General features: G+C 39.4%; 2 protein-coding genes and 1 pseudogene across 2 annotated transcripts; all 3 read right to left on the bottom strand.

Annotated features, from left to right (window-relative positions):
* Nucleotides 1-13,145: 13,145 nt before the first annotated feature.
* Nucleotides 13,146-14,078, bottom strand: LOC101611997 (olfactory receptor 5AC1-like). Its single transcript, XM_004663316.2, has one exon. It carries the CDS (start codon nucleotides 14,067-14,069, stop codon nucleotides 13,146-13,148), a length of 924 nt encoding a protein of 307 aa, XP_004663373.1. The 5' UTR covers nucleotides 14,070-14,078.
* Nucleotides 14,079-36,026: 21,948 nt separating this feature from the next.
* LOC101611701 (olfactory receptor 5AC1-like) lies at nucleotides 36,027-36,965 on the bottom strand. Its single transcript, XM_004663315.2, has one exon. It carries the CDS (start codon nucleotides 36,963-36,965, stop codon nucleotides 36,027-36,029), a length of 939 nt encoding a protein of 312 aa, XP_004663372.2.
* Nucleotides 36,966-57,166: 20,201 nt separating this feature from the next.
* LOC101611414 lies at nucleotides 57,167-58,087 on the bottom strand (annotated as a pseudogene).
* Between the last annotated feature and the right edge of the window lie 14,002 nt (nucleotides 58,088-72,089).

The following is a 72,089-nucleotide window of genomic DNA, read 5'->3' as shown; positions in this document are numbered from 1 at the left end:
TTTCTAGAAGAGCAATCGCTGGAGAATTGAATTTCCCCCCAAGGGACATAAAATGAAACTGCTCCTCAGGGTGCTGTGGCCTTGGACACAGAGAAGAAGTCCAAGATGGTCCCATGGGACATCAAAGACTTCAAAAATGTGTGGGTCCATTCTCTTCAGGAGTTTAACTTCAAAAATTGTGCATGGCACTATGCCCCATCACAGAGGACACTTCTGGTCAGTTGTGGCAAACTTTATGCACAGAGTTTTTCTTTCTGAAGGTTTTGATTTCTGTGGTTTTTGTCAGAGATAACGACTTTAATATGGACAATGATCTACACAACAGCATCTTAAACTGGGGACAGTGACCCCAAACATAATCATGAAACACTTGGCAAACAAATGGTTCCTTAATATGAAACAATGAGAAACTTCATTCAAAGTCAAACACGTAATAAAACTGGTAATGTGGGCAGTACTCCTGCTACGTGGGACTCCCCCTCAGTCCTGGCTCTGCGCACAGGCACTTGGCACTGTGCTTGCCACAGTGTCGCACAAGGCAACAATCCCTGCCTGAAACACTTTGGCTCACATTCCAGACTGTTGCATGCTGTGAACTGTGGTGTTTTTTACCGTACATGCAACGCTTTCTGTTATAGAAGCATAATGGTTTGGTTATGGAAAACAAAGGCTTTTAACCATTTCTCTGTTGTAATTCTTCATCATGGAAGTGATCTGGAAATCATTTACAGTTAGAAGAAAACCACAAGCCTAGGACTGCAGGGGAAGGAGACCTGTAATTGTGCTCCCCAAAGCCTTGCCTCTGGGTTTCCAGGATGTCTTGTTAAAATGTTGATTCAGCTTCAGTAGTTGTTAAGTACAACTAAGGAATAAATATCTTTTAACTGTCAACATTGCCACACAAAAGACCTCAGTAGTGCAGGAGCTAGTTGACCAGAGAGCCTTCATCATTATTAGAGAATCAAATATTATAAATGTGATGTCCTTCCAAGATGCAAGCTGGAAGGAGGCCTACCCAGCCGTGGAAGCAGCACCGGTGTGATCGCATTTGAAGCTTTGGCACTTAGGTTGAGAACTGTGCTCTTCATTTTAATTCTAACTGTAAATGATTTCCAGATCTTTAATATGGTGTAACATGTTCAGCACACCAGGTCCTCCAGCCACTGCAACCAAACTCCAGATGCATGCTCCACCTCGTGCATCTGGCTTACATGGGTCCTGGGGAATCAAACCTTGGTCCTTTGGCTCTGCAGGCAAACACCTTAACCACTAAGACATCTCTCCAGCCCATGATAGTCTTAGTAGGTGCAGATCAGGAATCTGTCAAAGTCCAATATCTTTTATGATACAATCTTTGAGAATTTGTGAATATAAATAATATGCCTTTTAATACCTATATGCAACTAAACTACAACCCATACCAAAATAAATGGGGAAAACTCAAAGCAATTATTTTAAACCAGACATGAAACTAGAGTGCCTACTTTCCATGTTCTGAATTAATATAGTGCTCAAAATCTGAGCTGGAGTAATAAGACATGAGGAATAAACAAAAGTGATGCAAACAAGAAAGAAAATCAAATTGCCCCAATTTGCAGATGATATGACCCTATGCTTAAGAGGTTCTAATAATTCCACCAGAAAATGATAAAATTGATAGTTTCAGCAAAGTAACAGGATAAAAAAATCAATTTATAAAACCATTACCTTTTCTATGTAATGTATATAATGTATAACCTATATGCTATATAATAATTATCACATTAGAAAACAAATAGGAAAATAAACAATCCCATTCAGAATAGTTTCAAAAAGTAGACAAAATATATTGGAATAAATCTAACCAAGTAAATGAAAGAATTTCACAATGAATAATTTTTAAAATTGAGAAAGAAATTGATAAAGGTTGTAGAAGATAAAAATACAGCTCATGATCATGAATTGGAAGAACTCAATATTGTGAAAATGGTATATTATCCCAAATGATCTATTAGTTTAATGTAAATCCCATAAAAAATTTCTGAGAAATAGAAAAACTTCTTAAAATTCTTATGGAAACAAAAAGACCTAGAATAGTCAAAACAATTTTGAATAAAAAGAAATATTTTAGGGATATCACAATATTTGACTTCAAATTTATGGCAAAGCAATAGTAACAAATACAGCAGAGTATATGCATAAAAATATTCATATAGACCAATTAAATAGAATAGGGTACCTAGAAAGAAACCCATGAAGCAAGTCTCCCGGTTTTTGGCATGTATGCCAAAACTTACAATAAAGAAGAGATCCCCTTTAATAAATGATACTTGGAAAATTGAGTATAGAATAATGAAACTAGGTCCTCATTTTTCATCATTTACAAATATAAGTCTAAATGGATTAAAGACTGTAATGTATGATTTGAAACTAAAAATCTGAAATACATAGAGAAAACATTTAAGGATATGTACATAGGCAAAAACTTTCTGAAAGTAACTTCAGCAGCTCATGAACTAACTGACAAATGGTTTTGCATAAAGTTAAAAAGCTTCTGGACACAAAGGCAATGATTATAAAAGGGCACATCCTAAAGAATCATATGAGAACAAAAGAAGAAAATCTTTGCTATCTATACATATAACAGAGAATTCATATTTACACTACATAAAGAAATTAAAGCACCAAATACCAACAAACCCCCAAACAACCCATTCAATAAATGGGCAGACCAAATGAGCAAACAGGTCACAAAAAAATGAGGGATGGGCTGGTGGCTTAGTAAAAGCATGTTTCAAAACAGGGGCATGGGAAGACCTGTGATTGCTTGAGTTTAATTCTCAAGGACTCATGTAAACAAGTGGTTATGGACATTCATATTGACAACTTCAGTCACATGGGGGCAAAAGACCAGAGAATCACTGGGACTCATAAAACCTAGCTCTGTGATTAGAGAAAACTCTGTCTCAAGGAAATTCAACGATGAGAGAGGAGAGATGCCCAACTGTCTCTTCTGGCCTCAATATCCTGTGAAGACATCTGCACATACAGGTGTTTATAACACAACTCTACACATGCAAAGGAACAAATTACAACAAAAAAACTCTGTAGTTCTAGTGGCTACAAAATATATGGATAATTAATTGCTCAACACCCTTAGTCATTATGGAAGTGCAAATCAAAACTACATAGAGATTTCATTTCCCTCCAGTCAGGGCGGATTAGATGTCCTGTTTCAAGCTGAGCACACAGTAATCACTTGTTCTTGGCAATTTTACTAGCTTTTCTTTGCTGCCGTACCCCTTTATAATATTATTATAATATATTATAATCCATTATAATAAATCCTTCTGTGATCCATATTCAAATAGCACTAACCCATAGAAACAAATACAGACATTCGGAAAGCACTTTGACACAATGTCTGTTTAGCATAACCACAATACTAGCTTCCCTTCTAGGGACTAAATTCCACAGGATAGGCTTTTGGCTAGGTTTAGAGTATCAGGCATGAAATTCTTCCTGTAGAGTGGGTCTCAAATCCAATCAGAAAGCAATTGGTTACTTCTGTAATATTCATGCCACTATTGTACCAGTAGACATATTGTGGTGGTTTGATTCAGGTGTCCCCCATAAACTTAGGTGTTCTGAATGCTAGGTTCCCAGCTAATGGATATTTGGGAATTAAAGCCTCCTGGAGGGAGTGTATTGTTGGGGCGGGTTTATGGGCTTTATAGCCAGTTTCCCCATGCCAGTGTTTGGCACACCCTCCTGTTGCTGTGTCCCACCTTATGTTGGCCAGGGGGTGATGTCCACCCTCTGCTCATGCCATCATTTTCCCCTGCCATTGTGGAGCTTCCCCTCAAGCCTGTAAGCCAAAATAAATCTTTTTCCCAGAAGCTGCTCTTGGTTGGGTGATTTCTACCAGCAATGTGAACCGGACTGCAACAGTAAAGTGGTACCAGGAGTGGGGTTGGTGATGGACACCTTACTGTGTGGCTTTGGCCTTTTGGAGCTGATTTTCAAGAGGAATGTGGGAGGATTTAAAACTTTGGCTTAAGAGATGCCTTGCAGTGCTGTAAGTACAGCTTGATGGACTATTCTCATCTGAGCTGCAAGACCTGAATGCAGTAAGAACTATGGACTGTGAAGTTTGGCTTATGAGGGTGAGAAAGAGCTTTGCTTGGACTGGACTAGCAGTTTGTGTGAAAAGCTTGCTCTTGTGCCCATGTCCTGAGAATTTGTGCAGGGTTGCTTTGCATAGAAATGAACTGGTGTGTGCAGAGGGATATGGCACAGAAAGAAAAATCTTTGGGTGAACTGTTGCCTATTCAGCTGCAACTGAGAGATTACAACCTTTGAGACTGGGCCAGCTGACCTGCGCTGGGGCAACAAGAAGAATGTAGACTCTTTTGAAAGGGCCTGAGTGCTCAAGGAGTGTCCTGTTCTTCAAAGTCTGCTTTATTCCCCCCTGGATTAACAAATTGGCATACCCTCCTGTTGCTGTGGTCCACCTTCTGTTGGCCAGGGGGTGATGCCCACCCTCTGCTCATGCCATCGTTTTGCCCTGCCATCGTGGAGCTTCCCCTCGAGCCTGTAAGCCAAAATAAATCTCTTTTTCCCAGAAGCTGCTCTTGGTTGGGTGATTTCTAACAGCAATGCGAACCAGACTGCAACACATATCTTGCCCCACAGGTTAGTTGAAAACACAGAGTCCACAGATTGATAAAATTGTTGATAGTTTTTCTTTTCCAGAAACTTAAATAGCATTTTATGGCACAAAGAAAGCTAGCTAAATGGGTGGAAGCTTCCAGCCCAATTTCTGGCCATCTTGATAGGCAACTTGAGACTCAGAGGTGAAGGGGAATGAAAAGGGGTGCAATAAACACAAAACTAAAGCCAAAATGAACTGGTACCATAGAAACTTCTCTCCTTGAAGGTAGACTGAAAGATATAACCTGCAATGGGTATATAGGGGGAATGCCCAAAAAGAAGAGCTCTGGAGACAGTGTGATGAAGCCTAATCTTAAAAACACTGGCTCTGGCCTATTTCTGTTACTGTGCTACCAACATTGAACTGTTGATAAGAGAGACATGAGGTACCAAAAACAAGACAGGCTACTGTCAAAGCACTTGATTACCTGCCTGAGTTAAAATATAAGGCCCTATTGCTGAAGACACCATATGCTGCCTACACAGAACATGGAGAGAGCTGGCTGGAATCTGGAAGACTGCTGATCCCCAGATGTCTACTGCTGCAAAGCACCATATGAGCTACTGGTGGAAAGCTGCCCACAATGGTGTGAGCAAGCAGGGGTCTAAGCTACTCAGCAACAAACAGCCTGACAAGAAGCACACACCAGTGCAATGGTGGCACAGAGCCTTGGTCGGTAACCAATGGCTTTCTGATTGGCTAAGAGATTTTCTCAGGGGAAAGGAACCCACATCAAGAACTGGGAACCAAGTCTGAATCCTATGGAGACAAAGATTAATCTCAGGCTCCTACTAGTCTTTGGGTAAAAGAGTGCTACATCCATCTAATTCTTCCCAAATTAATAATGCTTATCCAACTTAACCTATGCTGACTTAACTCTCTGTTGGAGAATCAGTTTTTCTTTTTCAGAAAGTACCAAGACACAAGGAGATACACTACCCCTTGCATCTCAGTCAAGGCCCAGAAAAAAAATCCACAGAGAAAGTGGGGAGAAGAGCAAGAATGCTGCTCCCATGGTGAGCCTGGCAAGCAGCCCCAGGGTAAAGGAGACAGACAGGATTCTCAACACATATAAAAGCAGAAATCCAGAGGCACCTAATAGCTCACTGAAGTCGATTTAAAACACATCCACCAAAGCTCAGGAAATTTTGCTGAAGATGTGGTGGAAAGATTGTAAGAGTCACAGACTGGGATGTTGTGCCCAGAGGCACTACCTCCCCTCAAGAACTGACTTCTGCTCCCACAGTGCATAATCCACAATCCCATGGGGAATACCAGCAACTCTACTGAGGAACGCCCCACCCCCCTGCCACAGAATGGGGGCAGGTAGGAGCAAAGAAGGTGGTACCAATACATGATGTAGTCATACAAAATATCAAATTCTCCAACAAGGAGGGTCGCTGCAGAAGGGGGAGGATATGGAGGAGGATAAAGATGGTACTAACATGACTGTACAGACTGTGTACATAACTGATTTTAAAAAAAAGGATAGTGTGAGGGTTCCCATTCTCTCTCTGAGTGTCTGCTGCTCTCTCTCTTTCTCAAAGAAAAAATAAAATATTTAAAAATGATGCACTTTATCATATGTTAGTTTTGTTCTTTTCTTATTTGCAACCTATGTTGCAGTGAATCATAAGACTATGCAAACAGGGTCAAGATGGCATCTTCCTAAACACACTTCACCTTGTGGGGAAGAAAAAGAAAAGATTGGTGGGGCTTTCAGGGTATTCTGGTCTTAACAGATCTCCAGTGGAAGGGTGGAGGGTAGCAAAGTGTGGAATCCACTGATTCCCACAATCTTAGGTAGCCCGGCAGCCCCCATCCCCTCAAGCAGCCTTCCCAGCCACCAAGCCAGCTGCCATGCTGTGGACCAATTTCACTAGTACATTACATGCAGGGCCTAGGATTCCAGGCCTGCCAGCTAGCATGCCTCCCTCACCTCCTCCTGTGGCTTTCCTCCCTCTTCCCCACCACCATGACCACTGTGGAAAATGATATTCCAAGCAAATGGAAATAAGAAAGAAGCAGGTGTTGCTATACTAATATCAAGTAAAATAGGCTACAAACCAAAAGCAATCAAAACAGAGAAACAAGGCTACTAATTTACTTATCAAGGGAATGAACAAACCAGAGGATAGCACAATCATCAATCTTTGTGCACCAAACACAGGTGCACCTAAAGTTATAAAACAAATCCTACTTGACAACAAAACAGAAATAAACACCAACATCATCATAGTTGGGGACTTCAATACTCCACTATCAGCAATAGATTAGATCATCCAAACAGAAACCCAACAGGGAAGTAAGAGAGTTCAAGAACACCATAGATCAATTAGACCTAACAGACATTTACATAGCATTTTACCTAAAATCTACATAATACACATTCTTCTCATCATCCCATGGAACCTTCTCTAAAATAGAACATATACTGAGCCATAAAGCTTGCCTCCATATATTTAGGAAAATCAACAAAAATTCCTTCATGATATCAGGTCACAATGCTGTGATGCTAGAAATTAACAAGAGATGCACCAGGAAAGCCACCAGCTCCTAGAGACTGAACAACATACTTAAAAATTTTTCTTTCGTTTATTTTTACTTATCTCTTTGAGAGCAACAGACAGAGAGAGAAAGAGGCAGACAGAGAGAAAGAATGGGCCTTCCAGGGCCTCCAATCACTGCAAATGAACTCTAGACATGTGCACCCACTTGTGCATGTGGTTAAAGTGGGTCCTAGGGAATTGAGCCTTGAACCAGGGTCCTTAGGCTTCACAGGCAAGCACTTAACCACTAAGCCATCTCTCCAGCCCTGAACAACACACTTTGAAGCAATAAATGGACAGTGGATAAAATAAAAAATGAAACTGGAAAATTTCGAGAGTTGAATGACAATGAGAACACATCATACCAAAACTTATAGGACACAATGAAGGCAGTCCTTAGGGGGAAATTCATAGTTCTAAATGACTTCATAACACAGACAGAGAGATCCCAAATCAACAGTCTAACCATCCACATAAAGGTATTGGAAAAACAAGAAGAAACCACCCCAAAAGCTCCAGGCAGAAAGAAGTGATTAAGATAAGAGCAGAAATTAAAGAATTTGAAACTAAGAAAACAATTAAGAAAATTGATGAAACAAAGGGATGGTACTTTGATGAAATAAACAAGATTGATAAACCCCTAGCCAATTTGATCAAGAGAAGAAAAGAGACACTTCAAATTAATAAAATGAGAAAGGAGGAAGAAGAGGTCACAAGAGATATAAGTGAAATTGGAAGAATCATCAATACTTATTTCAAAAACCTCTACTCCACAAAATTGGTTAGTATGGAGGAAATGGATGAATTTTTGGACACACACCACCTACCAAAGTGAAACTCAGAGCAGATTAATCTCCTAAACAAACCTATCATACCCATTGAGATTGAAAAGGTAATCAAAAACCTCCCCTAAAGAAGACTCCAGGACTAGATGGCTTCTCATCTGAATTCTATCCAACCTTCCTGAAAGAACTGAAACCAATTGTTCTCAAACTGTGCGATATAATCAGGAAACAGGCAAAGCTCCCCAACTCCTTTTGTGAAACTACTATCACCCTAATACCAAAATCATGCAGACATAGTACAAGAAAAGAAAACTATAGGACTATTTCCCTGATGAATTTAGACACAAAGATCCTGAACAAAATCCTCTCAAACTGAATTCATCAACACATAAAAAAGCATTATCCGCCTTGATCAAGTAAGCTTTATGTCAGGAATGCAGGGTTTGTTCACCCATATGGAAATCTGTCAATGAAATACACCACATAAATAAGCTTAAACACAAAACCCACATGATCATGTCAATAGATGCAGAAAAAGCCCTTGACAAAATACAACATCACTTCATAATCAAAATGTTGAAGAGAATAGGCATAGATGGTTTAAATCTCAACATAATAAAGATATAAAACACTTAAAGCCAAAATAATACTTACTGGGGAGAGACTTAAGTAATTCTTATTGAGATTGGGAAGAAGACAGGAGTGCCCACTCTCACCTCTGCTCTTCAGCATAGTACTAGAAGTCCTTGTTCAAGCAATAAGACAGGAGAAAGAAATAAAAATGATACAAATAGGAAAGGAAGAATTTAAGTTAGCCCAATTCACAGACAACATGACTCTACATAAGTGACCCAAGAGCCTCCATCTCAAAACTCTTAAAGGTGATTAATTCCTTTTGCAAAGTATCAGGAAACAAAATCAACACACAAAAATCAGTAGCCTTTTTATATGCAAAGGAGAAAGATACAGAGAAAGAAAATAGTGTTGGGAGCAACTGTCAGGAGCCATTAGGCTGGCCTTGAATCCATAGCTCTGGGCTATTTGGCAGCAAGACTTTAGCACCTACATGTAAGCAAGATTATTCACATTCAGTGTTACTTATAAGAGCTGGCCATTCCCTAAGATTTATGCTTGTATTGCTGGAATCAAAGGATTTTTTTGTTTCCCATCTTGGGATAATCTTTTGTACTGCGAAGTGATTCGAGTGCAAAAACTCTGTAATGGAAGGAGTTGTCTTGATAGAAACTTGTGTGAAGCTCATGGAATTGTCCAGGGGCAAACTGTTTAGAAGAAGATATAAAAAGGACTGCTGAGAAATAAATGTGGCTTCAGTCCTTGCTTCAGTCCTGGACTGGAGTCCTTGCTTTCATTCTTTCTCCTGTCTTTCTTTAATCCTCACTCCCCATCAGGCTCAAACCCTTTCAGCCAGCAGGCTGTGGCAAAATAGGAACATTGTCCCATTTTCAATAGCAACAAAGCAAAATAAAATACCTTGAAATAGCACTAACCAAGGATGTGAAAGACTTATATAATAAAAATATAAAAACACTCAAGAAAGAAATTGAGGAGGACTTGAGAAAATGGAAAGACCTTCCATGATCCTGGACAGGCAGAATTAACTTGTGAAAATGGCAATTTTACCAAAAGTAATATGCACACTTAATGCAATGCCAATAAAAAAAAATTCATCATTTTCTACATATGGAATGCCATCAGGCCTCAGATATGCAAGTATATCCTCAGCAAAAGAACACCTCTATAAGCATTAGTATGCCTGATTTAAAGCTATATTACAAACCCATAGTAATTAAAACAGCATGGCACTGGTATAAAAGCAGGATTATAGACCAGTGGAATAGATTAGAGGATCCTGACTTTAGGTCAAGTAATTATAGCTACTTGATATTCAACAAAGGCCCTAACAATATAGACTCATACATCTCGCCATGCACAAAAATCAAGTCCAAATTGATCAAAGACCTCAATATAAAACCAGAAACTCTGCTACTACTGGAAGAAATAATAGGAGGAACTTTCCATGAAATAGAAGTGGAAAAAGACTTCCTTAATAAAATCCCAGTAGCTCAGGAATTTAAATAATCACTCGACCATTGGGATCTCAGGAAACTAGAACGTTTTTTTCACAGACAAATATACAATAAGCAGAGCCAACAGACTATCCACAGAATAGGAGAAAAATTTTCCACCTATACAACCAACAGAGGTCTAATTTCTAGAATCTACAAGGAACTGAAAAACCTAAACAATAAAAAATCAAACTCACTACAAAGTGGAGCAGAGAACTGAACAGGGAGTTCTCAGAGGAAGAAATACAAATGGCAAACACATACTTAAGAAAGTGTTCAACATCCCTAACCCTCAGGGAAATGCAAATTAAAACAACTATGAGATTCCACCTAACCCCAGTAAGGATAGCAAACATTTAAAAAATTAAATGAAAACAAATGTTGACAAGGATGTGGAGAAATAGGAACCCTCATTCACTATTGGTGGGAATGTAAGATGGTACAACCACTATGGAAAGCAAGATGGAAGCTCATAAAAAGGTTGACAGTAGAGTTACCAACAGACATTTACTCCAAAACCTCCATGCCTCAGTTCAGAGATATTTGCTCAATTATGTTTATAGCTGTTAAATTCATAATAGCTAAGAACTAGAATCAACCCAGATGTCCATTATTAGACAAATGAATAACCAAGATGTGGTATATCTATATAATAGAATTCTACACAGCAGTAAGAAAAAAATGACACAATGAAACTTGTAGAAAAATGGTTGAACTTAGAACAGATCATTCTCGGTGAACTCCCCCAATCACAGAATGACAATTGTCACATGGTTTTATTCATCTGTGGCTCCTAACCTGGATCTGCCTGAGATGCCAACATACCTAATAGGCTTCTGGAGGTCTGGAAAATAGGGAGGGTGGGGCAGGAGGAGATGGAAACAGGGGGGAGGCACAAAACTGGACCCAAATGGAACTAGTACCACAAATTCCTATATCTGTAAATACAGACTAAAAGGTTGAACCTTCATCAGGTCCTTATAGGGAACACCTGAATCAAAGGACCTTGGAGAGGGTAAGATAAAGCCAGCCTAACCTTAATTTTGTCCTGTTTTCACTCTCCCTCTTTTTCTCTATGTCCTTTTTCTCTTTTATATTACCTATCTTTTTTTTCTTCCTTCTTTTCCTTAGGTGCTGGCCTCTAACTCTTAGTACCAGGATGTGTTTAACATCTACAATGATCTGTTGATCAGAGATACCTACAAGGTTTCCCAAAAGAAGACAGACATCTACCAGAGTATTTGACTACCCACCAAAAGTTAATGGTAAGAACCTATTGCTGAAGACACCATAATCTGTTGGTACAGAACATGGAGAGATGTGGCTCGAATTTGGAAGAGAGCCAGTCCCCAGACAGCTCTTCTAGTGCCAGAAGGTGCTACATGAGCTACTAGAGGAAAATGGACAAAAACTGTCTGAGCAACTTTAGGTCTAAGCTACTCAGCAGCAAACAACCTGATGTGATGCTCGCCCAAGTACAATAGTGGAACACACAGTCATGGTGGATAACTAACTGCTCTTGGATTGGCTAACAGATCTGCTTAGTAGAACAGAACCCATAACTGGAACTGGGAAACAAGTCAGAATCATACCCAAATAACAACCTCACTTTCTAATATCAAGCTCCCACCAATCTTGGGCTACAAGAGGGCCTACACCTATTAAATTCTCTCCAAACTAACAATGGTTATCCCATTTACCCAGCGCTGCCTTCACTCTCTGTTAGAAAATCTATTTCTCTTTTTCAGATGGACACAGAACATGAGGAGAGAATCAGCCCATTGCACCCCATCAGGGCCCCAGCTGAAACCATAGAGTAATTGGCGAAATGAGCAAATGTGCTGCTTTCTTGGTGAACCTGATATCAGCCCAAGGATAAAGGAGATAGACACAGAGAATACTCAACTACCAAACCAGATATCCAGAGACACAGAGGCTCCTAAGAGCTCAGCACTGAAGTAGACCTAAAACGAACCCAACATGGCTCAGGGACATTCATGGAAGAGTGGGCAGAAAGATTGTTAGAGCCACAAGTTGGGACATTATGCACGGAGACATCACCTGTTCTGCATAACTGATGGCTACCCTCACAATGCATGATCCACCATCCCCATGGGTATAACTGGCATCCCCAAGGAGGAGAGTCCCTTTGGAAGGGGGGGAACAGGGATAAGGGTAAGGATGGTACCAACATGTGCTCTTTACACAGAATATGTCCATAACTAACAAAAAATAAAAATAAAAGACTATGCAAACAACTTAGCTTTTTAAAATTCATTTTATAAATAGTTTGTGATAGATTTATGCTTTAATATTTAGATAGTACTTATGGCATATTTCTTCAAACTACCTACTTGGCAAAAATTGAAGTGTGTATAATAGCCTGAATACTAAAAAAGACATATTTTTATTCTTCTCCTACACCTTAATTCTTCATTTGTATGCTTGTTTTCCAAAGTAAACATTACATAAATAACCAGAATGCTTAGGAATAAGAAGGTTTTTTAAAGAGTTGATTCATCTATTTCTGTAAAATAAATGTAAAGTTTAAAATTATGAGAATTAATTCTCAATGACCAAAAAGTAGAGTTACATGTTTATTATCTTATTAGTGTTAGTAAATATGGCATAAAGCTAAAAATCATTATTCATATGCTGTTCTAAGAGAGTGGGCTAGGCTCATTTAAGTGAGTAACTAAATTTATGTTAGCTTTCATGAGAGCTAACTTTTAAAAAAAATTCTTCTCATTATTTCTCCATAATCGTATCAATTACTATCTATAAATTTGGAAGTTCCTAAAAAGACATACTTTGGAAAAGTTAAGGGCTCAGATAAAATGAAGCACAATATTTCTAAGGTAAAACTGTCAAACTTTCCATGGGAAAAAAAAGCAAAGCTTTCTACCTTCATGGAGAGTTCATAAGATTCTAGTGAAACAGCAGAGGAATTTGTCATCCGCAGTACCTTCCACCCTCACCCCACAAATACATAACATAAGGAAGAAACATTTAAAAATTTATATGCCATTATTTATTTCTTCATTTTTCTTCTCAAGGCAGTTATAACCTCTTTGTTCCTCAGACTGTAAATAAAAGGATTCAGAAGGGGAATTATTATGGTGTAAAATAACGAATACATCTTGTCCTGATTTTCGGCTGGTCCAGACCCAGGGCGCACGTACATGAGGAAGAGAGTGCCATAGAACAAAGAGACAGAGAGCAGATGGGCACTGCATGTCGAGAAGGCTTTGCTTCTGCCCTTCTCAGATTTGGTTTTCAGGATGGCAAAGAGGACGTAGGAGTATGAGACAATAATAGTCATGAAGGTAAAGACTTGTATAAAAGCTGAAAATACTAAAACAAGAAGCATATTAACTGTAGGGTCAGTGCAAGAAAGTTTGAATAACTGTAAAATTTCGCAGTAGAAATAATGTATGATTCTGGACCTGCAGAAAGTTAATCTAACCAAGAAAACCACATGAATTGCTGAATGCAAAAAGCCAACCAAATATGAAACACCTACAAACTGAGAACAGAGTCTGTTGGACATCACCACTGGATAAAGCAAGGGGTTGCATATGGCCACGTAGCGGTCATAGGCCATCACTGACAGGAGGAAACACTCTGTGGTTGCACTTGATCCAAAGAAATAAAATTGGATGAAGCACTCAACCCGGAATATGTTATGATTCTCAGATAAAAAGTTGATAAGCATCTTGGGAGTGACAGAAGAAGAAGTGCATGCATCAGCCAAGGCTAAACTTCCCAGGAAGAAATACATGGGCGTGTGGAGGTGGGGGTCCTTCCAGATGAGACCAATGAGCCCGAGGTTGCCCACCATTGTGATGACATAGAGGAGGAGGAACACCAGGAACAGGGGCACCTGCAGCCCAGGACCATCTGTCAGTCCTGTGAGGACAAACTTTGTCAGCAGAGTCTGATTTTCTTCTGCCATGTCTGAGCCAGACAATCACTAAAATGAAATGACAAGTGATGAACAGTCAGGAGTAAATGATAAAAGTAGTAATGGCTGTTTGTATAACTAGTATGTTATCATTTGATTAGTATTCTTTTTTTTAATTTTTTTTTTTTTTGAGAGCGACAGACACAGAGAGAAAGACAGATAGAGGGAGAGAGAGAGAATGGGCGCGCCAGGGTTTCCAGCCTCTGCAAACGAACTCCAGACGCGTGCGCCCCCTTGTGCATCTGGCTAACGTGGGACCTGGGGAACTGAGCCTCGAACCGGGGTCCTTAGGCTTCACAGGCAAGCACTTAACTGCTAAGCCATCTCTCCAGCCCTGATTAGTATTCTTAAAGTTTTAGCTTTATTTGCCGACCTTTATAGACATTCACAGCTCCATAATGTAACATCAAAATAACTCACTCAAAAGAAAAATGAAGTTATGAAATTTGCAGAAAAATGTATGGACCTGGAAAGGATTATAGTAAGTGAGGTAACCCAGGCCCAGAAAGCCAAGCGCCACATGTTCTCTCTCATATGTGGATCCTAGCTACAGATGATTGGGCTTCTGAGTGAGAATGAAAATACTTAGTAGCAGAGGCCAGTAAGGTAAAAAGGAGACATAAAAGGTAGAGAAAGGAAGGGAGGAGGATACTTAATAGGTTGATATTGTATATATGTCATTACAATGATAGTAATGGGGAGGTAATATGATGGAGAATGGAATTTCAAATGGGAAAGTGTGGGGGTGGGGAGGGAGGGAATTACCATGGGATATATTTTATAATCATGGAAAATGTTAATAAAAATAAAAAAAAAAAGAATTAAAATCCATTGGGTGTGGTGGCACACACCTTTAATCCCAGCACTTGGGAGGCAGAGGTAGGAGGATCACTGTGAGTTCGAGGCCACCCTGAAAGTACATAATTAATTCCAGGTCAGCCTGGACTAGAGTAAAACCCTACCTCGAAAAACAAAAAAAAACAAAAACAAACAAACAAAAAAAAAATCCAATGTGGTGGTGCATGCCTTTAATCCCATCCAGGCACTTGGGAGGCAGAGGTAAGAGGATCACTATGAGTTTGAGGCCACCCTGAAACTATATATAGTGAATTCCAGGTCAACCTGGGCTAAAGTCCACTTTTCAATTCAGTAGGCAAACATCTTTAATATAGAAAATTCATCAAAACATAATATTGGGGGACTGGAGAGATGGCTTAGCAGTTAAGGCACTTGCCTGCAAAGCCAAAGGACCCAGGTTTGACTCCCCAGGACCCACATAAACCAGATGCACAGGGTGGTGCATGCATCTGGAGTTTGTTTGCAGTGGCTGGAGGCCCTGACACACCCATTCTCTCCCTCTCTCTCTCTCTCTCTCTCTCTCTACCTATTTCTGTATTTCTCTCTCTCAAATAAATAAATAAAAATAAACATAATATTGAATTAAAAAAAATAACTCACTCAAAGTGACATGTAAATTTAATGCAAATCCTTTTCAATCAAAATCAAAATCGGCACATAGTCTCTTAAATTGCTTTCTCTCATTAAGCAATTTCAGGACTCAAACATATTATCAGGGATTTTTAGTTTATTTCAGTAACAAAGCACTCCATTTGTTCCTGTATATATTATCTGCTTTCACTATTATGAATATGACATTTAATATTTACATGGAGTAGGTTTTCTTTTCCAAATAGTCTCTGAAAGAACTAAAACTAAATGTTCCTTAATTATTTTTCCTCTGACTTTTAGAGATAACGTCTCACTATGTTTCCCTATCTCACCTGGAATTTGTGATATATATCAACTTGGCCTTGAACTCACAGTGACTCCCTTACCTCTACCTCTTGAGTACTGGGTTTGCAAACGTGTGGAACCATGCTGAGATTAATATTTTGAAAAGAAAATAAATAAATACATGAAGGAATAAATATTGCTATGATATTTTCGCATATGATAAAACTCTGAAATTTAAAATCAAGCATTCAAAGTTTAGGAAACATGAGAATATTGATAATGAGAAAAGTGTAGGCAAACTAATTTTTCCAATCTTAATATATAACTAAATGCTATCATTCCAAAAATTTAAATATTTATATTTATATATTGTATTTATTTGCAAGTAGAAAGAGAAGAAGAGAAGGGCAGAGGGGGAGAGAGAGAGAGAGCATGAGCATTCCTGCAAAGGAACTCCAGATACATGCACCAGTTTATGTACTTGGTTTAACATGGGCATTGGGGAGTTGAACCCAAGCCCTCAGACTTTGCAAACAAACACTTTTAACTGATAAACATGTCTCCAGCCCCTCATTCTAATAATTTAAATCACTATATAGAATCAATTGTGAAATATAAATTTACCTTCATTGAAAATAAATTATGAATGAATACATTTTGAAATTCTTACTTGTAAATACATATTATCAGAGAACCCTAGTATGTACAGGATTAAAAAAATATTAATAAAAATTAGAAATCAAAAGAGATTTTTGCTTTGAGTTAACTCATGCAAATTTCATTCTAAACTCTAGCTACTATATTATGTGTATCCCCATATCTAGTTCTAGCAGTGTATAATTCATCAAAAAAATCCTGTGCTTTGTAAATGTGTTTCTTAGTAGTGTCTGATACATGGGCAACACAAATAACATTGAGGTGACCTCAGAAACTATATGCACACTCTATTTATTCCATGAAATAAAGGACTTTATTGCATTCAAACATACACAAACCCAAAGCTATAGTTTTTCATCCTGAAAAATTGAATTTGAACATCAGTTTGATTTAATAAAGAAAACTCACATCATAAAATACTACTACCTTAAATATTTTCTGACCATTATTATTTACATTTTCCATTTTTATCTGAGTTTATATTAAAACTTGCCAATATTTTATAACCTTCATACACAATAAAATTTCTCAGATTTTTATGCATATTAACATGGGCATTACTTTCTTAAGTTGTCTAGCATTTTTACCTCTTGCTTAGATATTTTGTGATCTGTAGTCAGATTACAAAATAATAATAAAGAAAATTAGGAAAAGCTCTGTGCTCTCATCCAAGCCCTATAGAAAGGCAAAAAAGTAGAACTTAACTCATCTTCAGGAAGGATCATAAAAGGTACAAGAGAAGCAATATTATTTATGTACCAAATTTCCATGGAAACTCAGACAAGAAGCAGATAGCATTTATTATGTCTATTTAAAACCACCCTTTAAAAAAACTTTGGAATTCCCTTAATATTTCCTAGGGGTTCCCAAGAGTGTAAACTGAAAGTTGTTCTACTGGGCATTGGGAGCTAATCATCAAATTATCTGCACAACTAGTTACACAGTGTGCACTCAAGGTTCATGGCAAGGACTTGTTTATAAAAGTCAGTAAATAGAGTAGAATGAACTTGTTTTCACTCTTAGTACAGTTAATGTTCCATAACTTAAATACATGGTACACTGATTTTCCTTTAATCCCAAATGTGCTAGGAATTCTCATATCCAAATATGAGATTAAGATCTTTGAAGATTTTTTTGCCCAAAACTTTACATACTTCAGGTGTTTGCTGACTGAAAGAACAGTCACAAAAATGTGCAATGCAAACAACAAACCATGCACATATCCCAGACACTAACTTCACCTCAATGCCATCACTGCAGTCATTGTGAAGGCTTCCAGCTTTGTATAATTTTATTTTTTATTTTAGAGAGTGTGAGAAAGAGTCAGAGAGAGAATTGGCACACTAGGGCCTCAGCCACTGCAATCAAACTCCAGATGCTTGCACCACCTAGTGGGCATGTTCCGCTTTGCACTTGCCTCACCTTTGTGTGTCTGGCAATCCTAACCAAAAAGAATATTTCAGAGATTTCATTGTACCTGATTTCAAGTTATACTACATAGCCATACTTACAAAAGCAGCATTGAACTGACACAAAAATAGACACATTAACCAATAGAATAGCACTAAGATCAAGATATAAACCCATGAAACTACCACCACTTGATTTTTGACAAAGATACCAAAAATCCCACACATTTGAGAAAATCAACCACTGCAATAAGTGATGCTGAGCAAACTAGATAACTATATGCAGAAGAATGAAGAATTATCTCTATCACTTGTCCCACAAAAAGTCAATGCCAAATGGATGAAAGACTAATGCAAGACCTGAAACTCTGAAACTATTAGAAAACACTTCAAGATATAGGTGTAGGCAAAGACTTCCTGTTACTTTTTTGGAGCAGGATCTCACTCTACACTCAATGCTCTCCTCCACGCTGACCTGAACCTCAGTCTGCACAGTCCAGATTGGCCTCAAACTCACAATGGTAGTCCCACTTCAACAACTACTCATTGGCCTTCTTCTCCTTCTTCTTCTTCTTGTTCTGTTCCTTTTCCTCTTTCTTCTTTGAGGTAGGGTCTCCCTCTAGCCCATGCTGACCTGGAATTCATTATGGAGTCTCAGGCTAACCTCGAATTCCCAGTGATCCTCTTATCTCTGCCTCCTGAGTACTGGGATTAAAGGTGTGCTCCTCAATACCCAGCCTTCTTTTAAATTTTTATTTATGTGTTTGCAAGCAGAGACAGACAGAAGAGAGAGAGATACAATGTGTGCACCAGGGCCTCTAGCCACTGCAAACAAACTCTAGGTACATGTGTCATTTTGTCCATCTAGATTTATGTGGGTAATGGGGAATCAAACATAGGTTATTAGGCTATGCAGGCAGGCATCTTAACCACCAAACCATTTCTCTAGCCCAGCAATTACTTAATAGGACTCTAATTGCTCAGGAAATAGTACAGAGAATTAACAAATGGGATGCACTGAAAAAAAAAATTCTGCACAACAACAACAAAAAAATAATAATACAGTAAAGAGAGTTTGTATTATAGGAGAAACTCTTTAAATTATATACATCTGACAGAGGGCTAAGATCTAGAATATATACAGGACTCAAAATACTAAATAAGAATAAATCAGTCAGTCATTAAATGAGCTAGTGAAATTAATAGATCTCAAAAGATGAAATACAATTGGTCAACAAACATGAAAACATGCTTAACCTAATTAGCCATCAGAGAAATCAAAACTATATTGAGATTCTATTTCACACCTTCAGAATGGCAGCCATTAAGTAAGTAATGACAGATACTAGTAAGGAAGAAGACAAAAGGGAAGGAGTGTAAACTAGCCCAGTGTGTATGGTAATCTCTTTGGAGGGTCCTCTAAAACTGAAATTAGATCTCCCAGATGACCAAGCGAACCACACCTGGGTACTACCCAAATGAGTCCAGATCAACATATTACAGAGATACGTGCATATCAAAGTTTACTAGACCAGCATTCCAGGAACCACCCTTCTCATCCTGTCATTACTGTTCTGCAACTGCAGAAAACTTTCATAACTTCCAGCTTTTATGGGGAATCTGAGATCCAAGCTCAGCCATTCAGGCTTGAAAAGTAAGTGCTTTAATCCACAGAACCATCTCTCTAGCCCTTTTATTCCTTGCAGACAGGTCTCATACATAGCCCATGCTGGCCTACAACTCACTATGTAATAGAAGCTATCCTTAAATTCCTTATACTTCTGCCACTACACCCAAGGTCTTGGGATACAGGTATGCATCATCATGTCGAGCCACAACAAATTGTTTTCATCCACGAATAATGTCATTTGCATAAAAACAAATGCAAGTGAAAATACTTATGCCATGGGAATAACTCTCAGAATGACAAATATTGCTGTAAAAACATGAGAATCAGAATTTGTATTCCAGCAGCCACATAATTTCCAGTCAGATGTGGCAGCCCATCTATAATCCCGGAATTTGGGGACTGGAAATTGGATTGCAAGGGCAATCTGGCTAGTTTAGACAAGCTCAATTAGTAAATTCTGGGTTTAAGAAGGAGAACCTGTCAAAATAAATACAGTGGAGTGTGGGTTCCTGGATTCTTGCTCTGGGGGTGGCTGCGGTCACACACACCCCCGAAGGCATCCAGGCAACTGGGAATGGTTTATTTTTTCAATTTTAAAAGTCTATTTCTGCCACCCTTCCCTAGCTATCACCATGTGTAAGCAATTCCTCTTTAGTTAGAAGTCCTATGATCAAGATATGATAAGTTAAAAAGTGACATCAAAATAGAAGGAAGACTAGTTAAAAAAAGAATAAGGGGGCTGGAGACATGGTTTAGCCACTAAGGCAATTGCCTGCAAAGCCTAAGGACTCACATTTGACTCTCCAGATCCCATGTCAGTCAGATGCACAAAGGTAAGGGAAGCCCAAGTGCACACATGTCCACTAGGTGGTACAGGCATCTAGAGTTCTGTTACAATGACTGAGGCCCTTGCTCACCAATTCCCTATCTCTCCTCTCTTTCTGTCTCTCTCTCAAAAATTTAAAAAAAAAAATGGAGAAGAAGAAGAAGTGATTCAGTGGAAGGGGAATAGGGAGAAGGAAGGGGAAGGTGGTAGGAAGGGATTGTGATCATGATATATATTTTAAATTTATTTTTATTACTTATGGACATACTTGGTATGGGTATAACACCATGTTGATGTCACACTTTCCCTAATCCATACCCCTTTTTGGAAGGGGCCCTCCTCATTGGGGATGCAGGTCAACCCCATAGGGATTGTAGATCATGCATTCTGAGAGCAGCAGTCAGTTATGGGAGAGAGGTGATGTCTCTGGGCATAATGTCCCAACTTGTGGCTCTAACAGTCTTTATGTCTAACAGTCTTTATGTCTCCTCTTCCACAATATTCCCTGAGCCAGATTGGGTGTGTTTTCAGTCTGCTTCGGTGATGGGCTCATTAGGGGCCTCTGGATCTCTGTTTTGGTATGTGTTGAGTGTCCTCAGTGTCTACGTCCTTCACCGTAATTCTGATATCAGGATCACAGAGAACGCAACACTCTTGCTCACTTACCCAGTTCCTATGTGGTTTCAGCTTGGGCTGGGGTGATGTGCAATAGGTCATTTATATTCTCAGGTTCTGCTCCCATATGAAAATGAGAGCAGGTTCTCCAAAGGCGAGTAAAGTCAGCACTGGTTAAATGGGATAACCATTATTAATTTAGAGAGAATTTAATGGGTATGGACCCTGTCCACTTATAGCCCAAAATTCATGGAAGCTTTATATTAGAAAGCAAACTCATCTGGACATGATTCTGACTTGTTTTCCAGTTTCAGGTATGAGCTCCTTTCCACTGAGTGGATCTGTTAGCCAATCCAAGAGCAGTTGGTTACCGAGCATGGTTGTGTGCCACTATTCCACTTGTGTGAGTATCACATCAGGTAATTTGCTTCTGAGTAGCTTAGAACTCGAGTTGATTGGACAGATGTTGGACACTTTCCCCTAGTAACTCATGTAGTGCCTTACAGAACTAGATGGGCTAACAGACTGGGGAGCTCTCTCCCAGATTCCAGCCAGTTCTCTCCATGTTCCATGTTGAAAACTTATGGTGTCTTGCCAAGTGCTCTGACAGAAGTTTGTCTTGTCTTGGGACCCCTTGTAAGTCTCTCTGATCAACAGTTCATTGTGTGTGTTAACCACATCCTGGTATTGGGAGTTATAGCCAAGCACCAAGGGAACAGATTTTAAAAAAAAAAAAAAAAAAAAGGAATAAAGGAAAAGGAAAGGGAGAAATTTAAGGTTAAGCTTTATCTCACCCTCTCCAGGGTCCTTTGAACCAAGTGCTTCCCCTAAGGTCCTATTGAGGATTCAACTATTTAATCTATTTTCCAGGATATAGGTTTCTATGATACCAAGTCAACCTGGGTTCAGTTTTGTGTTCCACCTCGCTTTTCCCCTCCCCTCAAGCCCTACCCTCCCTATTGTCCAGGCACTGAGATGCCTATCAGATATGTCAGCAACTCAGGCTGATCAAGGTTAGGAGCCACAGATGAGTGAGACCTTGTGACAATTATCTTTCTGTGAGTGTGTGAGTTCACTGAATATGATCTATTCCAAGTTCAACCATTTTTCTACACATTTCATTGTGTCATTTTTTTCTTACTGCTGAGTAGAATTCCACCACATAGATATACCACATCTTGGTTATCCTTTCATCCAATGATGGGCACCTGGGTTGATTCCAGTTTCTTAGCTATTATGAATTGAGCAGCTATAAACATGGTTGAGCAAATATCTCTGAACCAAGGTGTGAAGCTTTTAGGGTAAATTCCCAGTTAGGGAATAACTGGGTCTGTTGGTAATTCCCTATTCATCCTTTTCAGGAGACTCTGTATTGATTTCCATTGTGGTTGTACCATCTTACATTCCTACCAACAGTTAATGAGGGTTCCTATTTCTTCACATCCTCACTACCATTTGTTTTTATTTGATTTTTTTAATGTTTTCTATCCTTACTGGGGTGCGGTAGAATCTCATAGTTGTTTTAATTTGCATTCCCCTGGTGGTTAGGGATATTGAACATTTTCTTAAGTGTGTGTTTGTCACTTGCATTTCTTCCTCTGAGAACTCCCTATTCAGTTCTCTGCCCCATTTTATGAGTGGGTTGTTTGATTTTTTTTGTTGTTGTCATTTAGGTTTTTGAGTTCTTTGTAGATTCTAGAAATTAAGACTCGGTTAGTTGTATAGTTGGCAAAACTTTTCTCCCGTTCTGTGGATAACCAATTGGCTCTGCTTATGATATGCTTATCTATGCAAAAACTTCTCAGCTTCATGAGATCCCATTGGTTGAGTGATTGTCTAAGTTCCTCTGCTACTGGAATTTTGTTCAGGAAGTCTTTCCCCACTCCTATAACATGGATAGTTCCTTCTATTTTTTTTTTTCCAGTAGTATAAGAGTTTCAGGTATTACATTGGGGTCTTTAATCCATCTGGACTTGATTTTCATGTGTGGTGAGATGTGTCGATGTAGTTTCATTTTTCTGGATATGGGTATCCAGTTTGCCCAGGGCCATTTGTTAAAATGCTGCCTTTTCTCCATTCTATGCTATTGGAGCCTTTGTTGAAGATCAACTAGCTATAGTTACTTCACCTAAAATCTGGATCTTCAATTGTGTTCCATTGGTGTATATTCCTGTTTGTATGCCAGTATCATGATGTTTTTTTTTTTATTTCTATGGCTTTAGATCAGGTTTGGTGATGCCTCCAGAGGTGTTTCTTTTACTGAGGATATGTTTGGATATCTGAGGCCTGCTGCCATTCCATATGAATTTTGAGATCATTTTTCTATCTCTGTGAAGAATGATGCTGAGATTTTTTATTGGTATAGCATTAAATCTGTATATTACTTTTGGTAGGATTGCCAATTTCACAATGTTAATTCTGCCTATCCAGGAGCATGGGAGGTATGTCCATCTTCACAAGTCCTCCTCAATTTCTTTCTTGAGTGTTTTAAGGTTTTCACTATATATGAACTTCACATCCTTGGCTAGAGTTATTCCAAGGTATTTTATTATTTTGTTGTGGTGGTTGCTATTGAAAATGGGACAGTGGATTGATATTGTATATATGTAATTACAATGATTTTAATGGGGAGGTAATATGATGGAGAATGGAATTTCAAATGGGAAAGTGTGGGGGTGGGGAGGGAGGGAATTACCATGGGATATATTTTATAATCATGGAAAATGTTAATAAAAATTTTTAAAAAAGAGAAGACAATAAAAAATATTTTTAAAAAAGAAAATGGGACAGTGTCACTAATTTATTTCTCTGTATCTTTGTCTTTTGCATATAGAAAGGCTACTGATTTTTGTGTGCTGATTTTGTATCCTGCTATTTTGCTGAAGGAATTAATCACCTTTAGGAGTTTTGAGATGGAGGCTCTCAGGTCTCTTATGTATAGGATCATGTCATTTCCAACTTATATCCCTTTTATTTCTTTCTCCTGTCTTATTTCTTGGACTAGGACTTCTAGAACTATTATGAAGAGCAGAAGTGAGAGTTGGAAACCCTGTCTTGTTTCTGATGTCAATGGGAATTCCTTGAGTCTTTCCCCATTTACTATTATTAGGGCTTTCTTTGCTTCATATATAGCATTTGTTATGTTGAGGTATAAACCATCTATGCCTATTCTCCCCAATGTTTTTATCATGAAATGATGTATTTTGTCAAAGGCCTTTTCTGTATTTATTGAAATGATCATGTGGTTTTTGTGATTTTTACTTATGTAGTGTATTACAATGACAGATTTCCATATGTTGAACCAACCCCCGTTCCTGGGATAACCCCTACTTATCAAGGTGGAGAATGCTTTTTAAAAAAAATTTTTTGTTTATTTTTATTTATTTATTTGAAAGTGACAGACAGAGACAAGGAGGCAGAGAGAGAGAGAGAGAGAACGGGTGCACCAGGGCTTCCAGCCACTGCAAACGAACTCCAGATGTGTGCACCCCCTTGTGCATCTGGCTAATGTGGGTCTTGGGGAATCAAGCTTAGAATCAGGGTCCTTGGTCTTCACAGTCAAGCATTTAACCATTAAGCCATCTCTCCTGCCCTGGATAATGCTTTTGATGTGTTGTTGAATTTGATTTGCAAGGATTTTGTTCAGGATCTTTGCATTTAAGTTCATTAGAGATATAGGCCTATAGTTTTCTTGTTTCATCTCTGTCTGGTTTGGGTATTAGGGTGATGGTAGCTTCATAAAAGGAGTTGGGGAGCTTTCCCTGTTCTCTGATTATTTAGAGCAGTTTGAGAAAAATTGGTTTCAGCTCTTCCATAAAGGTTTGATAGAATTCAGCTGAGAAACCACCTGGTCCTGGGCTGTTCTTTTGGGGGAAGGTTTTGATTACCTTTTCAATCTCAATGGATGTGATACATTTGTTTTGGAGATTAATCTGATCTGGGTTTAGTTTTGGTAGTTGGTATGTGTTCAGGAAATTATCCATTTCTTAAGAGTGTCCAGTTTTGTGGAGTAGGGGTTTTGAAAGTAAGTCCTGATGGTTCTTCCAATTTCACTTATGTCTGTTGTGACCTTTACTTTTTCATTTCTAATTTTGTAAATTTTAAGTGTCTCTTTTTTCGACTTGATCAAATTGAACAGTGGTTTATCAATCTTATTTATTTTTTCTAAGAACCAGCTCTTTGTTTCATCAATTTTCTTGTTTTCTTAGTTTCCAATTAATTAATTTTTGCTCTGATCTTGATTAGTTCTTTCCATCTGGAGCTTTTTGAGTCAGATTCTTCTTGTTTTTTCAGTGCCTTTAGGTGGATGGTTAGTTATTGATTTGGGATCTCTCTGTGTTTGTTATGAAGGCATCTTGTGCTATGAATTTTCCCCTAAGGACTGCCTTCATTGTGTCTCATAAATTTTGGTAAGATGTGTTCTCATTGTTATTCAATTCTAGAATTTTTACAATTTTTTAAAATGTCATTCACTACCCATTTATTGTTCAGTTTCCAGGAGCTGATGGAATTCCTGGCACATCTCTTGACAATTGCTAACTTTACAACATTGTGATCTGATATCATCTAGGAAATTTTGTTGATTTTCCTGACTATATGGAGGCAGGCTTTATGGCATAATATATGTTTTATTTTGGAGAGGATTCCATGTGCTGCTGAGAAGAATGTGTATTCTGTAGATTTTGGATAGAAAGTTCTGTAGATGTTTGTTAAGTCTAGTTGGTCTATGGGGTTGAGCTCTCTTACTTCCCTGCTGATTTTATCTTTGGATGATCTATCTATTGCTGATAGTGAAATACCCAACTATGATGATGTTGGTGCTTATTTCTATTTTGTTGTCAAGTATATTTTGCTTTATGAATTGTGGTGAACTTGTTGGATGATCCCTTTGATGAGTAAAAAGTGGCCTTCTTGGTCTTTTTTGATTACTTTTGGTTTGAAGTCTATTTTGCCAGATATTAGTATAGCAATGCCTACTTGTTTCTTATTTCCTTTAGCATGGAATATCATTTTCCACCCTTTCACCCCAAGGAGGTGTCTGCTTTAGTGGTGAGGTGGGTTACTTAAAGACAGTAGATTGAGGTATCCATTTTTCTGATCCACACTGTTAACTTGTGACTCTTGATGGGTTAGTTAAGGCCATTAATGTTTAGGGGGATAATTATGAGGTTTGATTTAATCCCTGACATATTGTGGTTCTTTATGGGGTTTGGCGTTTTCTTGTACTTTGTAGATTTTTGAGCCTTCTCTGGGTTTGGTTATTGTGATCTACTTCTTGTGGGTGCTTGAGGTTGGTTGTTTGACTCTTCTGTGTGGAAAAATCCCTGAAGTACTCTCTGTAGATTTGGCTTTGCATTCATATAGTTATAGAGTTGACTTTTATTGTGGAAAGTTTTTCTTCTAGTATCTATTATTAGGGATACTTTTTCTGAGAACAGTAGTTTGGGTTGGAAGCCATAGGTTATTAGACTTTGCAGTATTCTATTCCAGGCCCATCTGGCTTTTAAGGTTTCCATTGAGAAATCTGAGATAATCCTGGTGGGTTTACCTTTATATGTAATGTGTTCTCTCTCACTGCTTTTTAGGACTTTCTCTTTGTTTTCATTGTTTAGAGTCTTAATGATAACAGTCTTGGAGAGTTTCTCCTTTGGTCCAGTCTGTTTGGAGTTCTGTTAGCTGGAACTCAGGCCAGTTGCCTCCTCCTTTTAAATAACAGGACATTACAGCCTTTTAAAATACCTGGCAAATTATGAGCCACACCTTGGAGAGAATTTTGTTGTTTTTAATCACTCTGTACATAGGTTAAAGTTGACCTAGAACATACACTCATCAATAATACTTATGATAGTATGTAACAAATTGTGCCCTGTTGATATAAAAGTTTAGCTCACTGTAGGCTTTAGTTAAATCTGACTTTTAAACACAAGAACAAACAAACAAAAAAGTCTCGAAACAAATCAAATGCCAACAAAACCTTCAGGACAGATCTGTTGGACTGTTTGGATTAGGAAAACCATACTACTTGTTTAAAGCCTAAACAAAAGAGAAAATATTGGGTACAGTTCAAATTAAAATTAGGTACATTTTTACCAAGAAATTTAAAAGTTACATGGTGGTGATCCTCATGTCTCAGATTCCTAAGTAGCTAGGAAATAAGCCTGTTCCACCAAACCTAACTCATTTTGCTTTTTTGCTTTTTATGATACCTGTATGAATAAGTGATGTAAAGTTATATAAAGATATATTTCCCATAGAGCACTTGGCAGAAAATCAAGATGTAAAACCCATGGAAAAATACCAGGAGCCCAAAACAGCCCCAGATGCAGACAGCCTTGTGACCCCCAGATGCAGACAGGCATGACCATAAACTCCGCCTAATGTACTATAGATAACCCTGTCAGGATGCTTCCGAGAAGAGAAAAAAAAAAAAAAAAAAAAAAGAGGATCCCCACCGATTCCAAGTCTATTAATAAGTAACCAGTAACCAGTGCTGGGACTGAAATCATGCTTCTGCTTCTGTAAACCTGCTTCTGCTCTCCCTAACTCTATAAAAAGAGACCCTTCCCCTTGCCCAGCGCACTCAGCCTCTCGAACGACTGGAGTGCCCGCAGGCGCCTGTGTAAACAATAAAGCTGCCTCTTGCCTTTGCATCCAGTGGCTCGGTCTTGGTTCTTGGGTGCGGGTCTCCCACCACGGAAGATTCCCCCTCCCCCGGGAATCTTACAGCTGGGGGCTCGTCCGGGATTGGGGACCCCCGCCCAACCCAATTACTGCCCACCGGGAGGTAAGCATTTAATTTGGTGCACCATTCTGTCTGTCTACGTCTAGTTCCGTTTTTTGCGCTGCGTTAGAAAATCGGCTCGGATCCGTGTCGTTTTGTATCTGGGCGGCTTGAGAAGGAGCTGACGGGCTCGGACTTCTCCCCCGCCACCCTGGAGGACGCTTCAGGGAATTTGGGAGCCCGATTTTTCAGAGCTCAACAAGTATCCAAGGGATACGTTAGTCTGTTGGGTGGACAAACGGTCTCCCCGTCTGAATCTGCATTTTCAGTCTGTTACTGAAGCCGCGCTGCGCGTCTCTGTGCCGGCTGTCTCTCTGTTGTCTTAGTCCTTGGTGTTTGTTTAGTGTTGTCTCTTGACAAAATGGGTCAAAAAAATGGTGACCCCCCTGAGTTTAACCCTAGATCATTGGAAAGACGTTCGAAAGATTGCTTCCAACCAGTCAGTAGATGTCAAAAAGGAAAAATGGCAAACTTTCTGTTCCACGGAATGGCCCACCTTTAATGTGGGCTGGCCAAGGGATGGGACCTTTAACCTCTCTACTATTTTACAGGTGAAAGCAAAGGTGTTCGATCACGGTCCACATGGACAACCAGACCAAGTCCCCTATATAGTCACCTGGGAGTGTCTAGCAGTTGGCCCACCGCTATGGGTCGCCCCTTTTATCCCCCCCCCCAACCTGCCCCGCCACTGCCTCTCCCTGCCCCTACTTCCTCCTCTTGTTGTCCGGTTGATACCAAGAAGCAGCCCCTGAAACCGGTACTTCCCCCGGACCTCAATACCCCCCCCTTATAGATCTCCTCTCGGAAGGACCCCCTCCCTATGGATCCCAAACCCAGGCACCAGCCGCGCCGCCGCGCCCCCCCCCCCCCTTGCACTCCCTTCCCCAGTGGCTGGACGCCTACGGAGCCACCGAGAGCAGCCACCACAGGGGGAGACTTCACAAGCCTTTCCCTTGAGGCTCTTCTCAGGACAGAAGAAAAGCAGAGTCTTTCTGGAAGCCAGAAAGAATGTTCCAGGCGATAACGGGAGACCCACCCAGATACTAGATGAGATTGATGATGCTTTTCCTTTGGCCCGCCCCGACTGGGACCACACCTCAGCAGACGGTAGGGGACACCTACGCCTTTATCGCCAGTTGCTCATAGTGGGCCTCCGTGGTGCTGGGCGCCACCCTACTAATTTGGCCAAGGTAAAGCAAGTAATACAAAAACCAGATAAATCCCCTGCTGCCTTTCTAGAGAAAATTAAAATAGCAGAGAGGATTTTTAATAAACTAGAGACAGCAGAAAAGAAAGAGGACCACCTACACAGGGAGGCAGAGGATAGAAAAGACAAGCATAAAAAAAAAAAAATGCTAGGAAACACACGAGAAGCAGAGAATTGAGCCGCCTCTTGGCCACTGTAGTACAGAACAATGATAGGACTAATAGGTTGGGAGACCAAAGGAGACCCAGACCCAGAGTGGACCGGGGACTATCGCCCTGACCAAAACCTTAGGGAAGTTAACAAAAGGGTAGAAGATATCCACCCCACTGTGCCTAATCCTTATAACCTGCTGAGTTCTTTACCTCCCTCTCATCAGTGGTATTCAATCTTGGATTTAAAGGATGCCTTTTTCTGCCTGAGACTGGCTTCCCAGAGTCAGCCACTGTTTGCATTCGAATGGAAGGACCCTGACTGTGGAATCTCAGGGCAATTAACATGGACAAGACTTCCCCAGGGATTTAAAAACAGTCCCACCCTCTTTAATGAAGCCTTACATCGGGACCTGGCTGACTTTCGAATCCAGCACACTTCCTTAATTCTGCTCCAATATGTAGATGACCTCCTACTTGCGGCCTCCTCACATCAGGACTGTCATACAGGTACCGGGGCCCTGCTTGAGACTCTGGGACACTTGGGCTATAGAGCTTCTGCTAAGAAGGCCCAAATCTGTCAACAAGAGGTCACCTACTTGGGGTACAAATTAAGAAATGGCCAACGCTGGTTAACACCGGCCCGCATAGACACTGTAGCTCACATTCCTGTCCCCCAGAACCATAGACAACTCAGAGAGTTCTTGGGGACCGCTGGGTTCTGTTGCCTATGGATACCAGGGTTTGCTGAAATGGCAGCCCCTCTTTACCCCTTGACTAAACAAGGAACCCCCTTCAATTGGACTAAGCCACAGCAAGAGGCTTTTGACAAAATTAAACACTCTCTCCTCTCTCCTCCGGCTTTGGGCTTGCCTGACATCACCAAGCCCTTCGAGCTATTCATAGATAAAAGACAGGGGTTTGCGAAGGAAGTGCTAACTCAGCAGCTTGGACCATGGAGGCACCCGGTTGCATATCTCTCAAAAAAAGTTAGATCCAGTGGCCTCAGGCTGGCCACCATGTCTAAAAATAATCGCTGCAGTTGCAGTCTTGACCAAGGATGCAAGTAAACTAACCCTGGGGCCGCAGTGACCACCAGAGACCAGGTAGTCTGGGCTAGCGCCCTGCCCGGAGGGACCTCGGCACAAAAAGCGGAACTCATTGCTTTGACTCAAGCCCTTCAGCAGGCTAAAGGTAAAAAAAAAAAAAAAAAAACTCAATGTGTACACTGATAGCCGGTATTCATTCGCCACCGCCCACATACATGGGGAAATTTACAAAAGAAGGGGCCTGCTGACTTCAGAGGAAAAAAAAAAAAATCAAAAATAAAACTAAGATATTGGCCCTCCTCAAGGCTCTGTACCTACCCCAGAAGCTCAGCATTATACACTGTCCAGGTCATCAGAAAGGAAACAGCCCCGAGGCCATAGGGAACAGGTTCGCTGATAAAGCCGCCCGTGAGGCAGCTCTGGGACCCCAACTCTTGATTTTGATGGCCACTGAGGAGGGGACTCCTAAAGCAGCATCTCCAACTCCGGGATGGGAATACACGAATGAGGACTTGGACTTGATTCAGAAACTGGGGGCATCATATGATGCTGCCCACGGCAAATGGACTTACCTAGAAAAGACTATTGTACCTCAAAAGATTACAGCCCTCCTCATTAAGCAACTTCACAGGCTAACCCACATGAGTGCTCAAAAGATGAATACTCTACTAGAACAAAAGGAAACAGGACATCTTTTTCTAAACAAAGGTTCAATCCTAAAAGAAGTTGCAAACACTTGCAAAGTGTGTGCTCAGGTAAATGCTGGATGAGCCCAGATGGCCCTTGGGTCTCGCCTGAGGGGACACCAACCTGGGGCTTGTTGGGAGCTCGACTTCACTGAGGTAAAACCGGGTATATATGGTTACAAATATCTCCTAGTTTTTGTAGACACTTTTTCAGGATGGGTAGAAGCATTTCCCACCAAGCATGAAACCGCCAGAGTGGTAACCAAGAAATTGCTAGATGATATCTTTCCTCAGTATGGAATGCCACAGGCACTCGGGTCAGACAATGGGCCTGCCTTTGTCTCCCAGGTAAGTCAGTCAGTGGCCAAGACACTGGGGATCAATTGGAAGTTACATTGTGCATACAGACCCCAGAGTTCAGGTCAGGTAGAAAAGATAAATAAAACAATTAAAGAGGCTTTATCTAAATTAACGCTTGCAACTGGCTCAAAGGATTGGGTACAACTCCTACCCCTGACCCTTTACAAGGCCCTCATGGCCTAACCCCCTTTGAAATCCTCTATGGCAGCCCCCCCGCCAGCTGTCACTTTCATGCTTACAGAAATTTCTAATTTTACTGATACCCCCACCCTACAGGCTCACTTAAAGGCCCTACAGTTGGTACACCAGGAAGTTTGGAAACCTCTAGCAGCTGCCTATAAAGAGGCAACTAATAAACCGCTAATCCCCCATTCATTCCAGATAGGGGACTCGGTTTGGGTCTGTCGACATCAGACCAAGAATCTGAAACCTCGCTGGAAAGGACCTTACACCGTGCTCCTGACAACTCCCACGGCCTTAAAAGTAGACGGAATCGCCACTTGGATCCACGCCTCCCACGTCAAGGCTGCCCTGACAGAATACCCAGACAGCACACCACCAAACCTCGCATCATGGAAAGCACATCACACTCCAAATCCCCTAAAGATAAGACTCTCTCGATCTTAACATGCCTCTTCTTAGCTTTCAGTTTTGTGAGTAACGTCTCTGCTAGTCCTCACCTTTCCTTATCTTTGACTTGGCTAGTCATTTCTGAGATAGGACAAATTATTTGGTCTAATACCTCCCCTGCCCCGTTATGGACATGGTGGCCCCCCTTAACCCCCAATCTGTGCGCCTTGACTGCCCATAGAAAACCTTTTAAAGAGACTTTAAAAAAAGACTCACCAGAAGAGACACAACCCTCCTGTTAGCCCAGGATGTTACTCCAAACCTGCCAGACAGTTGTTAAAGTCCACTCTATATGTTTGCCCCCAACATGCCCAGGCATCAGACTGTGGAACTAGAGTGGACTATTATTGTAAAAACTGGGGATGTAAAACCACTGGAAATGTATACTGGCAACCCAAATCCTCCTGGGATTTTATTACTGTAACTCGCCTAAATCAGGGTAACAAGATGCTTCTGAACATTACTTTCACTTCTCCCGGCAAGGCAGATAGGACATGGCTCAAAGGCCATACTTGGGGGGTCCGTCTTTACATAGATGGGCCAGACCCAGGTTTCCTCCTCACCATTAAGCTCCAATTATCAACTGACATAAGTCCAATAGGCCCCAACCCAGTTCTACCAGATCAAAAACCTATCCCCCGACTCCCACTTTCCTTGGCCCCGCCTTCTAAACCTACCAATGTTATAATTCCCCCTCCTAAAAGACCAACCACTCCTGTGTCCCCTGGAGCTTACTACTTAGAATCTCCAAATGGAACCTATTGGGCCTGTAATACAGGACTGACTCCTTGCATTTCTGCTACTGTCCTTAATTCTACTGCTGATTACTGTGTCCTAGTCCAGTTATGGCCACGCATTACCTACCATAGATCAGAATTCATTCTTCAGGTATTTAAAAACAGACCTAGGCGGGAGCCCATAACCCTTACCATCGCCCTCCTTTTGGGAGCAGGAGAAATCTTAGCGGGGATAGAAACGGGAACAACTGCCCTGGTACACTTTGAGCAGACCCGAGCCCTACAAGAAGCGATAACCACAGACTTACAGGCCATAGAAAAATCTATTTCTGCTCTAAAAAACTTCTCTTACTTCCCTTTCAGAGATAGTATTGCAAAATAGAAGAGGCCTAGACTTGTTGTTTCTAAAAGAAGGGGGCCTCTGTGCTGCCCTTAAGGAAGAATGCTGTTTTTATGCTGACCACACGGGCATAGTCCGGGAATCTATGGAAATGCTCAGGGAAAGACTAGCCCAGAGGCAGAGATTGCTAGAGTCACGACCGGGCTGGTTCGAAAGTTGGTTTCATAAATCCCCCTGGTTCACCACTCTTTTATCCACCCTCCTAGGTCCCCTACTCATTCTTGCACTCTTACTAACCTTTGGTCCATGTATTCTCAATAGGCTGGTACAGTTTATACGCGACAGGCTGTCAGTTATCCAGGCGTTCGTCCTCACTAGTCAGTATCAGTCATTAAGCCAAAATGACATAGGATTATAAGTAAAAGATTTTACTCAGTACCAAGAGAAATGGGGGAATGTAAAACCCATGGAAAAATACCAGGAGCCCAAAACAGCCCCAGATGCAGACAGCCTTGTGACCCCCAGATGCAGACAGGCATGACCATAAACTCCGCCTAATGTACTATAGATAACCCTGTCAGGATGCTTCCGAGAAGAGAAAAAAAAAAAAAAAAAAAAGAGGATCCCCACCGACTCCAAGTCTATTAATAAGTAACCAGTAACCAGTGCTGGGACTGAAATCATGCTTCTGCTTCTGTAAACCTGCTTCTGCTCTCCCTAACTCTATAAAAAGAGACCCTTCCCCTTGCCCAGCGCACTCAGCCTCTCGAAGGACTGGAGTGCCCGCAGGCGCCTGTGTAAACAATAAAGCTGCCTCTTGCCTTTGCATCCAGTGGCTCGGTCTTGGTTCTTGGGCGCGGGTCTCCCACCACGGAAGATTCCCCCTCCCCCGGGAATCTTACAAAGACAGTTAGCAAGAACCATCAAGACATGTCCTTTCCTACTCTTTCTCTGTGTTTCTTGAGAAAAAGCGTGTGGGTACACCCCCACCCAACTGACACAGCCACCAGCCTCAGCTCCATGTGCGGGAGGAGGCATGTGGGCAGGCCTCATCCCTGTTAAATCTTTTCAGCCAAGTCTCCAGGCTGGGCCTTGACTGAGGCAGTGTCTATCTCTTCTTCATTTAGGCAGCCGCAGATCCCCTGTGTGTGGCTGGCAGCTCTCCAGAGGCGCAGCTTAAACTCTGCAATTGAACTGGACAGAGGCTGGTGCCGCAGGAGGGGAAGAGCCCAGATCAGGAGTCTGAGCTACATCCTCCCAGCCCCACAGGCAACCGTGCGCCCTGTAGCAGAGTGTCTTATAATGGAAAAAGAAAAAAGGCCGGGGGGATGGGGGGGTGGGGTGGGGGGGGGGGACTAAGAAGACATTCCTGGTTTCTGAACCTCCATGCACTCATGAGGCCCCTCCCCATCAGCTCAACAGAGCCAGCTCCCAAGCTCCAGAGGAGTTCAGCCTCATTATGTATGGCTGGGGTTCCAACAAGCTGTATCTCTTTCAAAAGCTATTACCCGGCTGGGTGTGGTGGCGCACGCCTTTAATTCTAGCACTCGGGAGGCAGAGGTAGGAGAATCGCCATGAGTTTGAGGCCACCCTGAGACTACATACTGAATTCCAGGTCAGCCTGAGCTAGAGTGAACCCTGCCTCAGGGGGAAAAAAAAAAGTTACCGGGCTGGAGAGATGGCTTAGCAGTTAAGGCGTTTGCCTGCAAAGCCAAAGGATCCCGGTTTGATTTTCCAGGACCCACATAAGCCAGATTCACAAGGAGCGCATGCACTTGGAGTTCATTTGCAGTGGCTGGAGGCCCTGTCGCTCCCATTCTCCTCTCTCTCTCTCTCTCTCTCTCTCTCTCCCTCTCTTTCTCTCTCTCTCTCTCTCTCTCTGCCTCTTTCTGTCTCATAAAATTAAAAAAAAAAAAAAAGTTGTTACCATTACAGAAGAGCCCCATCTGGCACCAGTTTGGCCTCATAGTATGCATTTCAACAGAGGTCACAATCCCAGCAGGGTTCTGCGGGCTTGGTGGCCTTTGATGCCCATGTGCAGCCTGGCCAGTTGAGGCTGTGGCAGAGTTCCCAGTCCAAAGGGAGGCCTGTCTGCCTGCCTGTCCACTGCCAATGCTGTGCGACATTCATACCCTCGGTTTAGTCAGAGGCAGTAGATAGTAGCCTCCAGCAAGAGAGAAAGCCAGCTAGTTGTCTTTCAAGTGGAGAGAAGCAGTAGAGATACCCCAAGTCACAGACAAATAATGTAATAATCATAATTTTCCTTCACAACATTTTCTTGTCATCTGTAATGGGATGCCCAGGATCCAGGGAAGTCCTTAAATCCCAAACCCTAAGTTCTTTTTTAATTTTAATCAAAGAATTGAATGAAAAAGATTGAGAAGGATAATTATTAAATTACTATATTTATTAAGGGTCATGCAAAGTTAAGGAAAGACGCCCACTTGGCTAGAGATCCCACATGGAGGACCTGGAAAACCCATGGAAAGAAAAGAGAGAAAAGAAAAGTACAAGGAGCTCCTGCCATGGGGGGAGCTGAAGGAGACTGAGAGCTAGGGGCCCTCCTGCTGGGTCTGGGCCTGGAGCTGGACCTGGGCCTGCCCTCGCCTTGCATAGGTATTTATACCTCATAGTGCTGGGCTGTCTTCCCGCTCAGGGGAACCAGAGGGACAGCTGGTTGGTTAGGGGTAGGGGCTGTGTCAGGAAGAGGCTAGCCCTGACACGAAGTTCCAGGGGCTGAACTTGACCAGCCACAATGTGTAATTCCTAGGAAAGTCCTCCCTCCCAAGTGGAGCCCCGGTTGTTTGTGGAAAAACAGGTCTAGGGAACTAGTCAAGAGATAAGAAATTAGATCATTTTTGATTTCTAGCCAAGTGTAGACTTAACTGCCTTTTTTCTTATTTTCAGGGGTCCAGTCCCCCTAACTGTACCTCCCTCTCATTACCACAATTTCACTGAGCCTATATCCAAAGAAACCTGAGGGCATTAGCTACAAAGCACACAGCTGGGTTGCATTAGACAGAGTTCATTGACCCTCCCGGAAAATGGAGATAGTAGCCAGTAATAGACAGGATCTGACTTATTTTTTTAATATTCAATACAAGCAAAACACAGTCTGAAAAGGTGAGCAACATCTATTTATTTCTTCATAATTCTTCTAAAGGCACCTATAACCTCTTTGTTCCTCAGGCTGTAAATAAATGGGTTTAGCAGAGGAATTATTACCGTGTAAAATAAGGAAAATAGTTTTTCTTTATCTTGAGAAGGCCCAGACCCAGGACAAACATAAATGAGGAAGAGGGTGCCATAGAACAAAGTGACAGACAGCAGATGGGCACTGCAGGTGGAGAAGGCTTTGCTTCTGCCTTTCTCGGACTTCTTTTTTAGGATGGCAAAGAGAACATGGGCATAAGAGATCAGGATGGTTACAAAGGTGAGGCCTTGTATGAAGCTTGCAAAGGTTAAGAGCATAACCATGTTAAGTGTAGGATCAGTGCAAGAAATCTTGAACAGTTTTAAAATCTCACAATAATAATATTGTATGATGTTGGACCTGCAGAAAGTTAATCTAACTAGCAACCCTACATGAATTGCTAAATGCAGAGATCCAGAAAAATAGGCCACAGCTATAAGCTGAGTGCAGAGTCTATTAGACATCACTACTGGATAAAACAAGGGGTTGCATATGGCCATGTAGCGGTCATAGGCCATCACTAACAGGAGGAAACACTCTGTGGTTGCACTGGAACCCATAAAGTAAACCTGGGCAAAGCATTCAACCAGAGACACCTTATGATTCTTGGATAAGAAGTTGATAAGCATCTTGGGGGTGACAGAGGACGAAGTGCACGCATCAGCAAAGGCTAAACTGCTGAGGAATACGTACATAGGGGAGTGGAGGTGGGGGTCCTTCCAGATGACAGCAACCAGCCCGAGGTTGCCCATCATGGTGACCACGTAGATGACAAGGAACACCAGGAACAAGGTTGGCTTTAGCTCTGGACGATCCGTCAGTCCTGTGAGGACAAACTCCATGAGCAGACTTTGATTTTTTTCTGTCATATCTGGCCTGGACATCACTAACATGAAAGCAATGATGACATTGTTACATAAACAGTTATAAAACTGGTGATATTCTTATCACTAACAAGCTCCAAAAGAGGCTTTTTATCACAGTGCTTCAAAACTTTTGCCTTTGTCTACTTTAATGGGCATGTAGAATTCTTTACAATAAAAAAAAATAAAAATGCTGGGCTGGAGAGATGGCTTAGTGGTTAGGGCATTTGCCTGCAAAGCCAAAGGACCCTCGCTTCAATTCCCCAGGACCCTCGTAAGCCGGATGCACAAGATGGTGCTTTGTTTGCAGTGCTGGGGGCCCTGGCGTGCCCATTCTCTCCCCTGCTCTGCTTCTTCCTAGCATAGATTTAAAAAAAATTTAAGAAAACATCAAACAATAAAAATGCTAATTCGGGCTGGAGAGATGGCTTAGCGGTTAAGCACTTGCCTGTGAAGCCTAAGGACCCCAGTTCGAGGCTCGATTCTCCAGGACCCACATGAGCCAGATGCACAAGGGGCGCACGCATCTGGAGTTCATTTGCAGTGGCTAGAGGCCTTGGCGCCCCCATTCTCTCTCTCCTCTCTCTCTCTCTCTCTCTCTCTCCCCTTCTTTCTCACTCTGTTGCTCTCAAATATACAAATATAAATAAACAAAGTTTTAAAAATGCTAATTCATTTAAATAACAGATACATTGAATGGAAAGCCTTTTTGATCCAGCAAGGCTAATATGTGCAGCTACATATACTCATTAAAATTCATGTGAACACAATATTGTTTTCTCCTAGAAAATGTAAACAGTAAGATTAGTTGGATGTAATTGATGTTGAACTACAGTTAAGTGACTTAATCAAAATATTGAGATATTGTATAATAGACAAGATGTGTAGGCACTAGATTTGAAAAGATTTCAAAATATTCAGGAAATGAAATAAGGAAATACACTATTTTCTTATATGCAGAAAATATAACTGATGTAATAGATTGTTCTGGAACTATCAGATACACATATGGTAGTAAATAGAGTGAGATTCATATTGTGTGTTTAGAAATTTTCTGAAATTGAGGAAACGATAATGTAACAGAGTTTGAGGAAATACCATTCAACATAAAGAAAGCAATGTAAAAACAATGTCTATGCAATCTTAATGCAGAAAAATAATTTCCCAGAGACAACTGCATATAATAAATTAGGAACTATATTTTAATATGTATATGAAAGAGAGAGATTTTTTTTATATGATATAGAATTTACTGGTAAAAACAGATAAGAAACAGACTAAAAGTAGAGTAACTAAATGGTATGGTATATATAAATAAGATTTACAGACAAACAAATCAAAATGGCCCATAAGTGAAACAAAACGTACTCACTTTTTCATGTCACCAAAAAACACACAAGCGCTCACACACACATGTGTGAGAGCAGCATAGTGTCTACTGTTGACTGAGGTAAGAAAATTGCTGTGCTAATTCATTTCCTGTAGACATATCATTTGCAACAGTCTTTGGGAAGGCAATTTTATGGTATCTACATTTTATATAGAGCATATGTTGAAATATAGTATATATATATATAAATAAACAGACCATCTATTATATTTACTAAAAATAAGTGCACTACTATACAGAAATAGATATATAAAGAATGTACAATTGATTTCAGGTCATAGTGGGAAAGAACAAAAACTGTAGTGAAATAGTTGGGTGGGACATGTTATATGGATATTATATAGTAAGATTCAACTATGAAAGATGAAATATACCAGCTGCATTGAGAACTACCGAAGTGGATATCAAGATATACAGTTGTAAAAATAACTATGATCCCATTGTTACTAAACAAGAAATGAATTTTAAAGTCTCTCTTCTATATGGAGAAAAATGTGGATAACAATCAGGAAATTTTAAATCCTGCTTTTCTCTGGTATGGGACTAGAGGCAAGAAGAGAAGGAGTAGAAGGAGAAGAGAGGATAAATCAAAATAGTCCCACATGAACAATATCATACATTTGACCAATTTCTTGCAATGTGTCTACATTTATGGGTTTATCTCTACACACACACATACACACACACACACGCACGCACACACACACACACACACTCACCAAAGTATAGCTTATAACATGTTAATAGAGGATGACAAACAACAATGAAATCTTTTTGCTACTGTTTTAAGATGTACTGGCAACAAAAATTGCAATGTAAAATTAAAAGGTAATCATCTTTAACTTTTATAACTAAAATTAGTTAAATTCAGAAACAAGGGAAATTGGGTTGTTCTTTTAGGTATTATATAAGTAGGGAACATTGTTGAGACTGATAGTCAATGTCAGTTTTTAATACTATAAATTTAACAGATATTGTTTAGATAGTATTCAAATAGAAAGTTTTGTTTTAAATTTCAGTAGTGTTCTTGTTAGCTTTATTCTGATATAATTTATTTGATTTAACTAATTGAAATATAACATTTAGTTAGAGATTGTAAAACTAAGAAGATATTTTTGATGACTGTCTCTGAGAAATTTCCAAAAGTCAAATTCTGGCAATTTTTACAAATAAATAACAACAGCAATAATAAAGATTGCTACAGAATCTTCATATGTCAAGGCATTTTATATTTAGAAAATTGTTAGAAAATTTAGTTTCATCCTGTTTTAAAGTAGAAATGATTTCTTCTAAGAAATACTATTAACTGATTTGAGATGTCATTTTATCTACACTATAAAAAAGTGAATAATGAATGAATCTATTTTCACTCTTAAATACACAGAAAAAAGTCCTAGAAAGAACAAATATATTAAATAAAACTTCCCACCTATCAGATTTTTTACCTGAATTAACTGGCCCAAATGTCTTGTAACATAAAATAATTAAGTTATTGATATTCTTTAGTTCAGATTCTACAACTTATAATTTAGCCAAGAATTTATCAATTTTTATGGATTTTTAATCTCAAGATCAATATAATACATGAGAATAAAGAACCTGTTTCAGTCACTTTCTGTGACTTTAACCCATTTTATCATGATTCCATGAACATAAAGAAATTTTATTTGACTTAATCATACAACTCTTAAGCAAAATTAATCATAAATAAGTGATAGCTTATCAGCACACTATGTCTCAAGAAAACTTTTCACATTATAAAACATTCTTTCAATATATTTCATTTTTCTTATCATTATCAAATTTTCCATGTTTTATTCTTCTCTGACTCAGTACAAAACTTCAATGATCACTGAAATATGCATATTTATATGGACATTTATTTTTATCTACTTACATTTTGGTGGCTGTTTATTTTTAATTACTTAGGATTCTAATTTCTTATGGACATATTATGTTCCTTTACAGACAAATTGCAAAGGTATAATAAACAAAAATATGAAAGTCTGTACTCTCACCTAATTCCTATAAAAGACATGGCAACTGGAAATGTGTTCATTCTCTGGAACTAATATGAAATATGTAGAAAAAAGTACTATCAACATTGATCTCTAAGCTGCAGAAAATTAGCTTGTGTTTCCATTGAAAAATCCATTCTTTAAATCTGTTTTGCATTCTCTTAAGTGTCCAAGGTATTCCCAGTAGGACAAAATCAAACTTATTCTACTGGGCATTGTGAGCTAATCAAGAATCACCCCCATAACTACATATAGCAGCTGAAGTGAATTATGTCCTAAGAGTTCATAGCAGAGACTTGTTTATAAAAAAAAAATAATTACCACAAAACTTAGAATAAGTTAGTTTTCATTTTTTTTTAATTTTCTTTAATAATGTCACAAGCCAACTATCTAATTAACTTGATTTTCATTTGGAAATCCCAAAGATTCTTTAGAGAAAATGTGTAAATCAAAGATCTACCTCCAAATCTCATTTTGTTTATTATTTATTTGAAGGCAGAGAGAGGTGAAGTGTGAAAGAAAAAGAGACAGAGAGTGTGTGCGTGTGTGTGAGAGAGTATGGGCACACCAGTGTCTCTTGCCACTGCAAAAAACTCCAGACGTATACACACTTTGCACGTGGCTTTACTGGGGTACTAGGGATTTGAACCTGTGCTGTCAGGCTTTGCAAGCAAATGCCTTGAACCACTGAGCCATCTCTCTAGCCCTGAACCTGATTTTCTTTCAGTGTTTCCTGTCTCCAAGAAACAGGGCCACCAAGCAAGTGGATAAGCCACAAACCAGGGATCCACTGACACCAGCCAGACTTCAACAATCATTGCTTCAATCATGGTCCATTTCTGGAGCTAAAATATCCATATTTCTTTCCATTTTCATAGTTCACATGAATATACTTGAAATACTCACTTTTTTTGTTGGACATATAACTCCACTGAATCAGAGGAATCCATTTCTGTATACTAACACTGCCCTGCGCCCTATGAACAAGCTCCAGATGCATGTGCCACCTTGTGCATCTGGCTTTACGTGGGAACTGTTGAATCAAACCTGGGCTGTCAGGCTTTGAAAACAAGTACCTTAACCACTGATCTACCTCCCTAGCCCAGTCATAGTCTTTATAACAAATAAGCATAGGTATATGAGACACCAGACATGTTCTACCATCCTGGCCATAATTCACCACGGTCTTCCATTTTAACACTCTCACCAAATTATTTCATTTCCCCTATTGTCATTAGCTACACATATTTCCATGAGGCTAGATATTATTTCATTTTTTTTAAACTGAGGCAGAGTCTTACCATCATGACCAGTCTGACGTCTATCCCCTCAGTTCGAATGATTCTTTTACCTTAGTCTCCCAAGAACTGACTCTCCATGTCCATAGCTAGGACCATGAGCACATGCCAGATAGAACACTTTTTATTATTTCTTTACCTTTGAATATCTCAAAGCTTTTATCCATTATCTAGAGCCAATAGTAGCAGTTTTCTAGAAAGTTTATCATAACTTTCTGTGTAGTTAAACTGCCCTTGAAACTAAATTTATCTTAGTTTGAACTTTCCTTTGAGAGTCATGCTATGATTGATGTACATTCTATGTGAAGTTGCTGCATTTAGAACATTCCTACCAAGTCTTCAAAGTGAGAGATAACAATCTAATTTTATTTTGCTACATATATATCTGACTTTTTTCCAACAGCATTTATTGAAAATGCTGTCTTATCACCAATGTGAAGTAATGGCATCTTCACCAAAACTCTGGCAGCTGTAGCCTGTGTTAGCCTATACGTGGGTTACCAACTCTGTAACATTGATCCACGTGTCTCTTTTTGTACCAGTACAATGCCATTTTTATCACTAGGGTTCTGTAATATAGCTTTAAACCAGGTATGGTAATACCTCTGGTATTACTATTTTTTTTGTTGTTGTTGTTCAGGATTGCTTGTGCCTGCTACTGTTTCATCCATGCTTTTTACCTGGCTATTGGCACTTTTCACCCACACATGAACTTATGCATTTATGCCGATTTAGCGATCCTTCTAGGACATTAGAACCAAGTTTCATCAGCCTTCCAATTTTGGCTAAAAACTAGGGGCTCTTGCAGTTCTCTAACCACTTGTGTGGGGTGGGTAGGGTCTTGCCAACATGTGTGATGGAGAATACTGGGGAGAACAAGGATACATCAGTCCATAAAGAAGAGAGAGCCAACTGTCTACCATGAGGTCGATCACCACTGTCTCATCAGCCCAAGCCCAGAAGTCATTACAGGGGAAGCAGTGACATGAATATTGCTCTATGGCTCTCATGAAAACCAGTTCAGGGAATTGGTGACAGACACTGTGAACATCATCAAAAAAGCAACAATAAATCAGAGCCCTATCTTGCTTGCCAAGGCTCAGGGAACATAGGGTGAGGAAGGGACGGAAATACTGTAAGGCACAGGGTGGATGGGAATAGCCTGAGGAGCTGTTTTCCCCCATCCCTGAAGAGACTGACTGGGGCCTCTTTGTCCCCACAATGAATACAATAGCCCCACTGAAGACCCTCAGCAGAATTGGGCAGGGTGGTGATGGGGGGGGGGGAATAAGGGGTCTATGTGTGCAACCTTATAAAAAAAATCAATAAATTAAAAAATATATATTGGCTCTCCAGAATCCTCCAGACTGTCAGTGCCAGATTAGGACTGGGTGAGGCATCCAGCCTGGTGGACTGAGAAGCTACAGGGTTCCTCAACGCTCGAGTCTAAGCTGTTGTTGGACTGCCCTGCTTATGTCCTGTAAGCCAGTCCAGTAAATCATCTTCATAATACAAATCCATTCTATTGGTTTTATTCCTCTAGAGAACTCTGAATAATAATACAAAAGAAATACTTTGGATTTTGATATATAACTTTCCTATTTGCATCTGTCTATTTCCTTTTCTTGGGTTATAGCTCTCTCTAGATAAGACTTCAAGTATGTGTTCAGCATTTATGGAAAGAGTATAAATCTTTGTCTTCGTGCAGTTAGTAGAAATTCCTTGAGGTTTTTTGCCATTTAAATGAACTTGAATATTGGGTGATCAAATATAGCTTTGAATTTAATGTATTACCTTCTTCTTTTCTTGTATCTCTAAGGATTTTTAAAGATATTTTATTTATTTATTTATTTGAGAGTGAGAAAGAGGGAGACAGAGAGAGAGACTAGGCATGCCAGGGCCTCCTGCAACTAAAACAAAAAGCCCAAAAAACTCTAACCAGGCAGGGTGGTACACACCTTTAATCCCAGCACTCAGAAGGCAGAGATAGGAGGATCATCATGAGTTCAAGGCCACCCTGAGACTACATAATGAATTAGTGAATTCCAGGTCAGTCTGGGCTACAATGAGAACCTACCTTAAAAAACAAAAAACAAACAACAACAACAAAAAAAAAAAACCTCTGGGCATATGTACTAATTTGTGCACCTTGCTTCAAATGGGAATTGAATATGGGTCCTTAGGCATTGCAGGTAAGTGCCTTAACTGCTGAGCCATCTCCTCAGCTCTCTCAAAAGATTTTTAAACTTGCAATGTTAAGTTTTTTCATGGGTATTTTCTGCACCAATTGAGATAATTGTTATGCCATTTACATAATGTATTACATACATTGGTTCATGTTATCCTTGAATTCTAGCTTTATTCCACAATAATCAAATACAACACTAGAATTATTTCAATTTATCTATATTTGTTGAGACTTGATTTGTATTCTAATATATCATATATCTTAGAGAAAGTTCCATAAATGATAAGATGGTATATTCTGCATTGCTTTGATAAGATTTTATATAGGTGTCAGTTAATACAATTTGATCTATTATATTTAATGCCAATTTTTCTCTATTTATTGTTTGAATGAATGACCTGTCTATTGGTGAGAAAAGGGTATTAAAGTCACCTTTGAGTGAATATAATGTTGGGGTTAATCTGTGACTATGTATTTAGCATTTATTTCATTAAGCTAGATACACCTAGAGAGTTGGAAAAAAGTCTCAGAGAATAAAGAGATGATTGTGCAAGCTTGAATACCTGAGTTTGTACTCCAGAAACCAAACCAACACTGAATGCAATCACAGTGAATATGTAGGAAGAAGGGAAGCAGAAACAGAAGAATTCCTCAAAGTTCACAGACCAGGGAGCCAAGAAAAGATTGTGGTGAACAAACAATCCTGCCTCAAGAAAGGTGGAGGGTGAGAACCTACATTCAGATTTGTCCTCTAGCTTCTGCAGGCATGCCATAACATGTGTGCCCACAGTCACACATGTAAACACACACACACACACACACACACACACACACACACACACACACCATACATGTGTACCCAAACCAACATTTTTCATATCTATTACTTCTTTCACTATAATTCTCAATAAGAGCAGTGAGTAAGAACCATTACATAAACTCAATGCTATCCTACCTTAGAAATCCCTCACCAAACACATTAGCTCATTATTTTTAAAATCAGCCTCACTAGAACTCTCAGAACCTCAGCACAATGCAGCAAGATTCTTTGCAAGAATGCAACATGAACTGACTCTAGCCGAGTACAATACTAAGTTGTCCATGAGTTTTGGGGGCCAGGGGTGGACTGTGGTGGTTTGAATCTAAATATATGCCCTCCACAGCCTCAGGGATTTTTTTTTTTTTTTTGATTAAGCTTAAGCTTCCTACCTAAGTCTCCAGCAACAGAACCCTGCTGAAGAAGGTGTGTCCCTGGGGGATGGATCTTGAGTGCAGCCCTGTAGTGGGTAGAGAGCCAGTTTGAGTTCTACCTGTTCATGCTTGTGGGTGTTGCTCTTACCCTCTGTTTTGTTCATAGGCTATTGTAAATTTATCATTGTATCTGGCTGAATGATCCAATTCCACTACCTTGCCTTCAAGCTCGATTTTCAACCCTCCACATGATCCACTCTATTTTTTTAATTAATTAATTATTTATTTATTTGAGAGTGACAGACAGAGAAAGAGGCAGAGAGAGAGAGGGAGGGAGAGAATAGGCACGCCAGGGCCTCCAGCCACTGCAAACAAACTCCACATGCGTGTTGCCCCCTTGTGTATCTGGCTTACGTGGGTCCTGGGGAATTGAGCCTCGAATCAGGGTCCTTAGGCTTCACAGGCAAGTGCTTAACCGCTAAGCCATCTCTCCAGTCCAATCCACTCTATTTTGGATGCTTTACACTAACCTTTTATTTGGCTCATTTTTTTTTCATTTGTAGCATCATTTTAATTTTTTTAATTTTCTTTTTTTAATACTATTTTTATATCCTTAGTTGACTTCCTTATTTCATTCATTTGTTTGATTGTGTTCCTTTGTAATTGATTCAGTCATTTATGCATTTCTTCTTTGAACTCTATATAATCATTCTTTTGAGTTCAATGTCAAGAATTTTGTCTAAGTTTCTGTGTTTGGAAACTATTACTTTATGATTGATAATTTTTGGAGGAGACATGATCTGTTGGGTTTTCATCCTCCTTGTGTTTTGGTGAGGGGATTTGTTCATCTGGAATTAATTCACCGGTTGTGTATTTCTGGCACACTTGCATTGAGGTAGCATTTTAATCAGTACTTGGTGTTTGCTTGGCATAAATGTTCTTGGATAAGCTAGGTGATATTTAAAATTCAGGGACTGGCAGGATGGCTTCATGGTTAAGGCACTTGGCTGTTAAGCTAAAGGACACAGGTTCAGTTCCTCCGGGCCCAGATAAGCCAGATGCACAAGGTGGTACATGTGTAGCAACTGGAGGCTGTGGCATGCCCATCCTCTCTTTTTTGCTGCCTCTCTCTCTCTTTCTCTCTCTCTCTCTCTAATAAATAAATGAATAAATTTAAAATTCAGTTAATAGGACGCTTAGTGCTGAATCATGGGTAGAATAGCTAACATGACCCTGATTGGCTGGGCACATGGGGTAATGGCCAAATAGGAGCATTTTTTTAAATACTACAAAGCTATTTTTTTGTACAGGATAGGGACTAAAAAACAACATAATCGGGAGGCAGAGGTAGGAGGATTGCTGTGAGTTCGAGGCCACCCTGAGACTACAGAGTGAATTCCAGGTCAGCCTGGGATACAGTGAGACCCTACTTCAGAATACCAAAAAAAAAAAAAACAAAAACAAAACATAAGCACATAAAATAAAAAGACACAGTGTAAAACAAAATTTTAAAAAGACACAGTGTAGTATATTTGTTGCCACTTTGATGAGTAAAGCATATAGTGTTACAATATAATAAACATGTTTCATGAATTACAGTCTCCAAAGTAATTGGAAACAGTAGTTTTCTGGAGAGTAGAGAACATTCTAGCTTGCCTGACAAAGAAAAGAAATGCATCATAGTTAACAGATTTTCATGTCAGTCCCATGTATGGTAAAGCATTTTCACCACTTTATAATAGCACTTCCAGATACTTAGGATGTATAAAAAAATTTTATATGGGGAAATATGAGGAAGATTATATTTGTCTAATTTTGAAATATGAATAAAAGTTATTCTTGCTAGGAAGTAAATATGAGCAGAAATTGTTTAGAGATAGCATTATGTCTTCACCAGAAATAATTAGTGAATGAATGACTTAAAGAATTCTCTATATTCAATATATAGTATATATAATTTTTATGGTGTATTTACTATACATTAGATATAATATATTTAATATATTCATGCTTCTGTCTTTCTTAATTGTGCCACAAACCAGCTATCCAATAACGTTGATTTTCAGTTCAACATCCTAGTTTCCTGCGAAGTAAAATATCTGAAAGTGACTTTACTATATTTCGCCATTCTTTACTAATCTACCCCGAATACCTTCATCATTCTACCTCTAAATAAGACAATCTTTCAGTATGTCCTAAGGAAACATGGTGTTCAGGTGAATTTACATGCACGTTATAAATGAGGGCACATTCTTGGCACTACATCACCTCAACTTCATTGTTTCAACTGTTTGTAAGTTCCCTGTATTTTACCCATAACATTCTTTCCATTTTCACAATTCTCTACAAAATCCAAACATGAACATACGTTGCATGAGTCTATTAAATAATCTCTTAGCAATACTATTTTCTTTTGAGAACAGAAGTATCCAATTTTCCATCCACTGACACCAGATTGATCCTAATAAAATGCAAGTATTTTTAGCACTTCTACCTACACACTTTTCCTCAAAATACAAAAACTTCTCAACTACTCTTTGTAAATAAAACAGATGAGCTTGAGAGACACTTTTCCTCAAAATACAAAAACTTCTCAACTACTCTTTGTAAATAAAACAGATGAGCTTGAGAGATGGCTCCGTGTTTAAAAAGTGCTTGCTTGTAAAAACATGGATGCAATTAATATCTGCATAAAGTTGGAAGCATTCTGTCCTTGTAACTGCATACTAACTGTAATCACAATACCATTTACAGATTATCCCCAATCTCTGAGCGTAGGGAGATAAGCAAAGCTTTGCTAGTCTGATGTACAGTATAAAGCACATATTCCTAAAGAGTGCCTTACTCACTCCACTAGGGGATTCAGGCTCAGACACTGTTCCCATCAGTCACACATTTTCCCACACATAACTTTCCTCAGTGTCAGTGTTCTCTTCTTCATCAAGGTAGAAGAAAGTTCCTCATGGATTCTGAGCACCAAGCTGGTATGATGGTATTAGTTGGAAACATAAAAAACATACATCACAATCAATCCTAAAATCAACCGTATGACCCAGTTAGCTATGAAGAGAAACTGACTTAGAAAGAAAAGAATTTCGAGATCAGCTCAGACAGAATTCTTTGTGCAGTACCTCCTCTGCTCATTTTCTGGATTATCTTCTTTTCTATATTAAGACATTTTCCATCTCGCTTACAGGTGTCATATTCAATTTCCATCGAGTCAATATGGTATTTTCCTTTTATTTGTTGAAAATATTTTGTTTTTTTCCTTGAGATTTATTTTCTTGTCACAAGATTATCAAGGAATGTTTCAGGAATTTTACTATTATTTAAGAGTTTTTGCTATTTTGGAGTACTTGAATTCTACTTATTAGGTTGAATATTGTATAATTTCAATAAAATCTAGCTGACTGATGGAGTCATATGACCTCGAAAGTTTCCTTGTGGACCAATGCCATCTCAGTGAGGGAGAAAAAAAAAAGTTCTTAGGAGGCTATTATGACATCATTGCTACTCAAATCTCACTGGCTAGAACTCTATCACTTGGCTTCACCTAATGGCATAGGAAACTGGGGGATACAGTTTAGCTCCTTGCCCAAGAAGAAAATGTATTTGACTGAGCAGAAATCTCTTTTAGTTCTCAGGAAGAGTTTATGTAAGGCAACTAATTAATCTTAGCTATTTAGTAGAAATTGTAAAATTTTGGGGAGGAGTTGGTTTCTATGGTGGAAATATTATAGCTGCTGATTCAATTTAATGGATTCATGTTCACTTAGGTTTGCTGTTACTCTTTGAACCACATTTTGTAAGTAACTTCTGATGTATACATTGACTTATATGTTTTAAATATACTAATATCAATTCAATGATTATATGATAACTTAAACTTTTGTGCCTATAATTTCTTTCTTCATTTTTAATATTACTTATTCTATCAGTTTCTTTCACTTGGTTAATATTACTAGAAATTTCTCATTTTAAACAACTTTTTCTAGTGTTGGGAATTGAACCAAAGATACTACTTATGTTAGGCCAAACTCTCCTACTGGGCCATATCACCAGCATCTTAGCTTTTATTTCAATCATGTTACTTATTATTATTCTCTTCTTCTTCCCTTGGGATTATTTTTCTGTTCTTTATCAATGTCTAATTCAGATACTAAATTATTTTTCAAATGTTCTAATATGTGCATTTAGGCTATACATTTCCCTTAAATTTGACTCTAGCTGTGTACATCCATACATATGATATTCACATCATTATCTAATTCTGTACTAGTTACTTTCTCAATTCTGACAAAATTTTTGACAAAAGAACAGTTTGAGAGAAGACAAAATTATTTCACTTTATAATTAATCCATCTCAGTGGGGAGGGGGGACAGAGGTTGAGGCAGCTGGTCACACTCATGCATAGTGAGGAAGCAGAGAGCGAGGAACACTGATGCTCAGGGTGCTGTCTCCTGAAATAAGGTCCAGGACCCCAGTTCAAGGAATGGCACTGGCCACACTTACGCTGTCTTCCCACTGTCATTATCCTAATACACAGAATTTCCTCACAGTTATAAACAGAGACTTAGTGAACATTCACAATCTCTCAGAGGTGGTTCCATCAAGTGGACAATAGGATCCCTCACACATACCTACTCACTGCCCTCAGATTTCCGATCTGCGTCCACCTCTCCTTGTAGCTCCTCCAACCATGCCTTTCTGGCCTGAGTGGACATGGGTGCTAAGCAAGTTGAGTCTTGGAGATGAGTGTGACTTCACTCTGATCTCCCAGGATCTCACAATGGCCCTGGTGCCTCTATGACAGCTAGTTCACTGGTATTGCTCAGCAGTCCAGGCCTTTCTATCCACAGCCACAAGCAACCACTGACCTGGACACTTCGCCCTCCCCCAAGCTGTCAGTCTGAGACCAACCTTTGAGGCTCCTGGCGCGAGGTCTAAAGTCACATATTCCCCAAAGTAGAATTACAGCTTAACTAAGCTTTCCTTCTCACAAGGCAGGCCCCACCCTCTTGGAAAGGCTTAAAAGCATTCAATGGGCTTTGCCCTGTGGGCGCTGTTGGAACTCTTCGGGTGCTTCCATTATGCCTGCTAAGGCACAAGGCCCCTCCTGAGTAAACCTCACCTTCATCTCCGCTGAAAGGTGATTTTGTCCCAGCTCCTTTCTCTCAAACTTCTACAATTTCCCTTTCCTTCTATTTCTAAGTAACATTTGGTGGCGATCTCAAGTGCTTGTAAGGTAATTGTAAACAAATGTCCCAGTGGGATCACTACACAAGCCCTGCATAGACCCACAATGGGCCTCTAGCCCTAAAACTCCTTGAGCTGGCCTCCTTGCCTTCTCCAGAAAAGGCTTTTGCCTTCCTCCATGGAGGCTTCTGGCCTCTTCCAGCCAAGGTTTTTGTTTTGTGTTTTGCCTTTCCCTCTTGTGAATCTCCAGTTTCCCATCAATGACTTCTTCAGTGCCACTGAAGACTAACCAAAAAATTTAGGGAGGTTTGAAGTTCTTTCCACTTCTTTTCCCAGTCCTAATGAGGGCCTGGAATGCTGAGATTTCTATTGTCCTGTGGACTTAACCATAAGAAGCGAAAATGAGGATCATGAAGAGGCTTCCTTCTCTCCTTTTTCTCTAAACCTGCTTTGCTCATGACATTACTACCTAAAAGTCCCCTTTGGTTTCTTTCTTTCCATTGTGACATCCAAAACAAGCCCTGAGCCAAACTTCATCTTCCTTCCTGCTTGAGCTATCAGAAAATGCCCATTTCCTTACACACATGCTTAAAAACCTCAGGATAAAGATTCAAAACACAATTAAGGCTATTCCTTCTATCTTTAATCTTTTCACATGCTCTTTGAGTTTTTGCCACACTGTTTATGTCATGTTGTTCATGACCAGGTGTGTGTCTATGTTTATATGCATTCATGTTGATTACTTTCATTGTCAATGTGGCATTTTGTCCCCAAGAAGAAAAAAAGAACTGAGTAACAAAATCTGTGGCCATTTCATTTGTTCAAAAGAAAAAAAAAACATATTGTGTGTTAATAGTACCTCTTCTAATAATTTGTAAGACGTGCATGCATGGACATGGATGTGTACAGACATGCAGATATGGGTGGAGACATGTGCAGCTAGTATTTGATATCAGTGAGCAATGGAAAAGCTCCTCGACTTTCATACCGTGCCAACTCCAGAAGGCATTTAGATGGAAGCTACATGTCTGTAATGTATTGCTTCCTTCCTATTTTTTTTATAGAAACTCTGCAAAAAAGGCTGACAGTGCACCACATACTCAAGATATTAAAATTTGGTCCTCAAATTTTGGCCTATTGGTGTCTTGCAAGTATCTCCATATCTTGTAAGAATTTCTGAGAAAAACAATAAGGCAATGCAAAGCTAATGACATTTAACCAGGTAGACATATTTGAGTTTCATGCTAAAACTTTGAAAATATATATATATTTTTTTTTAATTTTGCTGCCTTAACACAAGTTTCACCTGCATCTAGCCGATGTTCTTTATTTTTCCAATAGTCTTTGACATGCCTAAGATTACAGTAATTACAAGTTTGTGAGGATATTGTAGCAAGGAAATGCAAATGTCCAAACCTAGCTGAAAATATCACACCCTCCACTGCACCTTCATCACTGCACTTCCCTTTTCATCAACCATCAAAACCATTCTAATGACAGGACATTTGAGCTTGTGCAAGAAAGAGGTTTACACTCTCACAATTGGCTTCCCCTGTATGCATCTGCTTCTTCTGTATCCTTCAGTCTGGGCTCTTATGTTTAATTGTGTGTGTGTGTGTGTGTGTGTGTGTGTGTGTGTGTGTGTCCCCTCTCCAGAGCCTTAATCCCTGGGGATTTCTCTGTATCTACATTCTTCCCTCTCTTCCTTTTCAGCCAGGCAAGGAAGAGAATTCCACTCTGGCTTGAGTCTTCCAACTAGCCATCTTTTGTATACTAAGTTGCCCAAAAATAAACCTCTTAATTTACCCTTCTCAAAGTCTATCTTTTAAATTTTTTTTTTACTTATTTATGAGAAAGAGAGCGTGAGAGGGAGATAAGGAGAGAGAGAGAGAGAAGGAGAGAGAGAGAGGGAGAATGGGCATGCCAGAGCTTCTAGCCACTGCAAACAAACTCTAGTCACATGAGCTACATTGTACATCTGGTTTATATGGTTACTGCGGAATCGAACCTGGGTCCTTTGGCTTTGCAGGCAAGTGCATTAACCACTAAGCCATCTTTCCAGTTTGCAAAGAATCTTTTTTTAAAAAAATTTCATTCCTAATATTATATGGACCCAAAAGTTGGGATTGACAGACCAGGGATCACCTGAACACAAAAATCTTGCATTAGTATCTCCCAGGAGAGAGCTACAAAACAGCAATCTTTAAAATGAGAACTCATCAGGGAGGAGGAAGGTTATAGCTTTCATAAGAAGGACAGGATGGAGCAAAGAGTAGGAGGACCCTCATCAAGATGAGTCCCCTGGCCAGAGGGAACTTTTCCCTTGATGTAGAATCGCATTGTGTAGTCCTGACTATAAGTGGGCCTGTTCAACCTTGCTAGGTTGCAAAGATCTGCATTCTCTCTCAACATGAAGGTTTATATTTCTGACTAGTTGCCATTCTTACGGTGGAACAGGACTACTACAAGTAAAATAGCATTGTAGTCATTATTTCTCTGAAGTATCCATAGATAACCATCTTCTGATTTGTAGATCTGCCAGGCATTGTAGCTAACAAAGATTAGATGCTTTTTCTTTATGCTCTAGGTATCAAAGGCATCTCAATTTCTCAGATACACTCTAGAGGTATATAGGTAGTTGTGGGTTTGCTCCCCATACTGCGAGAGAGGGATGGCAACAAGGGACATCTATCTGCTAGTCCTTACTCAAAGGTGTACTGATGTGTTGCTGGCAATCATCCATGCCCAAGGAGGGAAAAATTATGAGACTATCCAGGCTTAGCAGTATCTGTATTTGGCATTTTCCCACGTAGGCCTGAGCCTTCCATTCCTGTTCCAGTCAGTGTCCATTATTAGTCTGCAAATCAGCAGTGGTTAACAATCATGGTGCCTAAAGGGTGCTAACTATACTTGGGGAGGAGCCTTTACAACTCCCTTTTGTGATCTCGAACACATTTAGGAGTATTCTCTCCCAGATAGGGTGGTAAGAGTGCATCTTTTTCTCTTGCAACCATTTTTTTAGGATGTGGCAATATGGCTTGTCATAATTACGCTGAGTGGAAACATTTATGGACTGGGTTATAATAGTGACTGAGGAAATATGCATTTTCTTGTAAACTCCTTAGAATCTAAATTCTAAAATGACAGCATTCCTCCCTTCGGTTTATACATTGTTCAGTAACCTTGTTTTCCTAGCAGACAAAAAAATTTCTATTGATGAACCTGGACTGATGATAAGGATATAAGAGGCATTGGCAAAGGGTTGTAATGAGGAGATGAGAAGGGGGGCCAAAAAGGGAGATCAACCAAGCTAATTGCAGTGACCTGGTGTCTGGTGGGCTCTGAAGAGGCATGAGTGGTCTCCAAGAGAGCTGAGTCATTGCCACCACCAACTAGGCTAGGGTGAGGGGCCCCAGGGAGTGAGTCATAGTTTTAGAGACAGAAAGACTTCGCTTTTCCTCCTGTTCATGCTGTATGAAGGGAAAATTTGGCCAGAGAGCATCGGGACAATGATGGAGTGGTAATGCTTCATTTGTTGATCCTTAAAAGGGGCTTTTTAGCTCTGGCTTCTACCTTACCTCGTGTGACAAGAGATGTCCTGGGAAAGACAGAAACAGAGCGAAGTTCATTGTTTGACTCTCAGTTGGCTGTGGTTCTGGTCATTATATCATTTTCAAACGCAATTTATTTTAGTTGATTTTTTTCTTCCCTTCATCCTCCCACCTCTTGTAACCTCCCTGTCCTGTGTGTGCATGTCATGTGTGCTTTTTCGCCCTTCCCTCACCTGTCATCTCTTTTTGCCCTCCGGGTCATGTTTTTGCTTTATAAGTTTTATCCACGTGTGTGTGTGTGTGTGTGTGTGTGTGTGTGTGTGTGTGCGCGTATCTGTGTCATAAGCCAGGACCTGAATGAGAGAGAGAGATAGGGTGATCAAATACAGCTTTAAATTTTGATGTATTACCTTCTTTTCTTGTTTCTCTAAGGATTTTTAAAGCTATTTTATTTATTTATTTATTTATTTATTTATTTATTTATTTATTTATTTATTCATGAGTGAAAAAGAAAATGAGGAGAGAGAGAGAATGGGCAGCACACCATTCTCCAGGGACTCCAGCAACTGAAAACAAGCTCTAGGAACATGCACTACTTTGTGCACCGTGCTTTAAATGGGAATCGAATGTGGGTTCTTAGGCTTTGCAGACAAGTGCCTTAACTGTTGAACCATCTCCTCAACTCTCCCCAAAGATTTTTAAACCTGCAATGTTGAGTTTTTTCATGGGTCTTTTCTGCATCAATTGAGATGATTATGCCCTTGAATTCATTTACATAATGTATTACAGACATTGATTTGTGTTAAACCATCCCTGAATTCTAGCTTTATTCTGTAACAGTCCAATACAATACTTGAAATTACTTCAATTTTGCTATATTTGTTGAGACTTGCTTTGTGTCTTAATATGTCACCTATCTTAGAGAAAGTCCCGTAAACTGATGAGATGGTATATTCTGTATTGTTTTGATAGGATTTTCCATAGGTGTCTACTAATACAATATGATCTATGATATTTAATGCCAATGTTTCTCTAGTTATTGTTGGTATGAATGACGTGTCTATTGGTGAGAAAGGGTAAGTCACCTTTGAGTGAATTTAATGTTGGGATTAATCTTTGACTGTGTATTTATCATTTGTTTCATTAAACTGGATACACCTAGAGAGTTGGGAAGAAGTTTCAGAGAATAAAGAGATGACTGTGCAAGCTTGAATACCTGAGTTTGTACTCCAGAAACCAAACCAGCACTGAATGCTCTAGTACTTCCTTCTGTAATCCCAGTGAATATGTAGCAAGAAGGGTAGCAGAAATACAAGAATTCTCCAGAAGTTCACAGACCAGTGAGCCAAGAAAAGATGGTGGTGAACAAACAATCCTGCCTCAAGAAAGGTGGAAGGTGATAACCTACACTCAAATTTCTCCTCCTACTTTCATCAGCCTTCAGAACCATTCTAATGATAGGACATTTTAAGCTTGTACTGGTAAGAAAGTTATGCTCTCATGCTTTGCTTTCCCTATGTGAGTCTGCTTCTTCTGAATCATTTAGTCTGGGCTTTCATGTTTAATTTAGTGTTTGTGTGTGGGTGTGTTCCCTCTCCAGAGCCTTACTCCCTGGGGATTTCTCTGTATCTACATTCTTCCCTCTCTTCCTTTCCAGCCAGGCAATGAAGAGAATTCCCCTCTGGCTTTACTCTTCCAACTAGCCATCTTCTGGATCCTAATTTGCCCAAAAATAAACCTCTTAATTTACCCTTCTCAAAGTCTACCTTTTTAAAAATATTTATTTATTTATTTATTTATGAATGACAGAGAGTGAGAGAATAGGCATGCCAGGGCCTCTAGCCACTGCAAACAAACTCTAGTTACATGAGCTACCTTGTATATCTGGTTTATATGGGTACTGTGGAATTGAATCTGGGTCCTTTGCTTTGCTGGCAAGCTCCTTAACCAGTAAGCTATCTGCCCAATCCTCAAAAAATCTCCTTTAAAAAAGAATAATTGCTAATAGCATAAGGACCCAAAAGTTTGGATTCAGACCAGAGGCGCAAGGTGGAGTCATACTTCTGGAGCTTTTTAGATGTGATTATAGTCCATGTTACACCCATTCTCTCCCTTTCTCTCTCTCTCTCTCCCTGCCAATCTCTCAGATAAATAAATAAACATTATTTTAAAAATGTTTAAAACTAGTTAAAATTAAATTCTTGAGTATCATTATATGTAATGTCACTGACTAAAATATCATGTGGTGCTGCAAAAAGAAGTTGTTAGTAACATTGATGCTCATCATGCTGTGCATGTCAATTTGTCCCATTTATCTTGCTAGCCATCAATGTAAGAGTCATTAATGTCAGTACCTCACACATATGCCAGTGTCAATTAGTGCTATATTTCAGTTGATAGTTTTTGGAAAACTTGCCAATTACTCTTTGTAATTTTGGAACTCTCCAGAAAATAGCTAGATTGCAAAAACGAAATGCTGAAATATAATGGAGCACAGCCATCCCAAGTAGGATAGTTATAGATAATGTTAGTGTAAATTACTTTCTCAGTGCTGTGAAAAAATACCTTGACAAGAAACCATTTAAGGAAGAGAAGGTTTTATTCTTGGCTTGTAGCTTCAAGAGAAAGTGTCATGGTAGAGAAGAAGTGGGGATGGTGGCAGGCTGGTCACATCAGCAAGCAGGAAGCAGAGAGATGGAGAGCACGTGGAAACTTGCTATAGAACTTCAAGGACTGCTCCAGCAAGACTCCAATTCCTCAAGGTTCCACTATCTTCCCAAACAGTACTACTGGCTAGGGAGCAAGTATATAAGCACAGGAGCCCATGAAGGACATTTTACATTCAAAGACCAGCACAGTTACCGAATGATACCAAACCTACTTGCAAGGAAACATCCTTAAGCACTGGACCCAGTACATAGCAGGTTACTTTCTCTGGTGGTTTGAGTCAGACGCCCCAGTAAATTCATGTGTTTTGAATGCTTGGTTCCCACATGGCGGCAGTTGATGAGGTGGAGGCTTTCTGGAGATTTGTTGTCTCTTCCCTCTTCCTCCCCAACTAAAACATTTCCTCTTCTCATTAGAACCAGTTTATACTTCCATGTCTTATTTATTCTTTCTTTACTCACTGATTTAAATTAGGATCACTTGGATAATCATGGATGAGAAGCTACTGACTGGAGAATGGACCATCCTCCGGTAGATACCCAGCTAGGACATGATTCCCATCTCCCAGCAATAATCATTTTCCACTATTTACAATGGGAAGTGTGGTGTCTCATAGACCTCTCTCTCATCTATAAGAAGATATTAGCTAGCTTGTATTAGATTTTGTTTTGTTCTTCATTATAAGATAAAGAAGAAACTGTTTGAAAGTTCTTTCAAAATATTTATTTCCTTATTCTTCTCAAGGCATCTATAACCTCTTTGTTCCTCAGACTATAAGTAAATGGATTTAGGAAAGGAATTATTACTGTGTAAAATAAAGAATACATTTTTTCATTGTCTTCGGCCTGCCCAGATCCAGAAAGAATATAAATGAGGAAGAGGTTTCCATAAAACAAAGAGACAGAGAGCAGATGGGCACTGCACGTGGACACAGCTTTGCATCTTCCCTTCACAGACTTCTTTTTCAGGATGGCAACGAGGACATGGGTGTAAGAGACTATGATGTTTCCAAGTGAAAATAATTGTATAAAGATTGAAAAGGCGACACAGACAAGCATATTAACTGTAGGATCAGTGCAAGAAATTTTGAATAAATGTACAATTTCACAAGATAAATAATGTATGATATTAGACCTGCAGAAAGTTAATCTACCTAGTAAACCGACATGAATGGTTGAATTCAGAATGCCAGCAAAGTACAAAGCACATATAAACTAAGCACCGAGACTGTTGGACATCACCATGGGATAAAGCAAAGGGTTACATATGGCCACACAGCGGTCATATGCCATCACTACCAAGAGGAAACATTCTGTGGTTGCACTATAACAAAAAAAGTAAAATTAGGCAAAATATTCAGCCGGAGATATCTCACCATTCTTAGACAAGAATTTGATAAGCATCTTGGGGGTGACAGAGGACGAAGTGCAAGCATCAGCAAAGGCTAAACTGCTGAGGAATATGTACATAGGGGAGTGGAGGAGGGGGTCCTTCCAGATGACAGCAACCAGCCCGAGGTTGCCCATCATGGTGAGCACGTAGATGACCAGGAACACCAGGAACAGGGGCACCTGAAGCTCGGGACAATCTGTCAGTCCTGTGAGGACAAGCTCAGTTATTGGAGTCTGATTTTCTTCTTCCATGTCTGATCCAGACAATCACAAAGATGGAAAATCAAGTGATGAGCAGTCAGAAAGGAATGACAGAACTGATGAAAGCTCTTTGGTTTTACTGATGTGCTCCATGAGGAGCTGTTAGTAGTTTTAGATATTTGCTTTTATTCCTCTTCTTAAATATACTTAGAAAATCTTCCATAGTAAGTTGTAAGACATAAAGCAACACAAATTTAGTAAACGTGTTTCTCAGTCTCACAAAGTTTTATGAGTCTGCATATAATCATCTTAAAGATTATATGAGAAAAAAATCTGTTTCCCAAATGATAATGTGAATAGGAAGCATAGGAAGAGGACCTTAAAGGATACTGAACTACCTCAGAGCTTTGAACAAAGCATTAAGATACTGTGGAAAACTGAACAAGTCAGTGCAATGAAATAGAGCCCAGAAACAGATTCAATATAAACAGAAAATGACATGAACCAATACAAATTCCAATGTAGCCATAAAAGGCGTCTGGGTGAATGGAATGTGCTGATCTGCTGACTACAACTCCGGAAACATGTACATTTAGGCTCCTACTTCACACCCCAGAAATGACAATACTTGAGAGACAATAATATACATGGAAAGTTTAGCAGCACTATCCAAAGAAGACATTCAGTGGTAGAAGATAACTGCAATCTAATTTTAATTTGAAAGAGTCAAAAAGACAAGGGGAATATAATAAAAATATTTGATAATACATATGAAAATATATTTATACCCATAAAAGATAATGAACTGTTTTGAATAAATCAAAATGCAACTTGGGAGACTGCTTGGTGGATAATGCATTTGCAGTGAAAAGCTGAGTACCTGACTTTGGCTCCCCAGAACCCACATGAAACCAGCAATGGTAGTGTGAGCATCTGGAATCCCAGGGGGTGCCTATGGAGAAATGAGAGGAGACAAGAGAATCCTGAAAAAGCACATGAGTCCATGAGCCTGGTATGTAGGTCAGTGAACAGGTGACTCTGACCCAAACAAGGTGTGAAGTGAGGACTGAAACCCAACATTGTCCTATGATCTCCATACACACATTGTGGCATATGCTCACATACAGAAACCAAAACATTAGATAGATAAAATGCAAACAACTTAAAAGAATGAGTGAAGAATGTGAATAAGAAAATATACAGATGAGCAAAGCAAACTGGAAAGAAAAACAATAAAAGAGACCCAACTCTCATATCACACACACACACACACACACACACACACACACACACACACACACCTCTACTTTTATAGATAGGATTAATTGACCTTCAAATGTATAAAATGTTCAGTGACAATAGCAATTAAAAATAGGTATGAGGGGCTGGAGAGATGGCTTAGCAGTTAATCACTTGCCTGTGAAGCCAAAGGACCCCAGTTTGAGGCTCGACTCCCCAGGACCCACGTTAGCCAGATGCACAAGGGAGCGCATGCATCTGGAGTTCATTTGCAGTGGCTGAAGGTCCTGGGGCGCCCATTCTCTTTCTCTATGTGCCTCTTTGTGTCTGTCACTCTCAAGTAAATAAATAGATAATTTAAAAAATAGGCATTATGAAATAATTCTAGTGGAAATATTGATTACACAGTCTTTTTTACTATATTCGTGTGGTGTGGTATGTGTGGGGGTGTGGTGTGTGTGCGTGTGTACATGTGGTATGTATATGTGTGTATGCATACATGTGCTATGTATATGGGTGTGTGCAGATGCTTGAGACTCGTGCATAGCACACGTATGAAGGCAGAGGAGAATACATTTGTGTCCTTCTCTATCACTCATCTACCTTATTTTCTAGAGACAGGGTCTCTCACTGAACCAGAAGATCACGCCGCTTTGTTCTGTGTGTAGGTTCCACTGCATGAGCAGTAAGCCCCAGCACTGGGGTCCACAGCTATGTTCAGCTTTTTAATGTGAGTTTTAGGGTTCAAACTCAGGTCCTCATGCTTGCATAGCAGGCACACTTACCTCTGAATCATCTCCCATCCCACCACAACTTAAAATAAAACCAATTCTATGAAAACTCATTTAAAAATTCTATATACTCTCTGATTTATTTTCTTTTTATATACCATAGCCATGAAAGCACCACGACACAATAGACATGTGAAGAATACACAGTGTATTGCTCAGTGACATGGCAAAGACCGGATACATTCACAACGAAGTAGCTGGCCAGTTGCATAAATCTTAGTATATTCATAAGAGTTGGCAAAAAAAAAAAAGATAAATCAGTTGCGTTGGAAGTTGTCAGAATGTATACCTATAAAAAGTAGCACATACACAAGGGCAGAACAAAGTTTAACTATTGTCAAATAATTCATTTTAAAATATATGCTTTTTATTAAAAATGGTAATGTATACTAATCACTATACTGGTGGTTGTTTTTTGTTTCTGTTTCTGTTTTGAGTGCAGGTAAGATTGAGGCATGTTGGATCACACTCAGTGAACTCACACAATCACAGAAAGACAAATGCCACGTGGTGTTGCTTATCTACAGTTCCAAACCTGGAACCTGCTGGAGTTGCTGTCATACCTGATAGGCAACTCGAGGCCCAGACAATAGGGATGGCAGGATGTGGGGAGACGGCTTAGTGGTTAAGGTGCTTGCCTGAAAAGCCAAAGGACTCAGGTTTGATTTCCCAGTACCCACGTACACCAGATACACATGGTGGTGCATGTATCTGGAGTTTGTTTGCAAGTGGCTAGAGGCCCTAGTGTGCCCATCCCCCCCTCAAATAAATAAAATATTTTTTTAAAAACAGAAATACAGATTGATATGCACATATAAAAATATGATTTGTTAATCCTAATTCTTGATCCTTAGGAACTATAGCTTTTATCAGAATTAAAGATAAGCAAAATGAATAAGCATAGAATGTTCAGTGATAATAAGGGAGTGATGAATTTTACAGTACTAACTTTTAAATATCTGATAGCAGCTTCGGTATGCAAAACAAACCAGAGCACTTATTTTCAAAGCAGAATTTATCACAAATATATACAAGATAACTTACCTTATTTTATAACCATCAATTATGGATGCTTCCAGCTGTAGACCTGTAGTGTGTAATTTCATAAAAAAATTAGTGATTTATATGAATTTTTATTTGAGATTAAAAAAAGAAAAAAGGACACTATTTCAGTTATTTTCTTTAATTTTAGTTAGTTTATATTCTCATGATTCCTTGAAATCAAAGAACTTTTATATGACTCAACCAAACCCAGAATTTCTCATTTTGAAAAATAACAAGTCAGTGAGATTTAAGCAGCACAGTTTATGTTCTATTAATCAAGGAAATTTTGCATATTTTGAAATAATTTCTGAGTATGGTAAATTTTTCTTATCATTATTAGTCAAATTTCTAAGTCTCATTCTTCTGTTAACCAATAGAAAACTTTCCAAGTCCATTGCTGCCACATTAAATGCTCATGAAACATAAGGAGATGAATGTTGATTTTTCTCTGCCAAGTTGTCAGGTGCTGATCCAAAACAAGAGAAACTCTTGTCTAGAATTTTAATTCCTTAAAGTTATTTTGTTCCATAAAAGAAAAGTTGCAAAATCATAGTAATGTTAATTATGAAAACATCTGCACCCTTACCAAATTCCTATAAAAGTCTGGAAAACTGGAACTGTGCTCATTTTCTAGAAGTAATCTGGGAAGAATGGAATGAATGATGCAGTATTATTTGTACAGAGTTTCCTCATATATTCCAAACTAGAGCAAGGTATCATTTCTTTCTTCTACTGGGAACATACTCTTCTAAAAAGTAACAAAATCCCTTGAATATTTCTAAGAGATTCCCAATAGGATAGTATTGTCAAAGCTGGGCATTACTAACAACCATTCAATTATCCACACAAATATTTACAATGATTAAAACTACATGTGTGTCCTTGTGGGGCTCTGTTGGGGCCAGAATACATAGCATGACTGAAGAGGGTTTATAACAAGCTTCTGTTCCTTCCTGTTGTTTTCTTTAACTGTATACACACCAACTGCCTAATTAGCTTTAATTTCAGTGGGAAATCCCAAAGCACTTTACATGGAAAATAACCAAATATGAGATAACATTTTTTTCTCTACTCCATTCCCAAACGTGATTATCATCAAATGGTCCCTATATCACCCATAAGAATCAACTATGGGGCTGGAGAGATGGCTTAGCAGTTAAGTGCTTGCCTATGAAGCCTAAGGACCCTGGTTCGAGGCTTGATTCTCCAGGACCCACATTAGCCAGATACACAAGTGGGCACTCGCATCTGGAGTTCGTTTGCAGTGGCTGGAAGCCCTAGCGTGCCCATTCTCTCTCCCTCTCTCTATATATTCCTCTTTCTCTCTCTGTCACTCTCAAATAAATAAATAAAAATGAACAAAAAAATAAAAAAAAAGAATCAACTATGGTTTAAACAATTTGCCAACTCTTGTAGACTTTATCAACTTAAGATATATTATAGCCATAGATTTATAACCCTGCCCACAATCTCAAAATCCAAGAATTATTCATGACTTGCCATGATTTATATAACCTACTCACCTCTCTACCTAACAACAGTCATCAAATTCAATTTCCACAGACTTCACATCTATCTTTATAAAATGATTATTTTTTCACTACGAGTACTTACCCACACTACCTTCTTAGACTAACTCTCATTTGACCTAAAATAACAACTTCAATGTTTTTAAAATTATTTATTTATTTATTTGAGAGCGACAGACACAGAGAGAAAGACAGATAGAAGGAGAGAGAGAGAATGGGCACGCCAGGGCTTCCAGCCTCTGCAAACGAACTCCAGACATATGCGCCCCCTTGTGCATCTGGCTAACGTGGGACCTGGGGAACCGAGCCTCGAACCAGGGTCCTTAGGCTTCACAGGCGAGCGCTTAACCGCTAAGCCATCTCTCCAGCCCCAACAACTTCAATTTTTAATTATCTTAGACATAATACTGAAGACTAGACACAATAATTAGAAGCTGAAAGTTTATTTTCATTTTATATGTACATAACTCTGTCATATTTCACTTAAAGATCTTCACATATACCTTAGTGCATTGATAATTATCTTTTGTGTAATATATAATGCTGCATTCCTGACAATGAAAGGTCAGCAGCACTTGTGGATTCTAGATGATTTTGACTCTATCACTCAAGCAGTTCCACACACAACTTTTCAACATATACTAATTTGAATGAACATAGGAGGAAAAACTTGACAGTGGTCTAATGAATGTGTCATGCTTATCAGACAGAAATGTAAGTGCCCACACAATTAACTGCAAAGGAAGGTTGCATGTTCAGGAAGAAAAATGATTTTATTGAACAAGTAATAATTTCTTCTATTTTATTTGCTTTGCCTTTTACCTGCTATTTTCTTGCATATAATAAGCTCTCCAACTCTCTTCAAAGGAGTTTAACTGCACACTCCAAAAGTGCAATTTTATATGCTTTATTGTCATCTTATAAAGCATATGAATGTTACTAAGTGTCCAAACTACATATAGTGTCCTATAAAAATGCATCATGTAATAGATAGATGTACTAAATTACAAAATATTTAGTGACTCACATTTTGTTCTGTAACAGAGCTTAGTACCAAGACTTCATTATATATGATTGTCCTTCTCAGTGAGTGTGAAATGCTTCTGATTCTCATTCCTGGTCGGTATTAAATATTCACCTTCCACATATCTTACACCAAATGCTGTGCTGAAGTTCTAGCAAAGGTGGCACTTTTCACAGAATAATGTTACTGCACTAGCTTTTCTCCTATGTTCTATGTTCTATGTTCCATGCACTGTGAACAAAGACCTAAACTCCCTCAGAAAGAGCATCTACAACAGAGCAAAGAAATGATTTCACCCAACTCTAGCTTAGAGAATCAATGAGGTTTCTGGGGTTATTTACAGGAGTGTTGTGTGAGAGGTTACTTACAGGAGCTGGGATGACTCAAAGGCAGCTGTGTCACTGACAAGCCCTCCCCAGCACAGGTGAGGACTCACAGAAGCTGCTGTCTGGAGCTCACAGCAGAACTTGAAGGCAGCTCACTTGATTGAAGAGTGCCTTCTCCCAAGCAGTGCTTACTCCTTGATTGCCTAGGAGATGAGCTTGCTAATCTTGAAGTTTCAGGAACTTTCTGAGATTTGTGAGTTCCTCCATCTTATTTATCTGCTGAGCCTTAATAACCTTCTGAACCAAGGGGTCTTCATTTGCCTATGTTTCTATTAGGAATTTCTGATACTCTCCTTCCAGGAAGAATTCTTTCAATTTGAAGTAAATTGTTATACAATAGATATAAGTAGGTATTGCCAAAGGACAGGATGTGTGTTCTCTAAAAGCACCAGCCATGAACTATAATGATTTTAGAGCAATTAGAATGAAAAATAATAAATACAAACTTTATAGCAGTGAGTAGCATTATTTTCTCTGTTCTCTGACACTACTAAGTGTTGAGGCTGAATCAACATGTAACATATGAATCTTTGCATAATACAACAGTCAAAACATGAGGCAAGCTGTGCAACCAGGTGATTGTCATGGGGAACCTGAAAGAACAATTTAGACAGAGGTGTTTATTCTAAAGATCACTACGGTAAAGAAGGGCAAGTTAATTTGCAAATTTTTAAACACCATATAAAATTATGCCCAAGCATTGCTTTTATCTCCTACCTATCAGTCTGGGAGAAATATCACATCACAGATCTGGAAAATTATTTTTATTTACACAATTTGCTTCAAGTTGTGAAGACTGCCTAAAAAGCTTGCATTATTTTACATAGGTAAAGGAGAAAGTATTGTTCTTTGTACACTTTCATGGGTATCCCATGCTCACTATAAAAAGTAAAAGATCAAATTGATGTCATTAAAAACTTAGGTATTTGTATATATTGACCACATCAAAACTGCCAATCCAGGAGTCTACAAGCTGAAATTGATGAGAAGCATAAGCCGGGCATTACATGATGGTTTTTCCTGCAACAATGAGAATAGTAGTGTTTGTAATGGTTCATTAATACAGTGAGGAAGGAACTGGTGATGGTTAAAATGATCAATTGTTGGAGGTAGCATAAGTTCTCTTTGTGATATTTGTAGAAACATTCAATAGACTCAGCTAGTTGTTAACTTTAATTCTTACTACCTACATGTATTTTTTTACTCCAGAAATTTTCAGAATTTGTTTTCTTATTTCATTAGTTACTTACTGCCTTTCCTTTCGCCATTGTGTGACCAGACATTAGCATTACAGGCGTGAACATGGAGGAACCTATTCTGAGTGAAAGATGATGAATATTACATGATCAACTTTCCATGTAGAAACTTTAACAAATACAAATACACAAACATAAAAAATGAAACAGTGTTTACTTCATAGGCAAGGGGAGAAAGGGAGAGCCAACAGAAAAAGAAGATAAAAACATAAAATAGCAAATATTTACAATCAATAAGTTTAGAGAGATAATATAACACAGAGAGACTATAATAAAATGACATTATATGCATTATTTTTAATCAGAATTTTAGATTTTCTTGTCCAAAAATCTATAAGGAAAGATAGAGGAGTCAATTTTTCTTGCATGACTCTTCTGTATGTGATTACATTGTATAGCCATCATCAAATAAACACAATTATGTTGATTCTTAAAAAAATAAGTGAATGTTGTATAACTTTCCTGGGGAGGCATAAACAAATGTCTATTCATGCCCAGAAGGTCATCAATGATAGCCCAAACAAATTATTACTTTCAAATATAACTAGGTGAGTGAGTTTAAGTTACATATAAGAGACATAGAATCAAGGGTGACAGCTTCTTGATAATGGTAATATAGGGTCCTGATTTAACTTAATCTTCTACTCCCTCTAAATGCTAATACTTCCTAAAACTACATATACCTGGGATGCTGAAGAGAGTGCTGGGTAGAATCCCAGGTGATGGTCTCATGATCATCCCTCTCTTGCTTCTGCTACATCACGCTAATGACACACGTTTCTTGAATTCTTATATAACCTACAAAGAATGACAAGTGAATTCATGGCAAGAATACAGGTTAAGTGAGAGTTTGTTTTACAAATGAAATAAGCAAAATCTCCCGATCTGGGAGGGGTCCTGAGCAGGATATCATATAGCAAGAGATTTTATACCCTTGAGAATGTAAATTAGGCATCCAGTTCAGGTGGATTGGATTGGTTACTCTGAACCTATGTGGTGGGTCTTGATAGGCTGGTGAGTTAGATAAGGAATTAGTTGCTTTGTGTATGCGTGGAGTCCTGATAAACAACAGAAAATTGGCCTATCAAGTGACCTCTTGCTGAGTCAGCATGAGTCAGAACTTTGCAGATTGTATCTCCTGAATTCTGTTCTTTGGAGTTATTAGTTAGTTATATATAATTTATTATAAAAATCTCCACAATCAGATCTGCTCTGCCAGATATTTATTTCTCCATTTTGGACTTATAACACCTTACAAAATACTCCTTATCAGTACATAGGCCCTAGAAATCACTGTTTTGGTTTATTTATTTTGTTACCATGACTATGGGCCCAAACATTCTGTAGGTCACTACAGCAACCTTTGTTCCATGATGCCCATATCCACTTGGTTTCCCGGAAGTGCCTTTCCTCAACACTATGAGGCTTAAAACGCTTGAAATGGTACAAGTCACTAAGAAATTATGATGAATACAAACAAGAGGATAACATAAAGAGTTAAAAATCGGGATGGAGAGATGACTTAGAGGTTAAATGCTTGCCTGTGATGCCTAAGGACCCCAGTTTGAAGCTCGATTCTCCAGGACCCACGTTAGCCAGATGCACAAGGGGGCGATTGCGTCTGGAGTTAATCTGCAGTGGTTGGAGGCCCTGGCGTGCCCATTCTCTCTCTCTCTCTCTATCTGCCTCTTTCTCTCTCTGTCACTCTCAAATAAATAAATAAAAATGAACAAAAAAAATTTTAAAAAAGAGTTAAAAATCTTCAGAGTAGATTCCCAAGAACAAGTCATGTTTGCTTTTATACTCTTAACCAAGACTGCCAAAGGCTCTCTGTCCTCAGACTGCAACAAAATTACCTGCATACCACCTTGACTCCAACTTGATCTAGGAAAGGCAAAAATATGTTGATTGTGTACATTTGGACAGTTGAAGACCCAGAACCAAAATTATCATGGGTCATCTTTAATCCCCTTTAGTCCTTCATGGTTCACTTAAATGTCTAATCAAAAGGCCTTTCAACTACCAAATACAACCTTAGAAATGTGTCAAATTAAGTTTGTAGGTTAAATAAGATGATCTGAAATTATTTAGCAAATTCCAAAGGGCCCTGCTGTGACTTAAGAATTATCCCATAATCAAAATTTCAGTCCATTTCTCCTGAGTACGGTGTTATGAGGGTCTTTTCTCCCTTCATGCTCTATCTTTAAAAGATTTCAGGGCTGGAGGGATTGCTTAGTGGTTAAGGCATTTGCCTACAAAACCAAGGGACCCAGGTTTGATTCCTCAAGACCCAGTTACCCAGATGCACAAGGGGGCACACACATTGGGTGTTTGTTTGCAGTGGCTGGACCTGGCATGACCATTCTCTCACTCTCCCTCTTTCTCTGTCAAATAAATAAGAATAATTTTTTTTTTTAAAAAAGATCTTTTTAAAAAAGATTTCATAACATTTTTTTTCCTTTAAATATAGAATTAAGTTCTGCTAGGGGAATTTTTTTTTCTTTTTTAAACAGTTTTAAAAACTATCCTTTTTGATAAATTAGCATTTTGCAAATACATCTTAGATAATTTTAAATTTCAAATCAAATAGGCTGTCAACTTGTATTTTAGCCTAAGACAACCTACATTGTTCCTCCATTGGAAATGTTATTATGTCAACCACAAGGACACACATAAGGACTGATCCCACCATATCTTGACTCCCACCCCCCCAACACACACATTTCATAAATGGAGAGGATAAATCTGAGAGTCAGTGGGAAGTGTCATTAAGGAACTTGGGTTCCCTTTCATGAGTGCTTAGTCTTATTAACAAGAGATGAACTCAGAAAAGGCTCAGACTGAGGACTGAAGGGTTAATGACTCTCCCAAAAATCCAGAGGGAACTAAAGGGTTAATAACTGTCCTTAAGGCTAGAAGGACTTGAGGAAACATCTGAGTCAGTCCCCACAAGCCTGACAACTCCCCTGACTGATATACTTCCCTTAGCTCAGAAAGTCTTGAAGAAACAGAAGCCATCTAGGATACCCACTCTCCCTCAGACAATTTTTGCTGAAAAAGCCTATTCTGAGCAAGGACACAAATAGCTTCAAGTTTCTTATCTACTTCCTTTGGACCAGCACCTGATCCAGTCTGTTTTTCTTGGGATCCTCCTTATAAGCTTAAACCCCACCCTAGCTCAGAGTTTTAGCCTTCATTCCATGGGAAGGTTGCAGCCTGCCCCTTTCTGTGCTTCACTAAACAGTCTCTGTCTGCTGAGATCAAGTCCAGTGTTTTTCCTTTGCTTTACTCTTTCTCTTTTCTTATAAGGATAATTAGCATTTAGGAGAAAAACGGGTTGGCAAGTAGTAAATCTTGGCGGCTGCTGGGAGCAGAATGGAAAATAAATAATAAGAGAGTCATGCCATTTTGAGTTGGAGTCCAGATAGCAAACAAGTTCAGTAATGAAGGTCAGCGAGAAGCTGCATGGGATTGGTGGGGTTCTTCCGAATACAGAGATAAAGCCCAGAGTCCAGGAAAGGATGCTTAGGATTTGGGTCATTATCAAAAGAAGAAGTAGAAAGGTAGAAAAAGGACAAGTTATGCTTTTTGAGTAAGGATTCAAAAAAAGTGGGTGCTCTTAGCATTGCCGATCTTTGTCTTTTGAGGGTTTGAAGTGTGTTACCTCATTAAGGGGATAATATTCCACCAAACTCCTCAGCATATCCTTAGGTGAAGTGTGGTTTCTTGGCCAGGTGATCAGCAAGATCAGATGGATTAAGTCTCATGGGAGGGGACTCTATTCTTTGGTTTTCTAAAACTGTATTTTGTGAGGAAAGCCCAACTGACCTTTATGAGAAAGAGAGAGGGAGAGAGAAATGGAGATAAAGAGAGAGAAGTGGTGTGCCAGGGCCTCTAGCCACTGCAATCAAACTCCAGACGTGTGTGTCACCTTGTGCACATGTGCAACCTTGTGCACATGTCACCTTGTGGGTCTGGCTTATGTGGAATCTGGAGAGTTGAACATGGGGCTTTAGGCTTTGCAGGCAAGTGCCTTAACTACTAAGACATCTCTCCAGCCCAAAATGTATTTTTTAATGAATACCTATGTGTATGTATTTCCTACATATATGTGTGCTTACCTTTGTACATTGTTTACATATTAACAAATTGCCTATAAGTGAGTGTTTACATTAATTGAAGTTGTTGAATTAGTTCAAATTTCTTTTAGTTTGTACTGTGATAGAATCTTCAGAAAAATTCCTAGCTCCAAAAATTCAATAGGCTAGGCTAGGTTTGTTCACAATACTCCAATAAGGTGGTCAATAATGCTTAAGGGCAAAGAGAGAGAGTTTGATCGATGTGGCTACTATAGAGGGAACAGATAGCAGCATCCAGCAACACTAATTCCATCTTTGGGGTACTGAAATTCCTTCAGTAGAAAAAATTAAATGTAAGATTAAAACCAAACTTTCCACTTAGTATATTAAGGATTTCCTTTTCTATTTTTAAGATTTTTTATTGAAGAAAAAAGGCATGTGGGAAAGAGAGAGAGTAAGTGAGAATGGGCACTCTGGAGCTTCTTAGCCACTGCAAACCAACTCCAGATGCATGTGCTATCATGTGCATCTGGCTTATGTGGGACCTGGAGAATTGAACCTGGGTCCTTAGGCTTTGTAATCATGTGCTTTAACCACTAAGCAATCTCTCCAGCCCCAGGACTTACTTTTTCTAAACAAGAAAAAAAAATGGTATTGTAAACAAGAGTTTTGCACTTTATCCCTTTACTGAATGGACCATTTATTTTTATTATTAATTTTTATTTTTATTAGTTTTCTATTCAGCAAATACAGGCAGTTTGGTACCATTATTAGGCTCATCCATGACCTTCCCCTCCCCAATGACCCCTCCTTGTTGATGTATGTGGGTCGTGCATTGTGGAGTTAGCCCACAGTTAGTGGTACGATAAATATCTTTGCGTATCATAACCCAACATGTGGCTCTGACATTCTTTCCGCCCCCTCTTCCGCAAAATTTCCCTGAGCCATGTTGGGTTGATTTTTGGTCTGCTTCAGTGATGAGGTGTTGGGGGCCTCTGGGGCTCTGGCTCTCTGATTTGGTAGGAGTTGATTTTTCTCTGTGTTGGTCTCCTTCTCCCTTGTGCGGGTATCTGGTTCATCAGGAAAACAGCACCCTTGCTTGTTTTGACAATTTTCCTTAGTTTCAGCCGGGGCCCTTTTGAGGTATGATGAGGTGGCTCTCTCCTTAAGGTCTGCATCTATCTGAAAAAGAGAAGCAGATTCTCCAACGGAGAGTAAGTTAGCACCAAGACAAATGAGATAACCCTTAATTTTTTTATAGAGAGTTTAATAGGTGTAGGCCCTCTTATAGCCCATGATTGATGGTAGCTTGATATTGGAGAGTGGGTTTATGTTTGGATATGGTTCTGACTTGTTTCCCAGCTCCAGCTATGGGTCCTGTACCACTGAGGGGATCAGTTAGGCAAATCAAGAGCAGCTGGTTCCCCACCATGGCTGTGTGCCACTATTGTACTTGTGTGGGCATCACAACAGGTTATTTTTTGCTAAGTAGGTTAGACCATGAGTTGCTTGGACAGATATTGGTCATTTCTCCAGTTGCCCATGTAGCACATTCTGGCACTAGACATGCTGACTGGGGACTGACTCTCTCTTGGCTTCCAGCCATGCCGTTCCATTTTATGTGTCAGCTGCATACGGAGTTTTCAGCAATAGAGTCTTACCACTGATCTTTGGTGGGTCATCAAGTACTCTGACGGAAATCTGTTGAATGGACCATTTAAAACCTGGTGACTAGGGCTGGAGAGATGGCTTTGTGGTTAAGCACTTGCCTGGGAAGCCTAAGGACCCTGGTTCAAGGCTTGATTCCCCAGGACCCATGTTGGCCTGATGCACAAGGGGGTGCATGCACCTGGATTTCGTTAGCAGTGGCTGGAGGCCTTAGCACACCCATTTTCTCTCTGTCTACCTATTTCTCTCTCTACCTGTCATGCTCAAATAAATAAATAAAAATAAACAAAAAATTTTTTGTTTAAACCTGGTGACTAGATTTTATCCAAATGCCTCCAACATGAAGACATAAATATGTCATAATGCTAAGTTTGTATATTTTAGTATTGAAGCCTTCCCTAGTCAGAATGTCCCCACTTTAGAAAATCCCCTGTAGGGACATTGCTATACAAAAGCAACCAGCCTGACAAGATGTGTACACCTAGGTAATAGTGGTACCCAGCCTAGAAGGGTAACCAGTGACTCTCTGATTGGCTAAGAGAGATGTTCAGTGGAAAGGAACCCATACCTGGAACTGGGAACCAAGTCAGAATCCAATGGACACCAACATCATAGACTCCAACAAGAAACTCCCAGTAGTGTTTGGCCAAAAGAGAGGCTACATCCATCAAAATCTTTCCTAATTAACAATTTTTATCCCATTTAACCTATCCCGACCTCAACCTCCTTTGGAGAATCTGTTTTTCTTTTTCAGAAGGCAGAAGGAACTGAGGTGATAAACCACCCCTGACGCATCAGCCAGGGCCCAGGTGAAACCACATAGGAATTGGTAAGATGAGCAAGAGCACTGCTTCAATGGCAAGCCTACCAGCCAGTGCCAGGGTGAAGGAGACAGACACTGAGGATACTCAGAACATATCAAAGCATAAATCCAGAAGCTTCTGAGAGCATATCACTAAAGTAGACTTAAAACACACCCACCACAGCTCAGTGAATTCTATAGAAGTTGGGGCAGAAAGACTATAAGCCACAGAGTG

Source organism: Jaculus jaculus, chromosome 4, assembly GCF_020740685.1.
Source record: "Jaculus jaculus isolate mJacJac1 chromosome 4, mJacJac1.mat.Y.cur, whole genome shotgun sequence".
NCBI lineage: Eukaryota > Metazoa > Chordata > Mammalia > Rodentia > Dipodidae > Jaculus > Jaculus jaculus.
Note: the sequence above shows the minus strand (reverse complement) of the source record. Positions and strands in the feature narration are given on the sequence as shown.

What these genes read in the sequence shown, in the direction of transcription:
- LOC101611997 (XM_004663316.2), bottom strand. Translation starts at nt 14,069, where the DNA reads ATGGCAGAAGAAAATCAGACTCTGCTGACAAAGTTTGTCCTCACAGGA.
- LOC101611701 (XM_004663315.2), bottom strand. Translation starts at nt 36,965, where the DNA reads ATGTCCAGGCCAGATATGACAGAAAAAAATCAAAGTCTGCTCATGGAG.